The sequence below is a fragment of the Colossoma macropomum genome, unplaced genomic scaffold (genome assembly GCF_904425465.1).
Source record: "Colossoma macropomum unplaced genomic scaffold, Colossoma_macropomum, whole genome shotgun sequence".
In the NCBI taxonomy this organism is placed as follows: domain Eukaryota; kingdom Metazoa; phylum Chordata; class Actinopteri; order Characiformes; family Serrasalmidae; genus Colossoma; species Colossoma macropomum.
Window position 1 is genome coordinate 1,885,168 of NW_023494805.1, and position 72,089 is coordinate 1,957,256.

Consider the following 72,089-nt stretch of genomic DNA (forward strand, 5'->3'; position numbering starts at 1 on the left):
TTCTATAATCTAAGAATAGCTCAGCCAGGTTGCACTGTAGTCCCAGTAGTCACTGAATAATAAGCTTTAGTATGTAATAAGGCTGAGACTATAAGAGGTTAAACACTGGCTATTACAGAACAAACAAGACAGTGTGAAGCTGAGCGCTTGACTGAGAAAACAAGAGCAAAAGGAAGTTCTACAGAGCTACGAAAGCCTATCAGAGATGTTACACTAAACACTAAGCGCCATTTACAATTCACCATGCTTTGAGAATGACCTAATAAAGAAGCATGTGGTCCTGAAGATGCAGATGGTACCAGGGGAGGAGAATATGTTACAAAAAAACAGAGAGAGAAAAAAGGTCAGCTCTGACCGCAGCCCTGCGTGCACAGACTCTCCACCAGCAGTGTCCTCAGGGCTTGAAGACTCTGCCGTGATTTAGCGAAATGTCAGATTTGCCCTAAATGCCTCACACACGCTCTGCCACCCGGAGTCATGGCCGAGTTTGTTTGCTGTGTACCTGTACTCCTGTTAACTGTGTCCACTTTCCTCAGGTAGAACCGACATCCTTCTACTCGGCCCTCACGCCCAGAGTGACTGGACGAGGAGTGCTAACATGCAAACGAGGGAGAGAGCGGCTGCTGTTTGGACCGCTGTCTCTTGCTCTGTGGATGCAGGACGTCCTTTAAATTCCAGCTTCATAAAGGGAGAAGCCCACCGTGAGCAGGGTGAGAGGGAATGAAATCAAAGAAGCTCCCAAAAAAAGCGGCCAAAACAGGGGCTAACACACACTGCCATCTAGTGGTCAGCAGTGGTCAGGAACAGTAAACCAACAGAGCAGCAGCTCAAACTCATTACTCATTGTGTAAGACCATCTGTCTGTTTCAGTACCAGGTTTAATATGTGCTCATGGCCTCCATTACTTTATTATGTAGTTTATTAGAGGAGCACTCAGAGGGGCAAGGGATCAAGTGAACATGTGGCAACTTCGGCAGCTGAACTTACTCAGAAATAATTGCGATCTGACACATTTTCCTTTTCAAACCCGTAACAAATGGTGGGCAAAGCTGTTTATGAGCCATGACAATAAAATACTTTAAAATTGAGAAATATTTCAAAACCACAGTATTGGATTTGCTACATTCACACTGGGTTTTATGTAGCAAACTGCGTCATCTGTTACATACATAACTACTGATACAACCGCATTACTGTTCTAGCTTGCTAGTTGCCGTGCTAAAGGCTACACTGCTATTAACAACAAAAAGAAAGGGCCAGGACTCTAAGGCCCAGTCCCATTTCTTCTTTCTACTCCTATCACTCGTTTATTGAGTGTCACCCTTTCCCCTTGGAACTGAGTTACAGGGTACTGGTTGAAATCTTCCCTCTGAAATGGGACCCTCAAATAAAAAGAGCATTACATCATTAACAGCTACCAGCGCTGCTCTGTAGGTGACCCTGCCAGTCTGCAGTGACAGCAGAGGAGGGTAAAGTTCAGCTCCTCACTGCTGGGCTTTAGTTACATTTAGGGCATCATATGATCTTCAAAGAGGGGGGCAATTATTTATTATCACCCACCCCTAATTCTTCAGTGATATGAAGCTGAAGTCAGATATTCTCCAGCTTCTTGTTCGAATTTTCCCGTTCCATCTATTATTTTCCATCTATTAGCGATTTGTTATGCTTGTTATGAAGAAAACGACCATCATACAAAATTCTCACATTTGTGGGTTTCTTTGGTCTCTTGTTCAGCCATCTTGCTATTTTTTCTATTTCATATAACTCTCTGTTTGGAGTCTCTGAAAAACCTCAGTTTGGAGGGCCATGTAGCCCCAACACTTCACCTTACCCCTTTATCTCATTAAAAATCAGGACACCCTACCCCTAGACGTGAATGCACAAAACAGAGGGCTAAGGGCTCAGTGGTAGGGGCGATGGGGTGAAATGGGATTGGGCCCAAAGCTTACAGCCCGACAATGCAATCATCCACAAAATTCTGTATGTTATGTTCAAACTTCTCAGAAAAAGAAGTCCAGCGGTACAAAATTTGCTTGGCCAGCTGATTAGCTCACCGAGGGTAACACAGCAATGGGGAGTTGATTCCAAAAGAGTCGATTCTTCGACTCCAACGCGTCTGGGAGTCGAGGTCGACTGTTGGCATTTTCACACTTCTCCCGAATACTTGAGTCCACATCCAGGACCGATTCTAGGCCCGTTTGGGGGAGGGCCTCATTATCGCTGTTTTGCTTCCACACACGAAAATTCCATCCAAACTGTGGATCGACTGCGCAGCTCCATACGTCACTTTTCTGCGCGCAGGTTTGCAAATTGGTCGGCACTAACTTCGTTCATTTGCTGCTTTAAATTATGTTCCTAGGATACAAACACTCAAGCGGTGAAGAACGACCCCACCACCACAACACTTAAAAAGGGAAGTGACGTGACAAGTCGAAGTAGCCACGTTACAAAATGAGCCAATCACGTAGCCCCGCAGGTGGCACCGGGAGCAGACAGCTTCCACACCGGAGTTTACTGGAAGCAAAACCCAGAATACTGATTTCAGAAGGACCAGAGATCGGTTCTCTGGGCTGCTCCCAGGCTTGGAAACAGCTTTCACTCTTGACCAAATGTACCGTACTTGCAGAGCCATCGGTCCTGAGTCTGGAAAAAGACTCTAATATGAAAACGCCACAAGAGTCAAAATGCTTGGAGTTGACTCAGTGTTTTCTCACCATAACTGGCTTGAGGGAGGCGTGTATAATACAGGAAGGAGTTTGAGTAGCGTGAGTTCGTTTAATTGCCTGGCTTTATGATATTCCAACGCCGCTAACCAGCCGCAGTGAGCACAAACTCTGGTCAGAAAAACGTTTTCAGTATGTCTGCCTGTACACTGCTCCGCTGGGCCCCATAACTCTGCTTTTACAACATTAAACTGCATTTTCTTCATGAGTAGGGTTGCAGTAAACAATGGGCCTCATTCACCAAGCGTTCTTAAGAAGAAACTTCTTTAAACCCACTTACGCAGTTTTCAGGAAGATTCTGTCATTCACCAGTGTTTTCTTATTTGGGATTTGTTCTTAGGAAAAACTTGAGCATAAAATTGCAGATAATTCTGTGGTTTAAAACACGTCATGAATCAGACGTAAACTTTTTCTTAGGACCTTTCTCAAGAACAGATTTAAGAACAAACTTAGGAGGATACTGGAGAATGAAAGGGTACAAGGAACAAACATGAAAACACAAATAAACAGCACTTTACACAGAACGTTGTGGAAAAGAGGATGAAGCCAAAGTTGGCTTCCTCAAATTTCCCGTTCCACCTTAAATGGTGCTGCAGTTACATTCTGGTGCCTGTGCAACTGCTGCATCATTTAAGGTGGAACGGAACATTTGGAGAACTTCAGCCTCATGAAAAGAGGAGCTATTAGATAACATCCAACTGCTCTGGAATGAAATTTAAATCTGGTTCATAACAGTTCATTTTCAATGCGTTATGAATACAGTAATGATCTTCTCAGTACATCACTGAGTTTCCCCTCAGAGCCTCCTCAAGCTTGAGCTCCCTTCAGCAGCCTCATTATGTGAAATAAGCTGATCTGATGATAATCATCAATCAAGCCACTTGATATATATTGGTATGTGAGGTACCAAGTCATATCACTGTAAGCTCAAACTACTCCAAAAACGGGGTGAAGCATGTTTAGGTTGGCTTAGTCTCTTCTATATCCCTTTATCACTGGCTCTGGTGCTGTTTTGGTTAAAATAAAGTGGAGTCGACTCTAGAAAACCTGAGTTGCTGAAGGCAAGTTTGTTCCATTCGAATAATCGACTGTTCGCTGTCACTTCCTCCACTTACGCCTCAACTGAATACAAGACATGTTTGGCGTCTGAAGTTTGCTTCTTTACTTTTACACTGGAGCTACGAGGCTAATGTAGCTAACAAGTAATGCAAGCTTATACCAGCCAATTAGCATGGTGCTAACTGTGTGTCTACATCATCACACACTTGCCTGTGTCGAGTTGTTAAGTGTTGGTTATGTTCGGGAGGAGGACCATGCTTATACATTTCCACATTCTGCTTCCTGTGAAAAAGTTTTCACCCCCCACCACCTCCCAGTCTCCTCCCTGTTCTCAGTTCTATCTGACAGTCCTATCTCTGTTCATCAAAAAGGGCAGGTTCCATCCTTCTAGCTTCAAGCAGGAGCTCCCAGGACTCTCGTCCATCAGTCTCCTACAGTCTCCTCTCGTACTGCGACCATGTTGACGGTCTAAATGACTAAAATCCCAAACAGACTTGTTTCTGACACCGTATGAACAGAGGTATGGACAAAAGTCTTTCTAGATGACTGGTGCTACTGTTTTTGACATACTTTCAACCATAATATCAGGATAAGACAGGCTTCTTTGGGTGCTGTTCACTGGGACATAAGGGGCCAAAACTGAGCCTGGATCGGCAAACTCCTGACAGAACTGCCAGGCCACTGAGAGGACTGTCAATTACTTCATACTTGTTTGACTTCTCCAGTGATAGGCCGGTAGGGATAAATCAATCGCCTTTCACTTCAGATGGACGAGGAATGATCCAAGCACTGTAGCTCCTGATCACTGGGCTTTTTCTTGACTGCACACACACTCAAAAACTGGCTTTTGACCTTACGACTTACCTGAAGCCCAAAATAAACCCAAACTGAACCGAAACAGCTGATGAAAAGGTAAATGTTGTAGCTCAGGTTGATATGAGAAGTGACACTTAAAGTGTTTTCCCGTCACCTTCCTTTCCGGACAGCTCTCCTTAAACATGCTGCAAACAGGCACCAGCAGAAAAAAAATTGTGTGTTTATTTTCTTTCCATTGCATGCAAATGAGAGAGAAAGTCCTCTCGGCGAATGAATGCGGGCTTTCAGACGCCGGGCCGAGCGATTTGCGCCTCAACACGTTTTCACAACGGCGGCAAAACCTGGCACGGGCCACGCTAACCTGGGCCTGCACAGCGGGCTCCTATTTACCCACGTTCCTGCACGCAGTCAATGGTGTGGAGGAAGCAGTGATCCGGAGCGAGGGAATACCTCGGAGGAGCGACGCGGAGAAAGGCCCCATTCAAAGCTGGAATGACAAATAGGTGAGGCTGTTTACGTACACGCTGTTGACACAAGTATGCTTTTGGCTCGGTGGGTTATTGCTAGGTATTCGGGAATAAATCTGAGCGACCCGGCCAAACAATGCTAATCTGTGTGGCTAAAAGTGATTTATTTCAAAGTGATGGTTCCTCTAATGGCTCACTTATTCACTCACTCATCTCAGCATAGATGGGCTTTTGTAAACCATAAGAAGTTCACTCCTAATCAAGTGTATGTAGCCTATCTGCAGCCCAGGAATATTATGTTACGTATGTCATCAGAAGGCCATCTCGCGCTAAACAAAGTGAGCGAGGCGACACGAGCAACGCTAAGCTGCGTAGCTAAAATGTGACTTATCTCAAAGCGATGACTCACTCATCTCAGCACAGTCAGGCTTTAGAACCTCATCACTCCTAATAAGAAGCCTATCTGTACTCGCAACACGGATTTATTATGCTAAAAGTGTCTCAGTTTACACACAGAGCTAGGCTACACTAGCTATGCTAATCCATGCGGCTAAAAAGTGGTTTATTTCAAAGTGAAATCGCCTCTAATGACTCACTTATTCAGTCATCTCAGCACAGATGTGCTTTAAAACCTGTTCAAACTTCACTGTCTCCTGCTTCTTCCAGCATTCCGAGCATCCAACACACAACATTTCACTGCTGTCGGAACAAAACCTCAAATCTCCAAAAAGGTAACTTTACAGGAGAAGGAAAAATGTTCTTAACTTTTAATGGAAATAAATGGAGAAATATTTAATAATAGTAATTTTGGACCGTTTCTGGTCCGTTCATCACAAAATGTTGACACAACGTAAAGGGCAACTGGTCATTTCAAATTAGGTCAAAAATTACAAATGACAAAAATGGAGATATGAGGTTTTGGTCCTGACAGCAGGTTGCTGTATTGGTGGTGATCGGCTATGCTAGTCTTTGCTGATGTTTCTAGCAGGGGTAAACTGTGGCACTATAACAATATGAACATAATTACCATAAGATACCGTTATAGTTCATGGTACAGTCATGGCAGACTATACAGTAACCACAGTTACTATAAAGCCACCATAGCAAAACCATGGCAGTACCATAGTAGGTGATGGTAGAGAGCTGCACGGGCATGAAATTCTGTCCCCAACATCTCTGTCCCCATCCCCATTTGCTTCAACACTGACCCCTCTCCCATCCCCACATTACCCAACACTGTACCCACCCCATACCTGTGTGCCCCATCACTGTTCATCTTTGCACCCCAACAGTGAGTGCGTTTACATGCACTCAGTAATCCGATCCTCTGGATTTCTGCGGTTATCTGATTATTCAAATGGTCATGTAAACACCATACCGAGCGACGCTGAAACAAAATACATGCTTGATGCTGTTCATGTTGTTTTTCAGTTTAAAGTGTGTGTGTGTGTGTTTATAGTGTTATTTTGTGCCAGGCTTGGGATTAGTTACAGTGGGTTTGTGTTCAGTGACCATTTGGAGTAGGGCTAGGAGTGACCTGTCCTCTATTTGGGCTGCTTATTAAGTGCCTGGTTCCACATAAAAGGGCATTTGCAAGCAGAAACTATGGCCTCTCTTGACTCTACTGCACAATAGATATATATACAATGTTCTATTCACATTACAGGTGTTTCAGTGTAATATGTGGCCATGCAGATCTTACGTCAACAGGTCATTTCCACTAGTTTAAAACTGTTCTGAATCATGAAAACAAAAGGATTATAATCAGAGGAGAGCTTCAGCAGTGTTGATTTATTGCAGTGACTTATTTTAGCAGTGTTGATTTAATGTGGTGACTTATTTAATGTGGTAAAAGGCCGTAGAATGCTCTGTACTGCTTTCCTTTTCTGGGAAATCCAGAAAAGGGTCAATGGCAAAATAGGGTCTCTGACTGGTAACAACAGAATATCCAGTTTGCAGCTGACCGCTTACCACAAACGCATTAAGCATATGTAGCGAATTGACTTTAGCTGATATAAAAAACAAATAACTGGTCCTTTCATTATCATCTCCATGGCTTTAATAGACATTTCTTTCGTGTAAAATTGATCCCCATTCCTGTTGTCACAATTTAATTTCATACCCCGTACCCACGGACTGGGGCAGAGATCCCAGGTGTTACTGCTATCCCCATTCCCATGCACTTCTCTGGTTAATGGCAGAGTCGTGGTTAACCATACAGTAGCCATAGCTACTATAAACCACTGTAATAAATGCATGGTAGTGTCATAGTATAAACATAGATACCATAGTAGTTCACGGTAGAATCACAGTGAACTATACACTCATCATAGTTACTCCACTGATTAAAATGAGTTCAAGCCTTTGTAGGTTAAGGTAATGTCGGGATCAGACTACACAATATTTTTGTCTTTCATGATGTCAGATGAGGCAATCATAGTGCCGTGAATTCGTGCCGTGTCTTGGTTGGAGGACTGGCAGCACTGCAAGTTTGACGCCAATCATTCACTGCTCATGTTCTTGCACAAGTTCATCGGTCGAGGTGGAGCGTCTAGAAACTGTTAATCAGTGTGTGATCCTGGCGGTTTTGTGTTCTGAAAAGAAAAAGAAAAGAAAGAAAAGCTTCCTGGGTGTCAGAAGACGAAAGTATGGGCTGGAACTGAGGCACTGAAAGATACTTAAGATCTCTAGCTGTTTTAAGCGTCTTGATCAAAGTCCTGATAGTGGAAATGGGCATTTTCAACTGTTTAGCTATTTTCTTGCAGCCATTTCCTGATTTGTTCAGCTCAACAACCGCTTGTGCACATCATCCCTGTTTTCTCTGGTATTTCTCAGAGTAATAGATGAGGGAATTTGGCCTGTGGTTCATCTCATATTTATACTCGAGTGTAACAGGAAGTCATGGCTGACCATTGAAGTTTCCAATTGCTCCGGTGAACTTTAAAGCATAAAATATGAATAGGAATAGATTTCCCTCGTAAGAATTTCGAGGGGTGATTTGAGAAACTATTTATTTCATGATAAGGTTTTATCTTTCAATCAATCTTCAAAAAAAGGTTAGATTTTTGTCAATATACTGAATGAAAAATCAAAAGGTAAGCAACAAATATTGTTCTTTACATACTGTTTTGCTGTATATGAAATTATGACCACCTTGAACTGAACTTGCAGTGGGATTTACTAATTTACTCTCTTAGGGAGGTTAGTCTGATTATGGTTTGATGTGGTCTGGTGTGAAAGAGCCTCCAGAGAAGCAAAGTGATAAAAGCTTAATGTGGCACCTGAAGAAACTTGGCCCCAATCCCATTTCACCCCTCGTCCCTACCACCAAGCCCTTAGCCCTCTGTTTTTTGCGGCTTCACGTCTAGGGGTAGGGTGTCCTGATTCTTGTTGAGATAGAAGGGTAGGGTGAAGTGTTAGGGATACATGACCCTCCAAACAGAGGTTTTTCAGAGACTCCAAACAGAGTGTTATGAGAAAAAAAGAAAAAACTGGCCAGATGCTGTATGAGCAACCAAAGAAACCCACAAATGTGAGAATTTTGTCACTGCAGACTGGCAGGGTCGCCTACAGAGCAGCGCTAGTAGCTGTTAATGAAGTGATGCTCTTTTTATTTGAGGGTCCCATTTCAGAGGGAAGATTTCAAGCACTACCCCTTGTGACTCAGTTCCAAGGGGCAAGGAGACACTCAAACAAGAGGTAGGGGTAAAAATAAGAAATGGGACTGGGCCTTCATCTGGTACAAAATGAGTCTGACACTCTATCTGGATGTTTATGGGGATGTTTGTTCTGCTGAGGAAGGTGGGTACAGTACTAACATATGGAGCTTCAACCAGGAGGCTCAGCCGGGGACCCTCATTAACCCTCTCGATAAGAGACATGATAATGTGTCATTTTTCAGGAGGGAAATGAGGCCTTGATGCATCATTTACTGCTGATAAGAGTCCCCAGGCTGGTAAACGTGCTGAGGAGCTTGATGATGAATTTTCCATTTCGTCTTCTTCAGTCTCTCTCTCATATGACCTTCACTACTGCATTATTCTGACTCCTGTTCCTTCAGCTTCAAATGACGGCTCTTCAAGGGTTCTTTAGGCCAGAAAATGGTTATATAGAACCATCAACACTCAAAGAACCCTTCACGTGATTAAAGGATTCTTTGCACTGTGAAATGGTTCATCAGATTGATGGAGAATATGCTGTAGATGGTTCTATATAGCACCAAAAAGGGGTCTTCTATAAATACAAGCTTGACATTGAAACAATAGAAGAACCCTTTTGGGTGCTTTATAGAACCTTTTTCAAAAAGCTTCTATATAGAATCATCTACAGCACATTCTCCATCAATCTGAAGAACCATTTTATGATGCAAAGAATCCTTTAATCATGCAAAGGGTTCTTTGAGTGTTCGTGGTTTTATATACCCTTTTGGGTCCTATGTAGAACCTTTTTTCAAAAAGGATTAAAGGATTCTTTGCACTGTGAAACCTTTTCAAAAAGGTTCTAGATAGAAAATTCATCATAAAGCTCCTCAGCACGTTTACCAGCCTAGGGACTCTTATCAGCAGTAAATGATGCATTGAGGCCTCATTTCCTCTCCGGAAAAATGGCACATTATCGTGTCTCTTTAATCATGCAAAGGGTTCTTTAAGTGTTCATGGTTCGATATAGAACCAATTTCTTTACTAAAGAACCCTTGAAGCACCATCTTTTTCAAGAGTGTAGAGCACAAGAACATAAGCATTCAGCTATACAAGCGTTCTAGAAAAGCAGTAAGCATAAGCATCTACAACAAAGGTACACATAAGCATACTAGAACACAAGCAAGCACACATATTCTAGAACACAAGTGCACAAGTGTTCTAGAATAAGAGCTGTAGAGCACAAGTAAACTTAAGCATTCTAGAACACAAGTAAGGGTGACATTCTAGAAAGCAAGTGCTTGTTAGTGATTCATACAGCGCTATATAGAACCCTTTCTGAAAAAGGTTCTATATAGAACCATCTACAGCACATTCTCTTTCAATCTGAAGAACACTTTCATATGCAAAGAACCCTTTAATCATGCAAAGGATTCTCTGAGTGTTCACAGTTCTGTCCTATTTTCTGTCCTAAACAACCCTTGAAGAACCATCCTTTTTAAGAGTGTAGCACATGCTCTGAGGAACTGCATTCTCCATTGATATGTTTGTTTTTACAAAAATAAAGAAAATCATGGTTCTTCAAGGGTTCTTTAGTCAAGAAAATTGTTCTATATAGAACCATGAACATTCCAAGAACCTTTTGCATGATTTAAGGGTTCTTTGCATCAGGAAAAGGTTCTTCAGAGAAGGTACTCTAGATGGTTGTATATAGAACTTTTCTGAAAAGTGTCACCATGAAGAGTTCCACTATTGTTGCAAGCCAAGAAACTTTTTCTGGTACTACATAGAACCCTTTTTGCTAAGTGTAGAGGCTTCCATGGGACCGAGGCAGTGGAGCACACGCTGTGGAAGGCAGCGCAGCAGGTAACCGTGATTAAAGAACGATTTTAACTAATCAGCTCTCAGTGGGAAACCGGTAATGGAACTTCTGCCACATACAAAGAGCTCTAGAACTGTGCTGTTTAGCCGAGTGAACACAGTGAACTCTGCAGACCAACGGCTCAAACTCAGCGTTCTAGAACATGAAATATGCATAAGCATAAACACAATCGTCTAGAACATAAGTACACATAAGCGTTCTAGAACAAGTATAAATATTCTACACTTACTCAATAAAGATTGTACCTAAAGGCTTCTTTAGCAAAGAAAATTGTTCTATATAGAACCATGAACACTCAAAAACCCATTGCATGATTAAAGGGTTCTTCAGATGCATAAACGCTTTAACATGACTGAGTAAAAGCACTCTAGAACACAGGTATGCATGCTGTAAACAAGTATGCTTAGGCAATCCACAACATAGGAAGACACGTTCTAGAATACAAGTATGCATAAATATTGTAGAAGTCAGGCAGACGTATTTGTTCTAAGACCACAAGTAAGCATAAGCGTTCTAGAACACAAGTAGACAAAACTGTTCTAACAAACCTCTAGACGCATGTTCCAGAACATCAGTACACATAAACACACACAGTGTTCTAAGTCCACAACTAAGCATAAGCATAGAACACAAGGACACCTATGCATTCTAGAAGTCCTCTAGGCAGACACACAAGTAGAACACTGTCCAGCTGTGTTCTGGCATGCTTAAGTGAACTCTTACATGTACCTATGTTCTAGCTGCTTATGCTTGTTTGTGTTCAAAGCCCATGAATATGCATAAGCAGCTAGAACATAGATACATGTAAAAGTTCACATAAGCATTCTAGAACACAGTTGGACAGTGTTGTGTCTGCCTAGAGTTCTTCGAGAATGACAAACTGTGTTCTAGAATGCTTACGTGAACTCTTACATGTACTTATGTTCTAGCTGCTTATGCTTGTTTGTGTTCAAAGATCACAAGTATGCATAAGCATTCTAGAACACAAGCAGACTAAAGTGTTCTAACACACATGCACACGCATGTTCTAGAACATAAGAACGCATAAACATTCTAGCTTTTGGGCAGACACAAGCGTTCTAAGCCCATAACTAAGCATAAGCATAGAACACAAGGGCACCTATGCATTCTAGAAGAACTCTAGGCAGACACACAAGTAGAACACTGTTCAGCTGTGTTCTAGAATGCTTAAGTAAACTCTTACATGTATCTATGTTCTAGCTGCTTACTCTTGCTTGTGTTCAAAGACCACAAGTATGCATAAGCATCCTAGAACACAAGCAGACTAAAGTGTTCTAACACACAAGCAGTTGTATGTTCTAGGACATAAGTACACAAACATTCTAGCATTGGGGCAGACACAAGTGTTCTAAGGTCACAAGGAAGCATAAGCAAGCATTTTAGAGCACAAGAACACCTATGCATTCTAGAAGAACTCTACACAGACATGCAAGTAGAACACTGACCAGCTGTGTTCTAGAATGCCTAAGTAAACTCTTACACGTTCCTATGTTCTATCTGTTTATGCCTGTTTCTTGCTCAAAGACCACAAGTAAGCATAAGCGTTCTAAAACTCAAGGGTGACATTCTAGAAAGCGAGCGCTTGTTAGTGATCCATTCAGCGTGATTATGAGGGTCCTGTAACGGCAGTAAGCACGGCGGAGCTCGGCCAGCGCGCTCTCGGCTCATTGGGCCGTTCCGGTGTCCCCGGTCAGCGCGGACGGACGAGTGGACGCTAATGGGAAGAGACACCTGATTGCTTGCTGTAGGAAGCGAAGCTCCCCGCGAGGGCGCTGGCACGGCGCCAGGCCATAAACACGCCACTCAGCACCCCCCCACCACCACCCCCCGCCCCGCCGCAGCACACACATACTTCCACATACAGGCCGCTTTCTGTGACCCTCGCGCACAGAGGAGCCCCTTTTTCCAGCCGGTCCGAGCCGGGCTGCTGTTTTATTTTTGCGCTGCGGTGCGTTCGCGCTGGCTAAGGCCCCGGGGCTTGCCGCGAGCCCTCCGCGTTCCGGGAACACCGAATACTGCAGCGCTTGACGAGGAGCACACAGCTCCAGCCATGAGCTTAAATTAGGCGTGGTGAGGGGGTGGGGGCGTTGGGGGCTGGCCTGGACGCTCGTGGCTCAGGGGTATCAGCAGGACCAGAGTGACCAGTGGGGGATACAGAGGCCTTTCGCGCATACAATGGCTGTGGGTTGAGTGAATATAGTAATAATGCACACTGGTCCACCTTTAAGACAGGCAGGGGGTCTCCACGGTCCAGGACAATGAGCGCAGAGTCCTCAGAGACGCCTCTCGGACGGAGAGCCAAGGGCATTGGGGTTTTGGTTTTCATTCATGGTTTCACGCTGCACGCGAGCCAAATACTGATGATGTGCAATGTGCGTCAGAAAACACGAGCTGGAAAGTTTGTTTTCGTTTTCGAGTGCCAGAAGAAGATGAAGAAAAAAAAACATCAATTTGCCTGAATAAATTCATACACTTTCTTTTTTCTTTTTCATTCTGTCAACTGTGATCTACTGCAAAAACTCAGTGCAGTATTACACGGTATTTGATGCCTTTAATATGGAGAAGCTTGCTTTAATTCCACATTAGCAGTTTCATGTATTAAATATGAGCTGAGACATAAACAAGAATCCTGCTCTAATAACATAACTGGCAATGATGTATTGATTCAAGGACGACAGCAGCTAACCCGGAGCTAATTACAGCAACAAAAGCTTTCATTTTTCATCCTGGACAACAGATGCTGCACTCACAGCTCTATCTCCTTCGCATCTAGCAGCTTCATAATGCTGGCACATATTGATGTCCCTCGTGCGCCTCCTCTTTAAGTGAAACATCAGACAGCTAATTCACTTTGCAGTGATTAACGGAGGACAGGGCTGAAACGGCCAGCAGGTCTCATCAGCTTCAGAGTACATCAAAACGCCTTCTTTACAGTGTCACTCTGACAGGTGTGAAGGGACCTGGAGACGACAAAACGAGCCTGGAACCGGTTCCCTGAGAAATGGCCAATGTTCTGCAGAGCCTGGGGCCAGATTCACCTAAGCTTTCCAAATGGGTCTTGAGATAAACCCTGCAATTCTCGACAAATAAAACCTCTCACACATTCTCTTAAAGAATTACTCAATTTGGTAACACTTACCTACATAAGGACTTGTATAACCATTGAATAACATATTTATAAAGCAACATTTGAGTATTTCTGAACAGCGTATGTCATTAATCGCAAGATGGCATTAGATCTTTTATGAAATAAATGATAATGTACTGACATAAGGCGCCTTAAAGTGATGGACATTTTATTTCATTTATAACATTGTTATAAAGCATCCTTCTTAAATGATGGAGCTTATACAAGGCTTATGCGGAGACCTAAATAAAAACACACATATATATATATATATAAGCACAAAAGTACAGTTTTTAAGGTGTTACAGAAGGAATCCATGCCTGTCACTTTTATGTCAACCCCTAAAAATGCCAGGCTTACTACATTTACTTCATAAAGCATCCTATATCATCTTGCAATTAATAGCAAAGGGTGTTTATTACTTTTATAAATAGGTTGTCTGTCAGGCGTGAGATTATGGTAAGGAGAATTTTTTTAAGAACATTTTATATGTTCATAGTTTTCATAGTTTCATAGTTAGAAAAGGTGAGAAAGACATCAAGAAAGAGGTGATAGTGTTTAAAGGATAACACAGTTAGGCCTGTGCTAGTAACAGTCCTCTTATTTGGGTAACTATGTGGAGAACAACTGTGGTAAATGTCTTCGGTTGGGGGGGTCTTTTCCTTTTATATTTCCACAAAGGTTATTTCACACACATAATAATAATAATAATAATAATAATAATAATAATAATAATAGTAACACTTTTCCCTCTGGTAATTTTGTGACGGTTCCTAACTCTGTGGCAGACATATGAGCAAAGTGATAAAAGAATGTTGCTGTGCCATGCACCTGTCCCTCGGGCCCCCGCTGACAGCCGCAAGAGCTGGCGGGAAGGCAGGGCCTGAATCCCGAACACCGGCGAGGGACGCGGGTGACGGCGGGAGGAGGACGTCAGTCAGGAGAGAGGGGACGACGGCCATGACGGCCACGAGAGGCACGAAGATGGGAGACGAGTCTCGAACTCCGCTGCCCAGGCCCCGCCTACTGTTCCACAGCGAGGCCACCACACTACACCTCACGCTCGATTGCGGTGACGGGGAGGCGGAGCAACGACCTCCGTCCCATTCGGCTCAGGCAGCCCTTAATGAGAGCCAGCTGATTTTGATCTAACGGCCGTACCGTGGGCACCTTTAAAGAGAGCAGAGAGGCAACAAAGAGAACGAGAGGGGCTGAGAGCTCGTTGCTCTTGCCGTCACTCGCATCCCTTAGCGGTGTTCATGATTCAGGCCCTGCCTTCATGCCGGCTCTCACAGCTGTCACTGGGTGCATGACACAGTCATATACAGTCATCTTTAATTTTGCCACAAACCTGTAATTAACCTAGTCTGAAAGAACAGAGTTACGAATGTCACACAAACTTTACTCAGATAGTTTGTGGCTGCTTAGCTTAACTTGTTGCCTTCATCTTCAAAGCTACGACTGAGGCCATTCATGTGTGCTAAACATGATTTTATGTTTTTTCAGAGACCTGAAGTTGTTTTGTCTGATGTCTGACGATGTTTGATCTCACATCACCCAAGATGTTTGAAAGTTATGATATTTTTATGTGTTGGAATACTAGTGTCATACTACCATTTACATGAAATCATAAACAAACGACTTTTTAAAACCAGCTGTATTTGAGTTTTTACCATCACTGGGGGCTGTTACTATGGTTACTAGATTAACCATCACTGGGCACAGACCTAAACATAATTCATCTAAACTTCTTTCTTAAGCCTTAAGTTAGGATAAAACTTAATTTAAGAACATTTAAGAGGATCTTATTTCTTCAGACACTTTCGTAAATCTGGCCCCTGGAGTCTCAGGACCAAAGCCAAAGTCCCAAAGGCAGAGTAGCAGGAAGCCTGAGGTTGAGTCCTGGGCTAGGTCTCCTGGTTTGAGCCCTGTTTGTGCTGCCTGAGGGCCTGTAAGAAAACCTGTTTGACCTGGCTCATCATGGTGCTGTACAGCTGCAAGTCCTCCTCCTTGGCCTGCAGAGCGTTTTTCAGAGACGTCCTCAAAGCCTCCAGCTCCTCCTGCTGGACAGCCAGCCTGAAGGGACACGAATGGATTAGTTTACAGGCATCCATGGCTGTGCTGAAACCACCCGAACCGATAATTAAGAGCTAACACTGCAGTGAGAGACACTGGATTTGATTCAGTCATGAAAACGTCCAATTTTTCTTTTTTCCAGCTTTTTCCCAGACGGGTAGCCAAAAACTGTGAGCAAGCATGAATTCCCGAATGTGTCTGTGTGACCTGGCTTCTGTAGTTTAACCAGCCATAAACAGTTAGCACACAGTGTGCAGGTGTGAATACTTTTGAGGCAGTCTAAAGGCTGAACAGGTGAAAGGAAAACAGACTCACTGTGTGCTGAGTTCGCTCAGCTGGGCGTCGCGCGTCAGCTCTGTGGCTTTTCTGGGCGACAGGCCCTCCTGTTTCTCAGGCAGACTCAAGCCACTGTATGATGCACCTGTGGGAAACACAACACAACACAGAGCCCTGAAACCATCCTTCTCTTATTTCACCTACTGCTTTACAGCACCATCACTGGCCTTTTTACATATATATATAATATATATTATATATATATATATATATATATATATATATATGAGAGTCAGGATACGCGATCATGTCTTGTAATATATGCAGTATTTCTCATTTGTGCCATAACTGTTTATCAAACAATATGCTTTAGCAGGAGAAACTATACAACTACATTTCTCTTCCCTTATGTATTTAATATATAGTGATATAAATAGTAATAAAAGCAGGCAAAATCCCACTGAGAGCTGGAAAGATGTTGCAAAATGAAACTACACTTGTACTACACTGAGACAACATATGTTCTGCAATGAGCTCTTATGTGTCCTGCAGTGAGACTACATCTGTCCAGCAGCTAAACTACATCTGCAGTGAGACTACATCTGTCCAACAGTGAAACTACATCTACAGTGAGACTACACCTGTCCAGCAGTGAAACTACATCTGCAGTGAGACTACACCTGTCCAGCAGTGAAAATACATCTGCAATGAGACTACATCTGTCCAGCAGTGAAAATACATCTGCAGTGAGACTACACCTGTCCAAAAGTGAAACTACATTTGCAATGTGGCGACATCTGACCAGAAATGAGACAACACCTGTCCTCACAGTGAGACAACACCTGTCCTGCAGCTAGACTATACCTGTCCTACAGTGCGACCACATATGCAGTGAGATGACACCTGTCCTACAGTAAGACGACACTTATCCTACAGTGAGGCGACACTTATCCAACAGTGAGACTACATCGCTTGTTCTGTAGTAAGGCCACATTCTTCTTATAGTTAGTGTACTGTAACTCTGTGCTGCAGTGAGCGAATACTGTCCTTATAGTGAGACTCCACTTGTCCCACAGTGAGCTGATATCTGTCCTATAACAAGATTCCACCCATCCTACAGTAAATTGTTATCTGTCCAGCAGTGAGAGTCCACCTATCTGAGACTGACGTTATCCTGCATTTACTCCACCTATCCTGCAGTGAGACTACACCTGTCCTGCAGTGACTCCACCTGTCTTGTAGTGAAACTACACCTGTCCTGTAGTGACTCCACCTGTCCTGTAGTGAGACTACACCTGTCCTGCAGTAAGCTGTTACGGGTTCTGAAGTTAAAATATACCTGCCCTGCAGAAAGCTGTTATCTGTCCTGCAGTAAGACAACACCTGTCCTACAGTGCGGCTACATCTGTTCTGCAGTGAGACTATACCTGTACTATAATGAGTCGTGCAATGAGGTGATATGACCGTTACCTGTCCTGCTACGGCTAGCCCTCAGACTGGGTCCTTTATCTAAGTCCAGCTTGGCCCTCTCCAGCTGCTGCTCCAGGGTCACACAGCGTCGCCGCTCATCCCGAAGCTTCTGCTCGACCTCCAGGCACCTCTGCTTCACCTCCTCTTCCCTGCAAGAGAGGGTCAAGACTGGGTTTCTGAAGCTTTCTGACTGTCTGGCTTCATCACACTTACGATGTATGAGTGTTTTATGTTAATAAAGTCTGTACAGCTTCACAATCAAGACGAGAATCAAATATTTGATTGATTTTATATTTCTGGTGGAATTGTGGCATTTTACCCGGTGTCTAGAGCCCGTTTTTCAAGGATCAGGTGAGTTCCTGTTACGTACCTCCTCTGCTGCACCTTGGCCAGCTCCAGAAGCCTGTCTCTCTCCACATTAGCAGCCTGGTATAGAGCCTTGTACTCAGAGCACTGAGCCTGCAGAGAAGCCAGCTTAGCAGCACACGCTGGGCAGCAGGGCACATCAGACGACTCTCTGATTGCACAAAAACAGTGACAGTCATAAAGTAAAAGGCATAAAATCTGTGTATGTATCATGTATGCATAAGATACTAAAAAAGATGTAATAAATATGGAAAATAAAAACAAAAAAGTTCGTTGGAGTGATACCATATAAGAACCACTTATGGTTCTCTAAAAAAACTTTCAATGTTGGTTCTTTGGAGAACATTTGTTGTAAAGTTTACAGGACTTCCACATAATGTAACGGTTCCAGGAAGAACCCTTTATTTTGGTGTAGAACCCCTTCACTATGTCAAGGTTATTTCAACCTTTAAAGATTCACAATTTATTTAGGGAATCCAAAGTGGTTCTCATATGACTTTACTCAAAAAAGCCCTGGCGATACTTTTTTAGCATGTAGATTAGTGAAGTCACTAGGGATAAAAAGCCCATTGCGATGGACAACAAAAGTTACAGCAGGTCACTCCAAACACTATTGTGTCTGCAACTGACCTGAAATCAGAGCTGTTTCCAGACGACAGCGGTGGAGCAGACTCAACAAGTTTATATCCCAGTTTTGAGAGCGACCTAAAAAAGCACAAGAACCTCAGTCAGATGAAGAAATTTACTGTTTAGTGAATTCAACCTAAACAATTTACTTTATGTGGTAACAAGTGTCACATCCTCGCCCAGGGATCCACCTCCCCGCCTGCAGAGGTCACTCTCACCTCAGTTTTAGTTAGATAACTACACACCTGACTGTTGTTTAGTAATCTACATGCCTATTTCCAAAAAAGTTGGGACGCTGTGCAAAATGTAAATAAAAACAAAATGCAATGATGTGCAAATCATTTAAAGCATATATTTGATTGGAAATACTACAAAGACAACAAGTCAAATGTTGAAACTGAGAAATTGTTTTTTATTTTTTTTTAATTGTTTTTTGTTTTTTAAAAATATTTACCCATTTTGAATTTGATGCCAACAACACATTCCAAAAAAGCTGGGACGGGGGGCCTGTTTACCACTGTGTTTCATCACCTCTTCTTTTAACAACACTCTGTAAGTCTTTGGGAACTGAGGAGACACTGCTGTAATTTTGATAGTGAAATGTTTTTCGTTCTTGTTTGATGAAGGATTTCAGCCGCTCAACATTTGTCATATTTTTCATTCATAATGTGCCAAATGTTATCAGTGGGTGACAGATCTGGACTGCAGACAGGTCAGTTTAGCCCCCAGACTCTTTTAATACCGAGCAATGCTGTTGTAATGCATGCAGAATGTGGTTTGACATTGTCTTGCTGAAATAATCAAGGCCTTCCCTGAAAAAGACGTCGTCTGGATGGCAGCATATGTTGCCAAAACATGTATATTTCATTCAGCATTAATGGTGCCTTCACAGATGTGCATGTCATCCATGCCATGTGCACTAATGCCCCCCTATACCATCATGAATACTGGCTTTTGAACTGTGCACTGATAACAAGCTGAGTGGTCTTTAGCCTGGAGGACACAGTGTCCATGATTTCCAAAAAAAAACTGAAATATTCATTCATCTGACCACAGGACATTTTTCCATTTCCCCTTAGTCCATTTTAAATGAGCTCGGACCCAGAGAAGGTGGCAGCGTTTCTGGACCCTGTTTATATATGGTTTCTTCTTTGCGTTTTAGAGTTTTAACTTGCATTTGTGGATGCAGTGACGAACTGTTTTCACAGACAGCGGTTTTCAGAAGTGTTTCTGAGCCCATGCAGTGATTTCCACTACAGAATCATGTCTGTTTTTTATGCAGTGAGGTAGAATTAATCTAAAATGAATGAAAAGCAATGGCTCGCTATAGTGAGGATGTAATACCTGGCAGAACTGGACTTCCTTCCTGCGTCTTCCTTCACTGTTGGAGGGATGGAGCTACTCATGCTCTTCGACTCTGTCTCCCCGCTCTCCTGTTTCTATAGTGGCAGATGTATATGATATGTAATACTGGAAGAAGCATGTGTTAGCCTTCATCTGCCCAGCTTGGTTGTGATGGGGAGGGCCTAGCTAGTGAATGGAGGTAACAGTGTAGTGAAGGTCTCACCTCAAACTGTGGTCATGATAACTTTGCCCAGTAATAACACTTTAATGTAGGGTACTGCTCATAAGGCTACATAAGCATATCATGACAAAACTATATAGCTACATAACTACATAAATTGTAATCTGTCCAGCAGTGAGACTCCACCTATCCTGCGGTAAGACTACACCTGTCCTGCACTGACTCCAACTGCCCTGCAGGGAGATTACACCTGTCCTGCAGTGAGACTACACCTGTACTGCAGTGACTCCACCTGTCCTGCAGGGAGATTACACCTGTCCTGCAGTAAAACTACACCTGTCCTACAGTGAAGCAACACCTGTCCTGCAGTGAGACTGCGCCTGTCCTGCAGTGACTCCACCTGTCCTGCAGTGAGACTACACATGTCCTGCAGTGAGACTACACCTGTCCGGCAGTGAGACGACACCAGTCCTGCAGTAAGACTCCACCTGTCCTGCAGTGAGGCGACATCTGTCCTACAGCTAGACTACACCTGTCAGACTATGCTTGTTCTGTAGTAAGGCCACAGTTTGTCTGCAGTTGGCAGTGAGCTGATATTCTTCATATTGTTAGACTACACATGTCCTGCAGAGTCTCTCCACGTATCACGCACGTTGTTAAAAGCTTATTCTGATAGGCATCAGTCACTATAAAGCTTACATTTGCCAATTTTGGTCACAGAAGTTACAGCAGGTCACTACAAGCATAGCTGGCTAAAGTAGCCTTTACGACAGATGACGCCTGCCATCACACTGTAGTGCTCTACAGTAAAGTGTTACCCTTTATATATCTTTATTAAAGATATAATTCTGTTAAAAATGTCTGTTGAGTGCAGCATAACTGGGCGTGACAAACATGAAGATGAATATGCTAAAGTTGGTTAGCATAGTGGATAACACCATCACTCTGCACATGGAAAATCAAAGATTCAGTTCCTCTTCCAGGTGAGAGCAGCACTGCTATGGGCACTGATAATGTCACATACCCTCATTACTAAATGTTGCTCAGGTTAAGAGTGTGAAAAAAAGGTAAAGGTGTTGTTTTTTCCCCAAAAATGATTTGCAAAAATTGGTTATCAGCTACTGCACAGGATGTTAATGCACCTCACAAGTCGTACTTCATCTTTATTCAACATAAAACAGACATCAGAGGCAAGTTCCTTTACCTCCCAGCTAGAACAAAGAACTAAACTGAGGTGAGGTATCTAAATATCTAAATAACTGACTTGTCAACTTTGCCTTTTAGCTTTGCATCTATCAAACTTATTTTGCAGAACTGTAATGCCTGTGTTGCATAAATGATCTATTTCAATACATTCTCAGAAAAAAAGGTGCTAAACTGTCACTGGGGTGGTACCAGCTTGCCACTGGGGTGGTACTCTCAAGCGTACGTCTTCAGAACCTTTAGTTAAGGAACATAACTGCTTCATGTTCCATTGAAATTCTATTTTTTTTTAAGTTGTATTGACTCAACATGTCCTGTCTGCGCTCTAGTCTTTTTATAACTGTTCTGCTTTAAAACATTAGGTTATGAAAATGAATAAATAGGTACCTTTCCCCTGAGGAAAACACTGACATTGTTTGTACCCTGATGAATGAAAAACGTACCTGCGCAGCACCATTTTTCTGACAGTGTTGATAAGAGCATGTCATACGATGTCAGAAACTGCAGAAGCAAGTCTTTATGACAAATTGCTAAAGGGAGAATGATATAAACAAATGATGTAAACAGACTCCTTCAGAGTGGTTTGTTGTGAAACAACGTTCTAGAGAAACTTACCGAGTCAGAACTGTTCACAGTGGTGGTGATAGGAACCAGACGTCCACCTCTAAAAGCTCCCTCACACAAAGCCTGAGCCATTGTTTTATGATAGCTTTGAGAAGGTTTTGGCTTAAAACGTAGCTCTAAAATCTGTTCATCAACCACTGTGAATGAGTTTGTTTACAATGGCTGTGATTACATGCAAAGATTTTCTCCAATCTGATTGAACACATTCCGATTATAGAGTAAGACTGAGGTGTTTATTCTCACTCCACTCAACACTCTGATGGAAAATCTCTGTTTACATGCTCACTACAAGTAATCAGATCTAAAATCATGCACATACGTAGAGAACCACTTAGTGTGAGCGTTACCATGACAGCAAGCATCACGTGAGTCCAGTCAGAGTGAGACGAGCAGCAGTGAGCAGTGCTTGTGTTTTTAATGACTTTAAAATGATGTCAGACTCAGGAAAACGTCCTTCACATGTCCTTATTAAAGAAGGCCGAGAGGAGGACGTCGTGTTCTGAGACACATAAGCTGGACGTTTAAAGATCAGAGATCAGAGCATAAACTTCGTCTCCTCTGCAGACCAGTTTCTGCTCCGCCATGTTGAATGTTATAAACTTTCACTACGACATGACGAACATGATCAGAACGGACTTAAGCTTTCCGATAGGGAATGTAATCAGATACAGGCGTTTACACGGATATTATTTTCCTATTTCATGGATTATTTGCAGGATTACCTCAACTGGATAGAAACTGTAATGAGAACAAACTCACATTTGTTGTCATGTTGTCAGGAAACTGACAAAACATAAACCTGTCAAATGTGAGTCAGTCCTTTGTGATGCACTATGTGTGCCATTTTATTGGCTTTTTTCACAAAGCTTGTTCTAACGCTTGCAGCTGAGTTGATCTGAAGAACACTTTGCATTATGCAACTGAAGTGCAATCCAGTTTCATGTAGGTGTCAAGCAACTAAAGTTGCATGGAAGTTTCACCATGCAAAGCCAGCCTAAGTGTGTCATGGTAAGTGTGAAGTTTCTCTTACCTTGAGGGCGAGCTGCTGGATCTCCTGCTCCAGTTGCTGGACCTTGGCCTCCCTCTCCGACACCATCTGCTTGAGCTGCTGGACGAGGGAGCTGTGGCGCTGGGCCTCCGAGTGCAGCTGCGTGCCCAGGCCCTGCTGGGCCTCCTGGTGCAGCTTCTCCTTCTGGCTGAGCTGGCCCAGCATGGCCTGCAGCTGAGCCTGCTGCTTCTGTGGGACAGCGGTGGAGGGGACACAGGTTAGCTGTGTGAGGTGATCCCGCTCAGCTTTAATGAATGTCCTCTCCTGTTTAATCAGGAACACTGCACCACAGCTTGTTTGGCTCACTGAAGCACATCCTGTCTGCATTGGGACACATCAGTGCCTTTTTAAAGGCATTAGTGTGTCTCACATCCGACTCCATACATTTACATCCTTCTGCTTAGGTCAAATAAACTCATTAATGAACGTAAACATTTAATTAATATGCCATAATCAATTACAGGCCCACACATGCACAGTGAGATATTTGGTAAAAGAACTATTAACTCAATCCATCATGTTGTGGAGCTGCTGCTCTCCACTCTAAACCCACAAATCCGTCGGACACTGTAAAAAAACAGATGGCAGAAAGGGTTCTTTGAGAGACACCGCAGAAGAACACGTTTGGTCCCTGAAGAACTATATTTGGAAAAAAAAATGTGTGGGTTTGAAGATTTTTTCTAAGATTTAAAGGTTCTATACCAGTTTAAGCTATTTTGAGAACCTTAACTTTACGTTGAGGTTCTTTAAACTTTAAGGTTCTTCACACTCTCACACTATATTTCCAAAAATCGAAAGATGACTGAAAGCCATGTTTGAAAAAAAGCAATATGAGTGTGAAGAACCTCTTAAAGATTTCAAGAACCTTTACTAATTTAAAGGTTCTATAGAAATTTAAGATTTCTTCCAGAAACTTTACATTATGTGGAGTTTTTGAAACTTAAAAAGGTTCTACACACTCACATCTCATATACAAAACTGGTTCTTAAAAGCACCATCCATTAGGTTTTTAGGAGACCAAAAGTGGGTCTTCTGTGGCATTGCACCTTTATTTTTAAGAGTGTAGCGTTTCTGTTGGACTAAGATTCTGGCAGATTGACTGACTGTGTTTATTTGTTTACTTATGTATTTATTTATTCATCTGTTTACCTTTGCAACTGAATCACATCTAAAGCTGTAGATATTTCTGTAATATATGTTTGCAGCTGGTCTTCGTATTTACACCATTATTGTCTAATAGTTGTTTATTTTCATTATTTTAGTTAATTCCCATGTATTTATTTGTTTATTTATTATTATTCATCTTCTTATTATGATTTAACTATGATTTTAGTATTATTTGTCATCTTAATTCATTTTAGTTTCCTTTTTTGATCTTATCCTCCTTTTGTTTTATTTATCTTCTTTTGATTTTATTAACTTTTACATTTTAGTTACACTTTAATTATTGTTTAATATTTCCACTGGGTTTTACATATTTTTATTGTTAATGTTTAAATTTTTATACTTATCTGATTTAAATAATTTTATTACTAAATTTATTTTTATTATTTGATACGTTCTTAACACATTATACATCCTTTTTTCCTGTAACTCGGCAACACTGTAAATGAGGGTCATCCTCAACGTTCTCCGAGGTCAAATAAGGGTTGATTGATTGATTGAAATATTTAATGAATTAAGTTCATATGTATATTTTCTTCATATGCATTGTTTGGGACATTGTTTTATGATAATTTTCAGAAGGTTTTGGACTAAAACATGGATTTAAAACTGTGTTATTAACGTATTATTTCAGACTTTCCACTATTTTCCATCATCAACATTCCATATAAACTCAGAAGACTCGTGTAGGTTCACTGGTGGTTTTATTAGTAAATAAAATGTCTATATTTGTGTTGTAGTCATGGCGACCCCTGGTTCCTATCACCACCACTGTGAACACATCTGAGTCGGTAAGTAATCTTGAAAAAATCAGTGGAATTATTTAGTAAACTGTTTGTTTATCTCAGATGTCCAATCGCTGATTTTAAAGTGACAACATAAGCTACAATCTGGGGGGACAAGTGTCTCATCTTCTCCGGCTTTACCGCACTTGGAGATGTAGATTCATTTTTCTGTCACAAGACAGATAAAGATGGTCCTCAGTTGCAGCTCTAGCTCTGACTGGACTCTCACCAGTAATGCGTCCACCAGCTCGTCGTCGTGTTTTCCCTTGTCCAGCAGCGTGGTGATCTGAGTCTTCAGGGCTTTCAGCTCGGCGCTCAGGACGCGGTTTCTGGCCTTGCTGGCCTCCAGCTTCTTCTTCACGTCCGAGTGTTCGCTCAGCAGGAGCTCGTAATCTGCACTCAGCTTCTGCAAGAACCGCAGAGAAACAGGCTAAATCTAACATAGAGATATCTATTTATGCATCTCTGCCACATAATAAATAAATGAATATGGCATGAAAAATCGCCCATAAAAATAGCTCTCAGTGCAAATGTTTGTATTATGTGGTTTCCAATGAAAAATGAGGTACCTTTACAGAGGTGAGCCATTTTTCATACTGCAGGGTTTGGAAATAACATCAGCTCAGGAAGATGAAGATAGTTCATAAAGCAGTCAGGAGCCGCATATCCCTGAATGAATTCATCCTCTCAGTCAGTCAGAATTGAATGCATTCATTGTGGGATGTGTTTTTGTGATCTTAACACATTGCTTATTCTATGTTTTGGGGACATCAGTCTTTTCAGGACGATTTTAATATGAATGAACATGTTTTTTCTTTCTCTGTTTGTGTTATCAACATACATACTAAATAGAAAACTGTTGATTGTGCAAATTTTCTTTGTAAAAACTGCAAACTTGCCAAAAGGCCTTGGGAATAGAGCCAAAGGCCTGTGGGAACTGTGTGAATGTGTGTGTGTTGTGGGTTGTTTTGTTTATTGTTGTCCTTGTGTTTCAGAAAGGTGCTATATAAACATATTATTTATATATTCTATTTATTATTATTCACTTAATAAGTAATACAATTACACATGATTAACATACTGAATTCATTTTATATATGTATCTGAAACTAGTTTTTTTTCTATTCATAAACACTGAGTGTGTTTACATGCTCTTAATAATCTGATAACTGCAGAAAATCAGATTGTGTCAGTAACCGGTTCAGTGTGTTTTCACTTAATAATCCAATAACTGCAGAAAATCCGATTGTGTCAGTAACCGGTTCCATGTGTTTACACTTAATCTGATAACTGCAGAAAATCAGATTGTGTCAGTAACTGGTTCAGAGTGTTTACACTTAATAATCTGATAACAGCAGAAAATCAGATTGTGTCAGTAACCGGTTCAGTGTGTTTTCATGCTCTTAATAATCCGATAACTGCAGAAAATCACATTGTGTGAATAACTGGTTCAGTGCGTTTACACTTAATCTGATAACTGCAGAAAATCAGATTGTGTCAGTAACTGGTTCAGTGTGTTTACATGCACTTGAGTAATCAGATAATAGGGAAACTCCAGGTCTACATGAGTCAGACAGTAATCAGATTTCTGCTTTACATCCAGCCAATAAACTCACAGAATAAGACGTGACATAAACATAACGTATCATTTAAACGTCATGAGCTGCTTTTTTCATTGAGTCACTTTAGTGGAAAATATAAATATACATCTTCTAGAAGATGAAGAATATTTAAATCCTTCATCTCGTCGAGCATGTAGTCGGTTTCAGTGTCGCTCCAAAAGTGCTGTGCGGGTGCTGTGTTACATTCTGCTCGCTGTTTTTGGGACAGCGCTCTGTTTTCACACATGCTCAGACTGAGAGAAACAAAATTAATCAGAGTGAGAGTCTCCATGCACTGAAAAACCCCATTACTGAGCTCAAATCCAGCCTCTTTATCAGATTTCTTGGCCTTAAATCCAATCTAAGAAATCAGAATGTGATGTTTACACGACCACTTGAGTAATCAGACAACTTTAGAAATCAGATTATGATCAGATTATTAAGTGCATGTAAACACACTCATTGATTCTAAACTTATAAATGGTTGTGTAATCGTGAAAATATTACTGGGAAAGTTTGTCCTCAAACTTCTGATGGCCCAAAATATGGTTTGTACCTCTACTGTCTCCTTCCTGTCTCTCTCCATGGAGCGGATGTAGCTGTGGTTCTTGTCCTGGTTCCTCTGGTGGACTCCATTTCCCAGCATGCTGTCCTCCAGGCTGACATCCCCAGACTGCTTCCTGATGGAGGCGGAGCTCAGCTGCTGTTCCAAATCTCGCACCTATAGAAATAAAACATTTCACCATCTTCATCACCATCATCCTCACCCTCTCTAATCAGCTCCGACTCTCCCTCTAAGTAAACTCACAGAATGAACTTTGCTTCTAATAAAGTTATACACGTCTGACTGAGTCATGTTTCTTGGTACTTATGAAATAAAAGGTCTGAGTGATTCATGGACACGCCAGTATGACTGCGCTGATCATATTACCATGAGCAGTAAGACAGATTATCTTGATGTGTATATCAAATAAAACTGTAAATGCCTTTACAATAGGACTTTACTCAGTTTGGTCAGGTTACCTTACAGTGTCAGTGACTGGGTGCTTGCTTAATAGTAAACAGCGTGCGCCTGTATATTCAAAAGTGTTGCTTAACTCCACTATCTGTCCAAAAGTATCCAGACAGCCAGTCTAATGAGTGAATTTAGCTACTTTAAGGCACCAACTGCTGACACAGATGTTCATTTATGCACTAACAGCTGTATGATATCCATAGAACAGCCCAGACAATAGACTCTCTAGAGCAGCTCCACATGAGCCTAAGGTCACCGTGCACCATGTCGAGTGTAGGCTAGAGGGGTATAAAGGCCCCCAGCATTGGGCTGTGGAGCAGTGGAACTGTGTTCTCTGGAGTGACGGCGCTCCATCCAATACCTTTGGAATGAGTTGGAGTGATCCAGAACTGATTATCCAACATCAGTACATCTAGTGTAAAGCCTTCCCAGAAGAGTAGAGGCTGTTACTGCAGCACAAACTCACTATTAACACTTTCATTTCAGAAGAAACGCTGGAAGAGCAGATGAATGCAAACTTGTGGTACAAACTTGTGGAACACAAACTCCAGCAGCACTGCTGTGTCTGATCCACTCAGACCAGCACAACGCACACTAACACACCACCACCACGTCAGTGTTACTGCAGTGCTGAGAATGATCCACCACTCAAATAGTACCTGCTCTGTGAGGGTCCATGGGGGTCCTGACCACTGAAGAACAGGGTAAAAGGGGGCTAACAAAGTATGCAGAGAAACAGATGGACTACAGTCTGTAACTGTAGAACTACAAAGTGCACCTATATAGTAAGTGGAGCTGATAAAATGGACAGTGAGTGTAGATTGTTAAACATAATGTTATGCCTGATCGCTGTATATTTATCTGATATAATTCTGGTCACTTTTGTATCATGACTGTTTATGGTTAGCAAATTAGCTCTGTTCTGATTGGTCGTCCTATATTGAGCAATCCAGGCTGAAACAGTCCTTCAGTGAGTGCGAGGGACTAAAATGCTGTAAGCTGAAAAAGTGGTTATATGTGAATGTGTTTGTTTTAATGAAACGCTGAATCAAAAATGGGCTGCTTTGGCAGCATATGGACTGTATGGACTGGAGAATGAATGTTATGTTTTGAAACTTTAGCAATGTTTATAAATTGTACCAAACTCAGTATCAAATTTCAAAAAAGAAAATTTTAAACGTTTATCTATGAAATGGGCTCTTTAAATGTCTCCTCTCTTTTTTTTGGTCAAAATCTTCAGCCTCTGTTTCGAAAACTGAAGTTTTTCTCAAAACTGTGATAACTTATGCCTTCTTGTGGATTTAGGAGACATAAAACTGACACGAAAATTTGGAGCTGCTATCATGCATTCCACTTATTTTCTTTGCAAAATAATGTCATGATTTTTAAAAAGGATGGATTTCAAATATGAATATTTTAGGATATTTGAAAATTTCAAATTAGATTTTTGTGACCATTTTCAGAGACCGAAATGGTGCATTTCTAATAAAAACAATTAATCACTCATTCTGCGGTCCTGTGTGTGGGTTGGTCAGACTCACTCTGCTGCTGAGGGCCAGAATCTGCTGAGCTCGTCCTCTCCAGCTCCCCGGATTACTCAGCAGCTGCTGGACACTCACATCCTCCCCAACCTCACTGCTCAGAACCTACACACACAGCCAGCACACACTGTACCTGCAAGCCTTTACCGAAGAATTCATAACAGACACTGAATAATTCATATTAGATACTAAATCATCTACAGATACTACAATAATCTACAGCAGTTACTGAATTATTCATAGTAGATACTGAATAATTCATAATAGACAATGAACAATTCAAAATAGATACAGACTAATTTATAATAGTTACTGAATATTCACAGTAGATACAGAATTTTTTGTAGTAGTTACTAAATAATTCATAGTAGTTATTGAATTATTCTTAGTAGACACTGAATTATTCATAGTAGTTACTGAATAATTCATATACAATACTTAATAATTCATAATAGATACTGAATACCTTATAGATACTAAATAATTCATAGGAGATACTAAATTATCCATAGTAGTTTCTTTCGTTCCATTTTCTTTTAGAACTTCTTTAGATATTTTACTGTGTGTTAGTTCCTCTTTGTGTTTTACGTGATTATTTAGCTGTACTGTAATAGGTTTTGTTGTTTTAGTTTCCTGTCATTTCAATGAATGGACTTTTATTCTCCAATTCAATTTTAACATGTTCTATAACACTTTGGTCAACATGAATTGTTTTACATGTGCTCTATAAATAAACTTGACTTTATGCACCGTAGCACACAGTTTAAACCTACCTGAGCACCCATCACATTTAGGAACACATCGCTTAATTTCAATCCAGAGCTCATAGCAAAGAAACAGCTGGCGAACTACTGGTGTGAAAAACGTGTGCATTAGCTGTAAATAGCTGTTAGCATTATTCATTAGAGATGAAAGGGCAGCTGATGAATGAGTGCTGACCTTGTGGGCTATCTTCAGCTCCTGTTTGACAGCTTGTATCTGGTTGCGGTATTCGCTCATTTTGAACTGGGCGGTGGATAACTTCTCCTGGAGGGACTTCACCAGCGGACTGGCCGGCTTACAGATAGAAAAACAACGATTGTCTGTTCAACATAGCTAACAGTGTGAAAAGTTTTGTGTTGTGCTGATTTCATGATGCTAACTGCATGTCTAAACCATCAAACACACTGTTATCTGTAAACATGGACTAAATTACAGACAGAATTCAACATCTGCTTCTTCTGATTTTATCTCTGCGACAGACTTTTGTCCGTTTTTAATTCAGATCTTTAGCTGAATAGTTGGGTCATTCTATAGAAACGTCCACTTTTCTATCTGTCCATAGGTGTCACTGGTGTTACTCATCCTCAGTAGTGTTACACATAATAAAGGAAACACCAGAGACATTTTTAATGAACAATGCATTTCACAAAATGTCTGCTACAGAACATCAAACCACATGATGTCAATCATGGAATATCCACTAAAATATGGAATTTAATCCATTTGTATTCTATTTTTTCACAGTTACCTCAGAATAAAGTCGGTCACACCAGTGACTTCAGCTAAAAGCTTCATATGAAATCATGAGCTAAATGAGAAAATCTCTGATAACTGAAAGACACAGTGGACTCACCATGAGCTTTTCTTCATAGATCCTCAGAAAACTGGTAAAAGGAAGTCAACTGATGTCATCAGTGTGATTTTTTTTTTTCCAAAATAAGAGATTTTTTTGTCACGCGGTTACACCAGTGACACAACTCCTGGGGACAACTTTCATTATATATTTTATATTTATTTGGCATTTGTTTTCTTTGTCATTTAAATCATATATTTCATAGTCATGTATAGATTATTGTAGTTAAATAGCAGAAAAACATTTGTTTACTTCAAAATATGGCCTCAGCCTTCACACATGACTGTGAGGACGAGTTCTTCTGTGGTGCTTAGAATTCTAGATAATTCATTTAAAAACCAATATTGCTAAATTGAGGCTCAAGAAGGTGTGATTGTTAAAAAAAAAACGTACTATTTTATTTTAAATATAAATAAATTGTAACCCTAACATGTTTTTTAAGTGTAATATACCTGTGAACACTAGGGACACAAAAATGGACGTTTCTGTAGAGTGACCCAGTTACTTTAAAACGTTTGAAGGTAGATGACATAAAGATGGAAAGTGACTCTTTGCTGCGCAACAGTGTAGTACCTCCTCCTCAGAGTTCCTCGGTTCCTGTGTCTGACCAGCCTTCAGTCCAGAACTGAGGAAAGAAGTGCCCTGAAGCTAAGGAGACAGAGACAGCATTAATGCCTCACACTCTGAAGGATTTATAGGCACTCCAGGCTTTTTACATTTATGAGGTTGACTTCTATGTTATACCGCTTGGTCTCAAAGTAAATCCAAAAGTAAGAAAGTTTTGTTTACCTCTTTTTCTAGTTCTTTTACTCTGTTGCTCATTTGTTTTGTTTTGGTTTTCTCCCGTTCGATTTCAGCAGCCAGTTCACGATTCTTTTTCGACAGCTCCACGATCTTGGTGGCCGCCGCGTCTCCCGCCAGGCCTGCCGTGCCTTAAACAGAGCAGATTGAGATCAAATCAGTCAAATCATATCATTAAACAGTCATTAAAAAGCCTAGAATTTAGAAACACCACTCAAACATCTTGGGCTCTTAGCATCAACATCTGATCACTATGTTCCGAACAAGATGATCAGATCATCATCCAATCAGGACACAGCACTTTTGGCACTCTTACCCTTTTCAAAATGGGGGAAACCCCATTTCCAAAAAAGTTGGGACGCTTTGGAAAAGGTGAATAAAAACAAAATGCAATGATGTGCAAATCATTTAAACCCTATATTTCATTGAAAATAGTACAAAGACAACAAATCAAATGTTGAAACCGAGAATTTGTTTTATGTTTTTTAGGTGTTTTTTTAGCCTAACTTTACCAGGTTCTTGCCCCAGTCCCAATTTTTTTGGAACGTGTTGTTGCAATCAAATTTAAAATGGGCACATATTTTTCAAAAAACAATAAAATTTCTCAGTTTCAACATTTGATATGTTGTCTTTGTACTATTTTCAATCAAATATAGGGTTTAAATGATTTGCACATTATTGCATTTTGGTTTTATTTACATTTTGCGCAGCGTCTCAACTTTTTTGGAAATGGGGTTGAACATTTTAAGGCTAGTGTGGCACCAGCGCAGAGAAGGCAGAAACTACAGAGGCTGTGTTGTGTTTAATGCCTTGTATGAAGGCATTTCACTTTGAAAAGTCTTTTCCAGAACACTGATCACCAAATGGGAAGGTACAGCTGTAAATAATCTGCATAACAATGAAATGTAAAAGGTATGCTTATGTATAGCTTGTCCTAGGGGTAGCATATGTATAGAAAAAGAGTAGGCCCTAAAATGGACCCTTGTGGAACACCATATGTCATAGCGGCAGATGAAGAGATGATAGATGATGAAAACGATGGCCATCCTGTGCTACTCACCCACTAATGCCAGTCTGTCCTCCTCTCTCTTCTTCTTCAGATGTTTGATCTCAAACTCTTTCTCACTTAGAAGCTTATGAAGCCTGCCGTTCTCGTCCCTGAACTCCCTCAACTGCTCGAGTAGCTGCTCATTCTCATTCTGCAGCAGTCTGGAGGAGACAGCAGACAAACGTATTCATAAAGCTCTAAAATAACAAGACTGTATATAGACACACTGGCGGCTAATGCTTTATGTCGCAAAGCTCAAAGAGTTTGCTTTCAGCACTGAACGGCCGACGGTTTACAAAGGGAATTCCACAGATTTTCCAAAATTTCTGAATAATTAAGTAGTTGAGATGTAAACAGAGCGATTCAGAGTGGTTTGGTGTGAAATTGTTCAGATTTCTGTGTAGTAGTGGTGATAGGAACCAGGGGTCGCCATGACTACAACACAAATAAAGACATTTTATTTACTATTTCATGTTTATTCAACTTTATGTGACTGAGCTTTAAGAGGCATTAAAGGGTCCAGATCATGGAAAAACATATTGTTCTTAATTTTTATGAAATGAAATAGTTTGATGTAGTCTGTAAACATTGCAAAACATACCATTCCAGTCCATACAGCCCATATAGGGAAAGTTATCTCCCAAAAACAGCTCGAATTGAATTTACTGCTTTTTTGTGATGTCACAACAACCATACATCCACCTATATGGCCTACAGCATCTTTAGCCCCACCCTTGAGGGATAATACAAGGCAGCCAATCAGAACAGAGCTCATTTACACATAACAGTTTGGAAGTACTCATAAAAAAAGAAAAAATGTAAAATCGAAATGAAAAATGAAACCACATATGGTTAACATTTTCTAAACCGCTTATCCTCCTGGGCAGATATGTCACACAAGAAATAAAATACAATAAAAAAATGGTACATTCTTTTAAAACATGGTTCTTCAAGGGTTCTTTAGTAAGGAAAATGGTCCTGTATAGAACCACAAACACTCAGAGAACCCTTTACATAATAAAAGGGTTCTTTGCATCATGAAAGGGTTCTTCAGATTGATGGGGAATGTGCTGTAGATCTGTATAGAACCCTTTTGAAAAGGGATCTACATAGCACCAAAAAGGGTTCTTCTATACAGAACAATATAAATCCTCACATAACACATTCTCCATCAATCTAAAGAACCTTTCATAATGTAAAGAATCATTTAATCATGCAAAGGGTTGTCTGAGTATTCACGTTTCTATATAGAACCATTTTCTTTACTAAAGAACCCTTGAAGAACCATCTTTTTTAAGAGTGTAGGATAATGGGCCTTTAAACTCTTCACATGTCTGGTTCCTAGTATTTCACACCAAACCATTCTGAATGACTCTGTTTACATTTTAACTATTTAGATATGCAGAAATCTAGAAATACTGGTGGAATTCCCCTTTAAGCCCTTCAGAAAATACTGTGCGCAGAGGTTCTGTTCTATTTTGTGACGGACATGTTATGAATGCTGCCACAAACAGGTTTGCAAATGATAAAGCCTTTCATCAGCTGTCACCTCGCACTGAACTGCTCCACTAAGTCTCCGTCGTCCACAGAGAGGTTCAGGCCATCCTGGCCATCAAAGGCTGCCTCGTCTCTGTGCGGCTCAAACGCAGCCTGCCTCTTCTTCTCCAGCCTCCTCTGGAGCCGCTGCGTCTGCTGCTCCTGCAGGCTTTGGAGCTGAAGCCTCAGGTGCTCCTTCATCCTGTCATCGTCTCCCTCCATCCCTGCAAGATCAGAGAGCAGCAGGTGACTCTGACAATGACATCAGCCTTTAATCTGAAAATGTAAAGCGTTCCTGGAGCTCGGGAGGATTCGGAAATCAGGTCTACTGCGCAGGAAAACTTTCTCTTCCTTAAACGTACTTTAATGGTGGCTGACAGCGAATCTTCACTGTCAGAATGAAACGTCACAGCAGGAGAAAGAAAAAAACACAGTCTAAATGGATGTTAAGAGCAAGTTATTAATTTTTTAATGGAGATGTTTCTGAGGAGATTATACACCGATCAGGCATAACATTCTGACCACCTCCTTGTTTCTACACTCATTGTCCATTTTATCAGCTCCACTTACTGTATAGGTGCACTTTGTAGTTCTACAGTTACAGACTGTAGTCCATCTGTTTCTCTGCATACTTTGTTAGCCCCCTTTTACCCTGTTCTTCAGTGGTCAGGACCCCCATGGACCCTCACAGAGCAGGTACTATTTGGGTGGTGGATCATTCTCAGCACTGCAGTAACACTGACGTGGTGGTGGTGTGTTAGTGTGTGTTGTGCTGGTCTGAGTGGATCAGACACAGCAGTGCTGCTGGAGTTTTTAAACACCTCAGTGTCACTGCTGGACTGAGAATAGTCCACCAACAAAAAATATCCAGCCAACAGCGTCCTGTGGGCAGCGTCCTGTGACCACTGATGAAGACTAGAGGATGACCAACACAAACTGTGCAGCAGCAGATGAGCTATCGTCTCTGACCTCACATCTACAAGGTGGACTGACAAGGTAGGAGTGTCTAATAGAGTGGACAGTGAGTGGACACAGTGTTTAAAAACTCCAGCAGCACTGCTGTGTCTGATCCACTCGTACCAGCGCAACACACACTAACACACCACCACCACGCCAGTGTTACTGCAGTGCTGAGAATGATCCACCAGCTGTCTTAATGAGCCTTGATGTTTCCTGTAATGAACGATGTACCTCTTGTTCTCTAAAGTCGGGGGTGAGTGCCCTGCTTTGTTTGCTACTGTTTTCTCCTGGTTTGGTTCAGGGAGACTGGATAGTTGTTTGTATCTTTCTTTTCATCCTGGATAAGTTAGTTTGATTGTTTCTGGCTGGTTTTGGGCGTTAGCTCTGCCCTGAAGTTATTCACCTCCTTTATTATATCTTACTATATCTAGACAATGGCAATTCAAGTCTGATTGCCATCTTATCTGGGTTCATGGTGTCTTGATCTGGTGGTTGGGTTGGCGTTTGGCTTTTTGTATGTGCGACCTTTTTTAAAATCCCCTAGACCTATGAGGTCGTTACAATGAAGTGATGCAGACCTTCACGCTACTTTCACTTTTCTGAAATGGAAAGCAGCCCAGTGTCTGTGAGGAGCAATCATATCATATTTACACCTGAGCACATTCTGCCTGCCGGTTTTGTGCTTTGGAGCTGCATCTCCAAAATCAGCTTAGACCGAGTTACAGAGATCCGAGCTGCAAGTGAAAGATCATAAAGATTCAGCTCCTGAATGAGGCAGACACTCTTAAAAACGATGGTTCTTCAAGGGTTCTTGAGTAAAGAAAATGGTTCTATATAGAACTATGAAAACCTTGCATGATTAAAGCGTTCTTTGCATCATAAAATGGTTCTTCAGATCGATGGAGAATGTGTTGTAGTAGGTTCTATGTAGCAACAAAAAAGGGTTCTTCTATTCTTACAATGTCAAGCGTGTAACAATAGAAGAACCCTTTTTGGTGCTATATAGAACCCTTTTCAAAAAGACCATCAGAACCATCTACAGCACATTCTCCATCAGTCTGAAGAACCATTTCATGATGGAAAGAACTCTGAGTGTTTATAGTTCTATATAGAACCATTTTCTTTACCAAAACATTGAAGAACCATCTTTTTTAAGTATGTAGAAGCTCTCTGTTCTCCCTTCAGTCTATTAGTGACTTGCACAATTCCACACTTGCACATTCCACAGTTTGCTGTGTATTTTTTTCTTTGCAGTGTAAACAATTTGGTGAAATTAAAAACAATGCTCCCAGTCTGTATAATTCTGATGCAAAAAAAAATCTGAATATTTCCCATTTTTTCTGTTTTCACTTTGTGTTCAGTGTGTAACAGCCTTAATAGTGAAGCCATCATGACTGTTAAATAACACTGAAATTCTACAATGATTATAAAAGTACTAAACAAATCCAAACTCTCTTCAATTTTAGATTGTTTTTGAAATCAGCCCCATCTGCCTCGAGGCAGCCTCACACTATCTTGGCGTTTTCTCAAGCATCTTCTTAAGGAGCCACCTGAGATACTTTCCCAACAGGACTGAAGAAGCCAGGTAGAGTACACTCTTAAAAAGATGGGTTTTCAATGGTTCTTTACTAAAGATAATGGTTCATTTATAGAACCATGAACACTCAAAGAACCATTTGTATGCTTAAATGGTTCTCTGCATGGTTAAATTGTTTCTCAGGTTGATGGAGACTGTGTTGTATATAGAAACATATGGAACATTTTTGAATAGGTTTTCATATAGCACCAAAAAAGGTTCTTCTATTGCTACTAGCTTGACATTGTAACAATAGCAGAACCCTTTTTGGTGCTGTATAGAACCGTAAACAAGACACTCTCTACGAATCTGTAGAACAATTTCACCATGCAGAGAAACAAAGCATGCAATAGGTTCTGTGAGTGTTTATGGTTCTGTAAAGGACTAACTAAAGAGATTTTAAGAGAGTCTATATAATGTAAGGAAATTTAACCCTCATGTAATTTTAGACTATTTATTTTGGTCCATTTCATAAATATAAATGACAACTTCTGATTTGAAATGATATAAAATAGGTAGGGGTTTTAAGGTGGCAGCTGCCGTTACGGGTTTTGTTTCATTTGTTGTTAATGACATATTATACTCTTTAAAATGCCTCCTGTTTGTTCTTTCACTGAAAAAGACAAAGCTGTTCTGAAAACGTTGAGGTTTAACACTGCATTAGCCTGAGCTGAGTAAAGACAAACAGAGATAAACGTTAGTTAATTCAGTAAACTAATGAGTTAAAATCAGTCTGCACATCACAACATTACATATGAGAACTACAAAATGATGGTTCTTCAAGGGTTCTTCAGTAAAGAAAATGGTTCTGTATAGAACCACGTACACTCAAAGAACACTCTGCATGATTAAAAGGTTCTTTGCATAAAAGGGTCCTTCAGGTTGATGGAGAATGTCTTGTATATGGTTCTGTATAGCACCAAAAAAGGTTCTTCTGTTATTACGATGTCAAGCCTGTAATAACATAGAACCCTTTTTGGTGCTATATATATTTATATTTTTATTTTTTTTCTCCATCAATCTGAAGAACTCTTTCACGATACAAAGAACCCTTTAATCATGCGAAAGGTTCTTTGAGTGTTCTTGGTTATATACAGAACCATTTCCTTTGCTAAAGAACCCTTGAAGAACCATTTCTTTTAAGAGTGTAGCGGAGTAAGTTAGCTAGTTAACTCGTCAAATTTACGAGGCTTATTTTCGAATTCTCCGTTCCACCTTAAATGGTGCGGCAGTACCGTTGCTCTGTCGCCGCGCTGCACCGTGCAGCTGCACCATTTAAGGTGGAACGGAGAATTCGAAAAGAAGCTGCCGAGTGAAAAGCCAACTTCAGCACATTTACAGGCAGCGCTGCTGTCTTACCGACCAGTGTTCCGTTTGTGGAGCGCAGTGTCTGTAAACGGAACCGTTCAGTGACGTTTACAGGAGATGAAGGAGAAAACACGGAAAATACCGAATACGGGCCGTTAAGAAGCTACGCTAGCTGGCTAATGCTAACGCCCCGGCTGAAGACGCGACCGTTTCCCCGGCAACCGGTCTCCAGGAAGCCGTAGCGCGATGCCATGGCAACGCCACGCTGGCTTCCGGCTGAGCGCGGACGTTTAACCCTTACAGACCAAAGCCCTGAATTAGCGTGTTTATTTTTATTATTTTTAGGTTTTTAAACTGTTTTTAAAGCAAAAGTATGATGTTTTTGACATCTTCTACTTTGGGTGGATTCTGGAAAAATGTTTCAAAAGTGCAAACAATGTTAAAATTTCTCATAATAATAATAATAATAATAATAATAATGTCATGTAATAATGAGTTTTCTTTATCTGAGAATTGTAAAGCCTCGTTTATCTGGGCAGTAAATGATTTACTTTACGTTAAACAACATGAGATTTCCAAACCTCTCCTGGAGGAAGTCCAGTATTTCCAGTTACACACACAAAAAATATTCTTTAAGAGTTCTTTTATAAAGGAAATGGTTCCATATAGAACAACAAACACTCCAGGAGCCCTTTGCATGATTAAACGGTTCTTTGCATGGTGAAACTGTTCTTCAGACTGATGGAGAATATGCTGCAGATGGTTCTATACAGAATTTTTTGAAAAGGGTTCTGCTACTATTTCGATGTCAAGCTTGTAACAGTAGAAGAGCCCTTTTTGGTGATTTGTAGAACCATATACAACACGTTCTCCATCAATCTGAAGAACCATTCAATGATGCAAAGAACTTAATTATACAAAGCGTTCTTTGAGTGTTCATGATTCTATGTAGAACCATTTTCTTTACTGAGATCCCTTGGAGAACCATTTTTGAGAGTACACCATCCAGCACCTGGTTTATCTAATCAATACGTTATTAGATTAAATCAGATATAGTTGAACAAATGCATGTGAAGGCTGGAGTGCAGTGAGAAGTCAGGAACTAAACATGTTGGTGTGAAATGCTCTGTTGTAGAGAAACTTACCCTAAATTCCTAAATTAAGATTGGATTTGTTCTTAAAATTGTCTCAAAGAAATGAAGTAGATCTCAATGCTGTATAAATGAAGGATCACTGAGTTCTGGATTCTTTCTCCTGAAGCCCCTCTGGAGGAAGCGGAGATTAACATCAGCGTTTCACTGAATTCTGGCGATGAGTGAGAAAAGCGTGGGTTCTCCTTCTGCACTGCTGAAAGAGGTCTGTGATATAGAATAGAGACATTATAAGAAAACAATCTTACACTTTTCTAATGGAAACCCAGATAGTAAGGGGGCATTGGGCCGCTGTTGACCCGCTGACGGCAAAGCTGGCGGCCCACTGGCTATTTGCTCAGCGTTTTTGGGCCCACTGGTGGTCAAGCAGAGTATTAGACAGAATACCACTTTTGATCGCTCACAGCCCAATTTACCTACTTTTACTTGTTTTCTTTTTTCGTTGTACTGTGTAAATTACTTTAGTAAACATTAAGAGCAATATCATAAATAAAGCTGGTTATACACCTAACACAATGTCGGCAACAACATAACTAACACAACTAAATCATTTTATATCAGGCCTAGTCATTCACTTTTTCCTCTGTAATATTTGTCTTAGTTAATTTTCCAAAATAAAAGTCTGTAGATTTAAAATCTGTTTGAGAAGATTAAAAACAACTTTTACCTTGTACATAGGACAGTAATCTGGGTGAGTGGCAGTCAGCAGGTGCCGACCTTATCAAGCGCGCTATATATATATATATATATATATATATAATGCTTATACATAGATATTATAGGCTGCTATCTGGGATTATTATTCAGCTAAGGCTTGGGTGAGATGAGTCAGACACCAAAGAGTTAATTTAAATACACTATTATGACCATATACACCATATGTCATTATTTTGAGTGAAAGTGAGAAAATCTGAGGGTTATTTGTCTGGAGAAAATGGCTGAAGTCAGTGTTCCTCAGCCCTGGTGGGGGTGTGTACTGCGCCTGATACACCTGATCCAACCAATCAGCTCATCAACAGCCCAGTATTGAGTTAAAGTGGGCATGTTAAAGCAGGAAAACACTAAACTCTGCATGAAAGTGGGCCTCAGGGACCAGGACTGAGGAACACTGGCTTTACATAGTTTTCTCTATAATACAGTGCTAACTGTAGTCACTGGTTTTCACTGGTAACAGTGACTGGTTTTCACAGATCTGTGTCTCACTGTTACTCTGACAGGCCTCTAACAGTATTCGCTGCTTTTCACTGATTAATCTAAATACTTCTGTTGAATCATAGGATGGTTTTTTGCCCTTTTCTGTTTTAATGTTTCACATTAATGTTAAAATCTTATTCTCGTTTGCTCTCCGGTGTTGACCAGAGGAGGATGGGTTCTACTTTTGAGTCTTGGTTGCTCTCAAGGTTTCCTCCTTTTGCTTTTAGGGAGTTTTTCCTGCTGCTGTCCAGACCTGGATTTTTTTCTGTAAAGCTGCTTTGTGACTACCTGTTGTAAAAAAGTGTCATATAAATAACTTGGTCTCTATTAGTCTGCTATTAAACAGGACTTAACCACGTCTAGAAAAAGTACATGAGATTAAGAGCAGGTACATTTTTCATTCATCAAGGTACAAACAGTGTAAATGTTCCCTCAAAGGTACAACAGTGGTTTTAAGGTCTGATTGTGAACTTTAAATAAGTTTTTCCAGGTGAAAAGTACAGCTTAGAACATATCATTTCAGTGGATTATGGTTCAGTTATGTTCCCTGACTAAAGGTACTGAGATGGACCCTTGAGGGTTCCACCCCAGTGACAAGAGGGGAACTGCCCCAGAGACAGTTTAGTACCTTTTTTTTTTTTAGATCTGAGTGTAAGGTGTGTTATGTGATTGCTTGTTGTCTCTTGCGTATGTGGGTGATTGTGTAATGGAGCTGCAGTGATGCAAGACAAATTACAGACAAATGTGACAATAAAGAGTATATCATATTGTAAAATCCAATAAAACCACACCCGCATTGCCAAATAAAGGATTACAGAATCGCACTCTTGCAGCGGAGCGTCGGTAAATGACGTTTATTCTATATTTTACCTTTATTTGTAATAATTTCTCAAAATCCTAGAAAACATGTTGATGCGTCTTTACAGCAGCGTCTGCCTCTACGTCTCTGTTCTGTTCAAAAAGTCTCCACACGAGGTTTTTACACTGAGTCCTGTTTTATTGGCAAACGTGTGAGTTATACTAAGTGTTTTACCCTGTGATCCTCAAAATACAGTCTTAAGAGTTTTAATAAAACAAGTTCTAATCAACCCACAGGTTGCAAACAAAGGTGCGAACACACTTTGCAAGTGTGTTAAAATAATAACTTCAGTGAAACACTCCAAAACTCACCAACACACTCGCACAGAGAGACCAAACACACCCAGATACACAGAGACGAGCTGAGCTGCTACCTAGGCTGATAACCGCGTCTTGCTGGTACAGTTTCCTGGCTATTGAAGCACAAACGAGGCATGCGCCTGTCACAGTGCTCTACAAATGAAACTGCAGGATTTGTGGTGGAGGGTCTGTTAAGGCAGGTTTATATTTGGGTCACACAGTACGCATCATCTTGATGATATGACACTACATCAGGTGATAATATATTACCATTATACAGTCCAATACCACACTAAGACTACACTTACACCAAAATACATTCCTTCAGCTCTTCTCCTGAACAGCCTGTTTGGAGATATAAGCTGTAACAGTGTCAGTAAATGACTAATTAACTTTTTTTGGTAAAGAGCAAGTAATAATTTCTCAAACCCCTAGACCAGGGGTCAGCAACATGCGGCTCTTTTACTGCCCAGTTGTGGCTCCACAGCTGAATCAGATTTGTAGGTAAAAATAAAATAATCCTCCTTTACAGTAAAATACAGCTCTGCTGATCGTTCAACACAGTTTAACAGTAAATGGTCTTAAACTCTGGAGTTAATGTAGAACTGCTGATTCACCCTTTAACCTAGATCAGCACAGACTGCTGGTCACCATAGCAACACAGACAACAGTCTCGCCTAGCTAACAGCTAACGAAACAACAAAGAGAGAGATTTAAGACGAACATCGATAATTTGGAGACAAATGGACTTATTTGTGTTTATAATCACTCCAGCTGGTTTCCTGATACGTTTAATCTGCAACGAGAAACTGTCAAACACTAAAAAGTCATGAAGCTGAAGTTTCTCATTCACCAGCTTCTTGTTTGAATTTTCCCGTTCCACCTTAAATGTTGCAGTAGTTACATTCTGGAGCTTCAGGCACCATTTAAGGTAGAATGGGAAAATTCTAACAAGAAGCTGGCGAATGAGAAGCGACTTCAGCCTCGTAAAAGTCGAACGTTGAGAGACATTTTACAAGAAACTATTCTAAACTAAAAGTTTCCTGCCAAAGATGTGAGAAAAGCAGCTATAGCTGAGCTAAAGGTTAAAGCAGAGCAAAGTAAGTCTGTCTTTTCGTTTATATTGTTTAGCTTATACAAGCACATTAGCACATACTGAGACATGTTTACTGCCAAAATGGCTCTTCTTAACATTTATTAAAAATAAGAATTTAATTACAAAAAGGTTTGCCCACTCCTGGTCAAATGACATGCCTTCTTGATTTTCCTGCATTAGATCAGCCAGTGAGATGCGTTCAACCGCTGCTCTGCTGTGCTGCACATTAGCTGCTCATGAAACACCTCCAAGAGAAAGTTTGAGGTGTTTATTGATTATGGAGCATGTATTGATGTATTGAGGAAAATAACTTTGCACATCCTCTATGGAGAACACACTTACATATGACATTTTAGTGCATAACATATTGGAAAAAAATGTGACAAAGTATAAAAGGTGCCAAAACTTCTGCACAGGCCACATTTTATGCTTTAACTTTTCCCAAATATGTTAAATTCAGTAAATAAACAGTAACTGTGCACTAAAATGTGCAGAAGTATGCTCTCTGTGGAGGACGTGTTCACTTATTTCTACACTTAGAAAATCAACAAATACATGGAATTTGACCAGGGGCGTACAAACTTTTGCACACAACTGTAAACTGTAAATAAGATTTTATTCCAAGTCATTTTGGACCATTTCTATTGGTCATGAAATGTTCACATGAGGATGCGATATGACAGAGACAATAATAATTTTATATACACATATAAACTGTGGCTGAGAGTTGCAGAATCCTGTTTGTACACGAATGGCGTTATGAGTTCAAAAAGACACGTTAAATCACAGAATAGCATGAAAACTGTTTTGTACCCAACACTGCATGAGTGAGAAAGATTTCATCAGAACATCTCTGCATCTGAATGGTTCTGCAGACAGTAAAGAACCCAAAAAAGAACCCATAAAGAGCTGCTATATAAGAGTTTATGAGGAACGGCTGACGTTCACTTTACATTAGCACTGTGTAAACTGCAGCACGTCAGCCACGTCACATACCAGCCTGGAAAAGGTCAGCTGCCACGTTATATGCTGGCCTGGTTTCCTAATAGAACGACAAGAAAGACTAAACTCTTCTAAAACCCTCTCACACGTATTATAAAACATGTCAGTACATTATGTTAAGAATAAATATCAAGGAACATCTGAGGTACTAAGAAAATACAAGGGTCCAAAAATATGACTACACTAAGTTCTGCCGCTCTTCACTTCTCCTCCAAAGCTTTCTGCTCCAGGGCTTTCTGCGCCTCCGCCGGCTTCAGAACAAAGTCTTTGTACATGGAGTAGACCACACCTGCGAAAGAGACAGGAAACACACTGCACTTCAGAAACTGAGTAAATACAAACAAACCTGTAATGAAAACTGGGGAACAAAATACCAAACTTTAATGACGTAAGTGGGTCGCTGCACTAAAATGATGGTAAATGTTGTTTAACAGCCATGAAAACGAGCTCAAAATAAGAATAAACATTGGAAAGCTGATGGCTGTGTATTCTTTGTTCTTTTCCTAAATTGAACAGCAAAAAATTACGATCATTTTTTAATTAATTTACTGATTTTAAGTCATGTGTCACATCAGTGACTTCACAGATACTGAAGTACTGGTTTTATGTGAAACAACAAGTGTGATGCTTGTTTTTCCAGTTTATATTGTAAAATGCATTGACACTGTCTGTACGGAGCCCCGCTGGTGACATCCTGTATAAATGAAACATAACGTGTGGCCACAACTTAGTAAAGCATGGGAACAAGATGGAGTGTGGATGTTATAGAGGTTTCTTGCAGGTGACTATATTCAGTGAATATTCTGGATTTACCATCTTTAGCTCTGATTTCAGCTTTAATCAGACTATGTTAAAGACAATGAAGGTCACACCTAAGGTCATCGCTCCAACCACGAATCCCTGGGCTGCTACACGCATGTGGATCAGATGGACAGACATTTTCATGTTCCCTCTCTGCTTCAGCTTTAAGAGTCTGTACGCCACAATCGCAAAGAATCCAGCCATTCCTGCAGAGAAAAGCATGCCTCTTCAGTTTCGCACTGCAGCCATGAGGCTAATACAGCTAACAAATATCAGAAGCTTTCTTAACAAGCTAATTAGCATTGTGCTAACACTGTGTTAACTGCATGCCCAAATAATAAAGTCAAGTTGTTCAGTGTCTCTAACAGACTTGATGATGTGGTTTCTGACACTGTGTGACTCACTGTTATCTATAAACATGGACTAAAGTACGTTAGTTTGTCGTTTAGTCATTTAGGGTAACTTTTTTATTAGAACTCACCAGCAGGAACGAATGGGTTCTCCTTGGCCTTCCTGAGGAGCTTGGACTCCTCATAATTGTCCACTGCAGAGTACGACATCTTGGCTGAACTGAAAGGAGAAACAAAAGAGATGACATTTGAATCACTGTTGATTCTGCACTGATTGGCAGGTTTAATGATTTGTATTTATCATATAAAATTTATTTTCACATATCCAAGTATCTCATATAGTACAGTCCTTAAATATAAATGTGCCAAAGGGGCTTCTTTGGAGCCACTTTTGGTTCCCTAAAGAACCTTTCTAGGGTGCGGTTTTGCAAATGAGATGTGATTGTGAAGCCGTTTGAACCTCCACACAATGTAAAGGTTCTACACCAGTTTAGAGATTTTCCGAGAATCGATAACATCCAAACCAAGAACGAGGGCTAGAGGGGTATAAAGCCCCCCTGCATTGGGCTGTGGAGCAGTGGAACTGTGTGGGATGAACTGGAGTGATCCAGAACTGACCCTCCAACATCAGTACCTGACCTCACTAATGCTCAATCAAATTCTCACAGCAATGTTCAACATCTAGTGTAAAGTCTTCCCAGGAGAGTAGAGGCTGTTACCGGTGTAAAGGGGGACAAACTCACTATTAACACCTTCATTTCAAAAGAAACGCTGGACGTATAGATATTCTAAATACAGATTTTGTAAGATTTTCTAACTGTAATCACTGCGATAGCTGATGTGATGGTGTGGTAACTGTGGTGCCCCGCATCATCAGGAGATTCCTGTTGATGAAGGCAAGAGTGGACACAGTGTTTAAAAACTCCAGCAGCACTGCTGTGTCTGATCCACTCACACCAGCGCAACACACACTAACACACCACCACCACGTCAGTCTTACTGCAGTGCTGAGAATGATCCACCACCCAAATAGTACCTGCTCTGTGAGGGTCCATGGGGGTCCTGACCACTGAAGAACAGGGTAAAAGGGGGCTGACAAAGTATCAGAGAAACAGATGGACTACAGTCTGTAACTGTAGAACTACAAAGTGCACCTATATAGTAAGTGGAGCTGATAAAATGGACAATGAGCGCAGAAACAAGGAGGTGGTCAGAATGTTATGTCTGATCTGTGTATATACGATAAAGTGTTTTTAAAGCCAAGATTCACTGGCTTGGTACGTCTGTCCACCGATGCCTTCAGGAGTTTCTAAACACTCTTGTTGAGTCTGTTTCTCAGCCAACTTCCTACTCCGTAAATGCGTCTGCTGACTGACATCTCGGGTTTCTCCCCCCATGAGAAAAGTCACAAAAGCCGCAGCCCGGCGTCCTCAGCAGCTGCTGTAGGTGGAGCTCTGAGAAACCACAACATTACTTCCTGCAGTTTTCTTGATACGATCTGTTTGACTCCAAGTTACAGCACTGGGAGTCAAACCTGCACAGTGCTGATTCAGGAACCACATCAAATGATTCGTTTTCATGTAGAAGTGTGATCCTCTGAATCCTATTCAACACCAAGTCAAGCTGAAGATCGAGACAATAAGCTGAACGAGCTGTTTTCCGCACCAGACCGTCCAGCTTTACGGTTTTCCCCGCTGGCTTATAATTATTTGTTGCGTAACTCCATCATTAAAATTCCTTCCTCGACGTTGTCTACGTGGAGAACAGAGCGCATGGCATGGCTGGGCTGAAGACCCCACCGTCTGCATCATACCAGCTTGTTTAACATGGAGAGCAGCTGGTTTTGTTTTTTTCAGTTTCTTTCTGAGTGTCACGCAGAGGCGGACAGCAAGAACAGATCAGCTTCTGTTCTCACAGCACTTCTTCTTTTGTTACAGCTTTTTCAAAGTGGACTCATTAAGACAGAAACTGATAGAGACTTGAATTACATTTAACAATATGGCACTTCAGCATTTTACTAATAACACGTTCTAAATTAATAAAACAATTTCCAAAAATTAATTAGAAATGAAGCATTCTGTAAAACCTAAATGACAATTAGACACTAGGTTCATCAGGGGAGCTCCTTACTAAGGATGCGCTGATATGAGAATTGTGGGCTAAAGAAAATAAGAGCTGGGCAATATGGCAAATTATAATATTACGATGCTTTAAGAAATTTTCACAATACACAATATGTCACAATATTTATTTTTTCAGGCTTCTGATCAGTTGGAACAAAGAAAAAAGAGACAGTAGAACTATACTAAAAAAATACCATCAAAACTGTAAATACAATGATTTTTAAACAATATTTGGCACTAAATCCAGTTAAACGGGACTAAATTAGCCCTATTTATAATGAAACATGCAGTCGGTCAGTGTCTACAAGCTCTGACGATATACATGATACGTTCAGAGGAGCATATTGTACTGTATAGTGATATAATTTATCACATTAACAATATATATTGTCATATTTCCCAGCTCTAATGCCAATATCCAGTATTTGAACTGGATCCTGCATTAGTGTTACTGAGAAATACAGTATTTGTTTCTGTACAGTTACGAATGCAGTGAAGTGAAGAGGATGCAGATGTTTTAGCGCAGAAACGCAGCGTCATCTAAACATTCTGCTCGCCTGGAGTTCATCGCGTACAGTTGTGTGAAAAAGTTTGTGCGCCCCTGGTCACCCATGCACGCTTTTGTTGATGTTCTGAGTGTGAGTGAGTGAACAGGTCCTCTACAGAGAACGTACTTCTGCACACTTTAGCACACAATTACTGTTTATTTGCTGAATTTAACATCATAAAACATGAAACAAGGCCTGTGTAAAAGTTACGGCTCATGTAATATGTTGCTGTTTTATTTAACATGCTAAGTTCAGCAGATAAATAGAAATTGTTCAGAAAAAATGCCTCATTTAAGCGTGTTCTCAGTAGAGGGTGTGTTAACTTATTATCACTTGCCTGTATCTTGACAAGGGGTGTTCAAACTTGTGCACACGACTGTAAATCTTTAAAATATCAAGCAAATCTGAACATCCGTCAGTGAAAAGTCTGAGGCCACTACTGGAAATGCTTCTGCTGTACATTCTTCTCTAATCTAGTAAAAAGATTTTCATTACAAATCAATATCAGCCTAACAACCTGAGTGAAAAGCAGGATCTTTAGTGTTCTAACAGGAATTTCAGAATTCCTTATTATTTGGTGGTGTGTCCCCTTTTTTGCTTTCATGACAGCGAGCGCTTGAGCTGCATGAACTCAGCAAGTTTGCACAAAAGCCCCTGATGAGCGGATCGGATCCACCTGAGAGGCTGAACACGAGCTTCGCTGGAACAGACCAGACTGAAAACACTCTGAGCTTTTTGTTCAAATAAGGTCACAAATTTCATTAAATTTGAATAGAGACCAAGAAATAGGGCTGAATCTTCATGTTTCTCCTTCATTTTCCTTTTCTTTGTTTACAATTTTTAAACTCTAAACCTCTCTGTTGTTTATTTCCAAGTTTAAAAGGGAAAAAAGTCATTATATGCTGTAAAAGCAGAGCTGTGCTGTCTCAGAACGCAGTTTAGCTCTACAGTAAATGCTCTTAAGGGGGCGTTTCTCATGTTTTTCTTTATTCACGTCCTTTTTGGGGGTCTGATTTCACTCTGTTGTGTTGGTTCGGCTCCTGTCCTGCTTTACTGTTTATCACTCCTCTCACTTTTAAGCCGTAGTGCTTTATTTTAGACCAAAACGGCTCAATTCTTCTCAAAAAGTGCTACAAACTTCAGTTCCTGTGATGGTAGGTCTTAAGAAGTCCCACTAAAAAGTAACTTCTAGTTATTTAAAGCTCCTCTGCTGAAGTAGTACTTTAATAATTACATGTTTATATAGTTATCAGGTCTATCGAGACACTTTAAGACACTGTTTGATGGCGTCTGAATGAGGACAAGAACATTTTGCTGATCAAAAAGTATAAAAACAATGCTTTTCTGATTATTGCATCCCATTCAGGCTGTTCAATATGACAGTATTTACCATTATCGTGATAAATTACATCACAATATGCACAATATGCCCTTAGAAACACTTCCCAACTGCATGTTTGATTACAGAGAGAGTCTAATTAGCCCTGTTTGTTGTCTTTAGTGCAGCGTAGGATGTAAAATGTTGAATATAAATCACTGTATTCATATTTTTTGGTCATTTTTTAAAAAAAATATGTCTTTTCCAAATTATCAGAGATCAGAAAAATATATATCTGGCCATATCGTGTTGTGATATTACAGTTTTTGCCATATCACCCACCTCTACGTCCCACTTTATCCATTATATATGAACTTTATATGACAAACACTACTGAAAACTGCAACAGAGAACATCACCACCGCCATCATCACCTTCACCTTTGCTATGCTAGTGACTTGTGCCCTTGACAGATGCACTGTAAGGGCAGTGAGTCCTTCAGCGGCCTAAAGATGGTCCCACTGCTCCGATTAGACGGAGACACCGAGCTGTTTTTACCACAGAGGTGCTTCAGTCAGCTGCCCTGTTCAGAAGTTAGGAGTTTAGCTCAGCATCACCTGCTCTGATGCCTCTGACAGGACTTTCCTGTAGTTAGTGAATAATAACATGATCCATCACAGTCATCACAGTCACATCACTCTTCTGTAAGTATCACAGGACTCTTATGGCTCAGACATTTTGGTGAAGGTCAGAGGTCTGAGGCCTCAGGTTGAAGCTCATGTAACCATGTAAAGAACATTCCTGGACAAATTCAGCAGCTAATGATCCATATTTTACTGGAGAACCAGTGAAAGAGTGGACAGCACAACCGTGTGAGTGAGGACTGGTCATTATCAGGTCATTAAGTGTGTCCTGAGGTCCTTCGTGCTGGTCTCTCTGCCCTGAGGCCTGCAGACAGGCTGTATCTGAACGCCGCAGTGAATGAAGTCATTCTTACCTTTAAGCTGGTCTCTGTGTGCCGCTGGTCCGCGCGCGCTCTTTCAGCACCAGCTTCTTCACTGTTGGGTAACGGGGACGGAGCACGAGGACGCTCTCTGTGACGCAACGATGACGCGCTCCTCGTGAATGGGGGTGACGCAACCGGCCTGGAGGTGCGTTCAGGATCAGCCCCGAAAGTGCGTGAAAAACGGTTTCTAACGACCGGGTTCGGCTTTCTGACCGGAAACGGCGATTAATCTCAACTTTAGACCGGGAAACTACAAAAACACCCATCGATACGGCATTAATCTGGGGGGTCTGCAGATAAAGCAGCTCTGGTGCAAATTAAAAGCCCCTCCCTGCCAAAGAAAAAGACCTATTATTATTATTATTATTATTATTATTATTATTATTATTATTATTATTGAATCAACAAAAAAAGTGCAAAAAGAGCAAAGTACTCACTAAAACATACACGAAACAAAAATGACAATAAAAATGACATTGATAGGGCGCAAGATGAAGTGATAATAAAATAATATTGAGTAAATATTGATTAAGATGAGGCAAAAACAGATAGATAATAAATAAATAAATAAATAAATAAATAAATAAATAAATAAATAAAAAAGCAAAAGGAGAAACTGCAGTATAAAGAGAATAAAAGGTGGATGTGTGAGTTTTTATTTATTTATTTATTTATTTATTTATTTTCTGGGTTCTGCTTGGTTCCTTAAAGTCACATATGACAGAAGACTATTAAAACATGGTGGTTTTGCTTTTTAATGGCTTGAACTGGCTTAATGGTGTGCTGTGAGATCCCTTTAGATCCCGTTAGAAAGTGACTGGACGCATGTAGAGTCACCTGATGAACTATTATGGTCCTTCACACTGAAACGTGGAGCCAAAAGAAAAGCCAGAACACACTACAGAGATTCAGTGGTCTCTATGTTTTTAAAATGTATTTATTTATGTATGTATTTATTTTCAGTGGGGCTGTCTGATAGAGACCGAGCGTGGTCAGACTTTAGTCTCTGGTTCGAAATGCAGACACTCTGATTTAGAAACAGTGAAGTACGAGCCTGTGTGGAGCTCTTGAAGGCAGCACGGCAGAGGAGGGGCGGGGAATGGAAATGTTTGTCCTCCAGCTTTGAACACAGCCTGCACGTACCGTTCTTCATCGCACGCGAGGGTTCTCTAATGACCGTGTCCAGCCTAAAATCCCTCTGTTGGATTTAGTCCGTGTTTCTTCATTAAATCCTGTGTCATGACGCGTTCATAACACCTGTCTATCGATCTGCATGTCTGTATATGCAAATGACTTTCAGCGTCAGTCACATCAGATTTTATATGTTGTTGTTTTTTTTACATTAAATAAAAAAATAAAAGTCCTTCAGAGCATCCGAGCTGTCTTTTTTGCTCTTTTGAGCAGTAAACAGGACAGCATGTTCAGTTCTGCTCTGTGCAGCACAGCGACACAGTGGGGTCACTGAGTTCATCAGAAAACAGCTGTGTCACTGTGAGGCTGCAGGTTGTGAACACAGTGAGACGAACACAGGTGGTTCCTGATTCCTCACTGAGCTCCAGCCATCACAATGACCTGTTCAGTCCCATCAGCTGATTTAATGAAGTATTGATTAGACAAAAGCAGGTTTTTATGGTAACTGTAAATACTGGAATTCCTCCTGGACAAATTTGGAAATTATTAAAAGATACAGATTAACATATCTAACATCACCGTTTATTATATACTGAGTGGATCCGACACAGCAGTGCTGCTGGAGTTTTGAACACCTCAGTGTCGCTGCTGGACTGAGAACCAGCCAACAGCGTCCTGTGGGCAGCGTCCTGTGACCACTGATGAAGGACTAGAGGATAATAAATTTAGTTTATAAATACAAACAGCAGGAATAAAACACTGTCACAGTAACAGAACCAGAGCCTTAAACTGTCTTACTGTAAAGCTTCACTGGGTCATACCTGCTGTTGACCACTAGATGGACCTAATTATTTCACATTTTCCACTATTTTCCATCATCAACATTCCATATAGACTCAGAAGACTCGTGTAGGTTCACTGGTGGTTCTGGATAGTAAATAAAATGGCTAGTACGCTAGACGTAGGGCGTTGTGAGGCAGTATTTATTTTTTTATTTATTTATAGCAGGGCGGTCAAGTAGAGACCAAGAGGTGCACAGACTTTGTCTTGAGATTTGAAATCAAGTTTCAAGTTCAAGTTTCAAGTTTATTTGTCATTTGCACAACAGGTCAGAACATTTATGCATTGAAATGCTTGTGGTAAGGTTCAGATAATCACTGTACAGAAAGTAAAATAAGTAAAAGTAAAATACAAGAAAAACAAACTGAAATATATTAAATATACACAAAATATCCACAAAATGTACACAAGATATAGAGACAATATACATTTTAAAGTGACTTAAGTGACTCACCAGAGGGCCCAAAGTATTATTACCCACTTATACTAAGTATGTAATAAGCCTGGGATTTAAAGGGTTAAAAGTAGGCCACACCTTTGGCAGGCCTGATCTGGACTAAATACCTTTTGGTTTTAGAGGTTTTCGTGTAATTTACAGTCGAGTCATGCTGTGTAGCCCTGAATACAGAATCAACAGTGCTTGTTTACGTTGTTCATTTGAGCCACGTTAAAGCAGGACACCTGCTAGACCGCATTAGAGAGACACAAAGGAGAAGGAGTCTGAACGAGTAACATCACATGGCTGCAGGTTAGAAATGCAGACAGTATGATTTAGAAACAGTGAAGTACGAGACTATGTGGAGCACTTGAAGGCAGCACAGCAGAGGAGGGGCGGGGAATGGCAATGTTTGCCCTACAGCCTTTAACAGGGCCTGCACGTACTGTTCTTCATCGCACGCGAGGGTTCTCCAATGACCGTGTCCAGCCTAAAATCCTTACGTTAGATTTGGGCTGTTTTTTTTCTTTATGGAATCTCATATCATGATACATTTATAACGTTTAGTTATCTCTCTACATATATAAACATTATTATACATTATTATATGTTAATTATTAGGCCTGCAGACAGACAACAAATGGCCTTCAGTGTCAATCACATCACATTTATGACTATTTTTTGAGTTCTTCAGAAAATCCGAGCTGTCTTTTTTGCTCTTTTGAGCAGTAAACAGGACAGCATGTCCAGCTCTGCTCTGTGCAGCACAGCGGCACAGTGGGGTCACTGAGTTCACCAGAAAACAGCTGTGTCACTGTGAGGCTGCAGATTGTTTAATCCTCTAACTGTCTCTGTGCTGAGTGGGGCTGTAATCACTGCTGTGTTTTTACACTGTTTCCTCGTGTCAATAGGCTACATGCAGCTTTTTAACACGGCTTTCAACATCGTCCGTTTGAGCCATTTTCACATTAAGCACTAAGCAGATGTCAGTGGACAGAGACAATGAGGAGGTATAAAAAAGAACATATATATATACACATATAGCAGCGTCCTGTGACCACTGATGAAGGACTAGAGGATGACCAACACACACTGTGCAGCAGCAGATGAGCTATCGTCTCTGACTTGACATCTACAAGGTCGACCGACAAGGTAGGAGTGTCTAATAGAGTGGACAGTGAGTGGACACAGTGTTTAAAAACTCCAGCAGCACTGCTGTGTCTGATCCACTCGTACCAGCACAACACACACTAACACACCACCACCACGTCAGTGTTACTGCAGTGCTGAGAATGATCCACCACCCAAATAGCACCTGCTCTGTGAGGGTCCATGGTGGTTCTGACCACTGAAGAACAGGGTAGCAGTATGCAGAGAAACAGATATACATGTATTTAATTGTACTGTTGGTCTGCACTGAATTAAAAAACAGGAAGGTTTCAGTGTTTTGGTTCATAAATCCAAACAGCAGGAATAAAACACTGCCACAGTAACAGAACCAGACTTAGACAGAACAGTCTTACTGTAAAGCTTCACTGGGTCATACCTGCTCTTCACCACTAGATGGACCTCACCACACATACAGACATGTACAAACTTTTATTTTACAATAGTTTTGAGAAAGTTTGGTGTGAATTTTTATTTTTTATTTTTATCCATGCATGGTGGAGGGATACATGTAGGACATTGTGAGGTAAAATAGTCCCCAAAGAAAACTTATTATTTCAGATTTTCCACTATTTTCCATCATCAACATTCCATATAAACTCAGAAGACTCATGTAGGTTCAATGGTGGTTTTGGATAGTAAATAAAATGTCTATATTTGTGTTGTAGTCATGGCGACCCCTGGTTCCTATCACCACCACTGTAAAGACATCTGAACCATTTCACACCAAACCACTCTGAATCACTCTGATTACATCTCACACACTGAATTATGGAGGAATTTATTTTGAAAAATAATTGGAATTCCCCTTAAAGCCAAAGGTACATCAGATTTCCCTCAGAATGTCTGAGAATTCTTTGTTTCCTTCTCTTATGAATAATAAACAGAACAGGATGTACAGCTCTGTACAGCACAGCGACACAGTGAGTTCACTATAAAACAGCCACGTCACTGTGAAGCTGCAGCAGATCCACAACATAAACCTGTCATTCCTCTTTATTACAGGAAACAATGGGAACCGTTTGGTTCCTTTATTTTGTACATAGTTGCAGCACCTGTGCCACTCAGAACGGTTCACCTGTTTACTGCATGACTAATAACAAGATTGCGCAATAAAATATCAGGTAACTCTGAAACTGCACTCTTAAAAATTTGGTACTGGTTCTTTAGTAAAGACAATGGTTCTATACAGAACCACGGATACTCAACGAACCATTGCATGTTTACATGGTGAAATGGTTCTTCAGTTTGATGGAGAACGTGTTGTATATGGTTCTATACAGAGCCTTTATGAAAATGGTTCGATACAGCATTAAAAATGCTTCTTCTACTGTACACAAGCTTGACAGTGTAACAATAGCAGAACCCTTTTTGGTGCTATACAGAACCATTTTCAAAAAGGTTCTATATAGAACCATGTACAACACATTCACTATCAATCTGAAGAACATTTCACCATCCAAAGAACCATGTAAGCATGAAATGGTATTCATGGTTTTATATGGAACCATTGTCTTCACTAAAGAACCCTTGAAGAATCATCTTTTTAGTAGTGTAGAAATAAAGATAAAACAGGTTGTAAATCCAAACATTAGGAATAAAATACTGTGAGATTAAACAGAAACCAAAATGATGTCATAAACGTGTTAAACAGTGAAGCTTCACTGGGTCATACCTGCTGTTCACCACTAGATGGACCTCAGCACACATACGGACCTGTAACCCCCCCCCCTCCACACACACACACACACACACACACACGTTTTGTTGATTTTCCAAGTGAAACTGAGTTAACCAATCAAGGATGTCTGAACAAAACCTCGTATCTCCAAAATAATAATGTAATAATGTCAACAATTGTCATCTGGAGTTCTAAAAAAAAAAAATACTAAAAATTATTACAGCACAATTTCTCAATCCATATAAAAATCATAACACATAAAAAGTGCTATAACTTTTGCACAGGCCACATTTATTTATTTATTTATTTATTTTTACTACAAGAAACTACAGTATTTCTACAGCACTGTATAATAATAATAACAACAACTATTTCTATAGTACACTTCATACAAATGTGCTAACTGTTTAAATAAAACAGTATATAACAAATAATATAAAGTAATGTAAGCAGTATAAAATAATGTAAGTAAAACAGCCTTAAAATTAAAAACAGAAGAATTTTGATAAAAAAAAACATTAAAATATAAAAAAGTGAGTAAAAAATTAAAACAGCAAATGTAGAACAAAAAAATACTTCTCTAACGATCTGAAATGATCAGCTGATCTGTTGGTGTGGTCTTACAGTAGTAAACTGTGCAGTATCCTGCAGTAAACTACAGCAACTGTCTATAAAATGTTCTCCTTTGTGTAATATTTCTGTAGTCCTCTCTTACAGGAATCTAAAACACTTTACTATCTTCTATGATCATTTTCATAAGGTTGTATTTGATAATGGGTTCATCTTTTCTTTTTTTTTTGCCGCCTCCTGCTGGTCAGTTGTGCAGCTGCTGTTTTGCACTTCCTGCATGTCCTACTTGCCTGGAGGTCAACGCAATGTGCATTGTGAGATGTAAGCCACTAAAATAAGCATAAGCAGATTAATTTCGCATTCATAAAATAAACAATACTCAGATGATCAAAGCATAAAAGTATATGTATAAATGTAAAGTATTTCAAACTTATACTATACCATCATGCTGTGCTAAAAGACTTCAGGATGCTGAATGCAGTTTCTAACCTTTAGTTTGGTACATTTCACCCAATCACTGGCATATATATTTTTTTTCAGTTACTGCCATCACTCATGGATAAATGAATGAATGAATGAATGAATGAATAAATAAATAAATAAATAAATAAATGCTACTAGACAGGATAAGAAAACGATACATATACCAGTGGTGGACGAAGTGCACAAACCATGTACTTGAGTTGAATTAGAGATACCCAAGGTAAAATATTACTCCAGTAAAAGTAGAAGTTCCTCCCTTTAGACCTCCACTTGAGTAAAAGTACAACAATATTTGCCTTCAAATGTACTTAAGTATTGAAAGTAAAAGTACTGAAAGATTAAATAACTTAACGCAACTTAGTTACAAGTTTAAATTTAATAAAAACTTGCTGCATCTGTAGGTCTCTGTTCATAAACATAAACCAGCAAAACCAAATTTACTATAAAATGAAATAGTGTTTGTATAAATTCAGTAAAAAGACACGTCAGTCACAACTGCATATGTGTACATATTTCTATATTGTGGTCTATTTACACAAAGTCAGGTTAGTTCATCGTTTATGTTGAATAGACTCTCACAAAATTTTACGCTGCTGCACTGATGTTGAACCGTGTGCTGCACTGGGTCGGTATGACCAACAGGTCAAAACAAGCTCAAAACTAAGTGCGCTGTGCCCTGATTGGTGTTGTGGCTTCACACTTCTTTCTTTTTTGCGCATGTTACATTTTTATGCACACATAAACCAAAAGGAGCGACAGATTTCTCATAATGTAGTGGAGTAAAAAGTGAGATATCTGACTTTGAAATGTAGTGGAGTGAAAGTAAAAAGTTGTCCAAAATGGAAATTCTTCAGTAAAGAACAGATACACAAAAAAAGTACCTAAGTACAGTAACAAATTACATTTACTTAGTCATTGTCCACCACTGCGGGCATCTCATATATGTATATACACACATATGTATATACGCATGGATTGGCATCAAGCAGCATGTGAGTAATAAAGGAACTAGTGCAAACACTGTCACTGTAAAATGTACAGAGAGACTGAGGTCCTATAGCAGAGTCAAACAGTTAAAGAATTTAGAGTGCAGGTGTGCAGTGATGGTTAAAGAGTGTGTGATCAGTCTGTGGAGGATGTTGAATGGGGTCTAGATTAGTCCAGGTGGATGTTGGCGGTGTGTTCAGTAATCTGACTGCCTCAGAAGAAGCTGTTACAGAGTCTGGTGGTGGTTGAATGGATACTCTGGTACCTATTGCCAGATGGCAGGAGGGTGAAGAGGCCATGAGAGGGGTGGGACGGGTTGTGCACAATGCTGGTGGTCTTACAGATGAAGCATTTGTGGTAGGAAGTGTCGATGGTGGGTAAAGACACCCCAATGATATTCATAATTTGCTGCAGGGCTCTGTGGGCCAAGACAGTGCAGTTCCCAAACCAAACAGTGAGACAGCTGGTCAGGATACTTTCTACTGTCCCCTGTAAAATGTAGTGAGGATGAAAGGGGGAAACCCTGCTGGGCTTTCTTGGCTAGGCAGATGCCGTTGAGGGTCCCAGTGAGGTTGTCGGAGATGTGAACACCAAGGAACTTGGAGCTTTTAACTCTCTTCACAGTTGAACCATTGATGTGCAGTGGAGAGTGATCACTGCAAGTCCTCCTGATGTCAACAAGCATCTCTTTCATGTATTTAATGTCTCTGCACCAGTCTGCATTCTACTCCACCTCTTCCCTGTATGCTGACTTATCTTATCATTGTTGCTGATAAGACCCACCGCTGTTGTATCATCAGCAAACTTGAGGATGTGATTTGAGCTGTGCTTTGCAGCACAGTCACGACTTGGCAGTGTGAACAGCAGAGGACTCGGCATGCAGCCCTGGGAAGTGCTGGTGTTCAGTGTGGTGGTGCTGAAGGTGGCCTTGCCAATCCTGACAGACTGAGGTCTCTCAGTCAGGAAGTCCAGGATACAGCTGCAGAGGGAGGTTTTCAGGCCCAGGAAGCTCAGCTTTCCAATGAGTTGCTGTAATATGATTGTGTTGACTGCCAAACTAAAGTCTATAAACATAAATGTGTTTTCTGTCCAAGTGGGTCAGTGAGAGGTCAGTGGCAGAGGATATGGTGTCCTCTGTAGACCGGTTAGGGTGATACGCAGACTGAAATGGATCCAGTGTGGATGGAAGACTGCTCTTCATGTGTTTCATTGCCAATTGCTTGAAGCACTTCACGATGACTGGACTGAACACTATGGGTCAGTCGTCTTTGAGGCAAGACACAGTAGATTTTTTCGGCATAGGTATGATGGTAGTTGCAGGTCAGCACTTCCCGATAACTTGGCCAGGTATGTTGTCAGGGCCAGCAGCCTTCCAAAGGTTAACTCTGGACAGAGTAGTCCTAACTTCTACTGTGGATAGACTTGGTCGGTGGGAGAAGGGGTGGTCTTCTTCGCTGGCTTGTTGTTTTGTGCTTCAATTCGTGCATAGAAATTACTCAGTGCATCTGGGAGTGAGGCATCACCATCACAGACATGTGATGTCACTTTGTAGTCAGTGATGGCCTGAATGCCCTGCCACAGCCAGCGACAGATTTCTCATAATGTGATGGAGTAAAAAGTGAGATATCTGACTTTGAAATGTAGTGGAGTGAAAGTAAAAAGTTGTCCAAAATGGAAATTCTTCAGTAAAGAACAGATACACGAAAAAAGTACCTAAGTACAGCAAATAAATAAAGCATTACAGTAGTCCAAGCGAGGTGACAAAGATGCATGAAAAATCCTCTCTTTGTCCTAAACTGACACAACATGTCTAATTTTTTGCAATGTTTGTAGGAAAAACACAATGGAACAAGCTTCTTATAATATACACTGAAAAATTTAACTAAAAAATCAAAAATAATTTCTAGGAAAGAGATTCATTTTTAATGTTAATGAACCAAGAGCTGCAAACTGTCAGGGCTAACAACCATAGCTTCTGTATTGTCTTCATTTAACTTAAGGAAGTTACAAGACATCCACTCCTTAATGGCTAAAGTGCTCTCAGTAAGACTGGCAAATCTACTGAAGTCATGTCCATTTAACAGTGAAATACAGCTGAGTATCATCTGCATAAAAGAAATATTAAAATCTCAAATTTAAATTAAATTTAAAAACCAAAGGGGAAGCATGTAAAGTGAAAATAAAATAGGGCTAAGACTGGACCCCTGGAGCACCCCATAGGTACGGTCAGCAAGAGATGACACTTCTAAAATATTTTTTTCTATTTGATAAATAATAAAAAAAAGAAAATATATGAGGAGATAATGTAAGCTGAAAGGACAAAATAACTGATTGTTTACTTTATAATCAAATATGATCACTTTAACCATGTCAATTATTAACGTTAGATTGAATTTGTTAACAAAAGTAGTGTTTTTTTTATCAGCTACTCTGCTAATTAACTAACTCTTCTAGCATTCTGAAAATGCCATGGTTTTTGATTGGTTTCTTTGGTTACTGTTGCTAAATCAGACTAACAAAGTCTTCTAAGAGAGTATGATTGGTTAGTGGGCAGTTACATTTGAGATTTTATTTCACATTATAGGTTGACAGAATGTAATACAATGATTATTGCTGGTAACTTGCTGAATTCAACATTTTAAACGAGGATCACATTCATAAAGTAAAACAACATATTTTTTTTACAGTGGTAAATTATACAGTTTACTGGTAATTATAAAGAGATTGAAAAAGTTGACTTTTTGTTCTTTTGTTTTCTTACAATGTTCAAACAGGCATCTTTCGGCCACCACCCATGCAGGTGAAACGTTTGACCAAGTATACGACCACCAGAGCCATGAGATAAGAGGTAGTAGACTGAGGTAAATCCAAAGGAAAAAGCCAAAAGGAGATCCACTTACAGCAGCTGTATCCAGGACAGCCAAAGCAGCATCATCCAGGACCACTTTTGAAAATAGTTCTTGCACAGTTTATTTTGATATGATTATTTTTTCCCAAGGCTGACAAAACTTCTCTGCAACTAATCCTTGTAAGACAAAGCATTGATCTGGAACCTGATCTGTAAATCTATTAATATTGCTTGCCTGCCACCCAGTGGTCAAAGTTCTTAACTGCTTAATGAAAATCTGCAAAACAGTGGGAGTGGCTTTATGTCACTCAGGTGCTCATGTGAAAGGAAAGGAAAGCTTCATGACCAGAAGCAAGATACTTTCGGCACAACACATTCTCCAGTTTGAAGCCTCCCTGGTCTTTCTAAGAGGAGCTAAAGAAGAAGGTTTACAAAAAGTGGTAAAATCTTACATTTTCATTTTTTTTACATTGTTACAACCAAAAAAGTCATTGTTTATCTCGTTTTTACCTCTAACTGTCTGTGGTTTCTGTAATTTACTTTTATCTAAGTATCTTAGGACTATTATCTGTAACATTCATTTGACATATTACAAACCTTGTGTCTTCAAAATGATAACTTTACAGGAGAAGGACAAAACATACATTTTATTTACAGCACAAAGGGCAAAAGACACTTCCAAATTATGTCAAAAACTGGAAAACAAAAATAGAGAGGTTTTGTTCAGACATCAGTAATTTAACAAGTGCAAACTGTCCATAAGTGTAGGTTCTTAGGTTAAGTTATTCACTGGAATGAAGAAGTTGAAGAAAAGGTGAAGCAGGAAGTTTGTGAACTTGATCAACCTGTCAAATTCCATTGGATATGACATGTCCCTGGTTTATAAACTTCCTTTTTCCAGTGGCATTTTATGTGTTTATTAAAGATAAGATATGTAACAAGTTCATAAGGCAATTGTTGTGGTACAGAATTCTCTCTCATGATGTCTCTCTGTCTCCTCAGTCAGCCATGGCTTCCTCCAGCAGTGTCCTGTCTGAAGATCAGCTCCAGTGCTCCATCTGTCTGGATGTGTTCACTGATCCAGTCTCGACTCCATGTGGACACAACTTCTGCATGGTCTGTCTCAAAAAGTGCTGGGACAGCAGTCCACACTGCCGGTGTCCAGTTTGTAAGGAGGAGTTCTCCAAAAGGCCTGAGCTACGTGTGAACATGTTCATCTCTGGACTGGCTGCTGAGTTCAGGAAGTCAGTCCAGGTGAAGTCCAGCAGAGCTCCAGAAAAACCTCCCTCCAAGCCTAAAAAAGTGCTGTGTGACTCCTGCACTGAGGAAAAGCTGGAGGCTGTAAAGTCCTGTCTGAGCTGTATGACCTCTTACTGCAAGATTCACCTGGACCCTCATCAGAGAGTTTCTTCATTAAAGAAACACAAACTGATGGACCCTGTGGAGAACCTGGAGGACTACATCTGCCAGAAACACCAGAGACCCCTGGAGCTGTTCTGTAGAGACGACCAGACGTGTGTGTGTCAGTTCTGCACTGAGACAGACCACAAGACTCACAGCACTGTTCCTGTAGAGGAGGAGAGTGGACAGAAGAAGGTGAGGGACAATTAGATGAGGAATTATTAACAGTTTTTCTATGATGATAAATAATTAATGAAATGTATGTATCTAATTTCTACAGACTCAGCTGAGGAAGAAACAGGCCAAAGTTCAGCAGATGATCCAGAACCGACTAAAGAAGATTGAAGAGATAAAAATCTCTGTCAAACTCATCAAAGTGAGTCTGAGATTCAACAGTGACTTATTCTGCAGTTATTACTGTCTGTTCATAATTATACTTCAGTAACTTTCCAGCCTTCAGTCAATCAGCTTCCATTCCGAGCCTTCAGCTTACAATCTATGAAATGAAAAAAGCTGAAAAAATTCACGAGGAAAGTTTCACGAAACTAGAAAATAAAGGGTGATCGATTTGACACACAGTTTGTGATGGATTTGAATACATTTTATATATATATTATTGCGTAAAGAATGTTATAGCAGGCACTTTTTATAAGTGCTTTCTCAATAGATAGTCTATAGATAATAGATAGTAGATATTGTGTGACAAATGTACATTCATGTTCAAGAAGACACATCAGCAAGTAGGTCTAATTGCCTAAATGTTCTCAATTAATTGATTAAAGTATACTGTTCAGGTAGTGAACTAAATTGATTTAGTCAACAATGGTCAGTTTGGTTGGCCCCATAAGACGTAACACCAAGGAATGAAAAGGCGTCGTGACTGGATATTTCTGAGAGAAGCCTAACTGCGGTTGCCCAGTGTGTTTGCCACTCTGTTAACTAAGCCACCTTAGCTACCTTGTTCTACATATTTTTGAGGTGTTCAACTTTTTTGTTGGCACATAGTAGGTAGGTGAAGTGAATTCTTGACTCTTCTTGTTTTTGGTGGATTTGCAAGGCCACAAACCAGCAGTGCTCTAGACTGTATGGTTCCATTTTTATGTTTATTTTCTAAATTTTTGCTAATTGGGACAGTTTACATGGATCATGTTCATTTGACTTGATGGACTGGCTACTGGCATTATTTACTTTATTTACTTAATTTTTATAGCTTTTAGATCCGTTATTGGAACAATAAACCTCTCAAACTACACAGTGAATCTCCACCTTCTGGAAGCTTGTACAGAAATACAGTGAACAGACACAGAATTTGATTTGTCCCCTTTCAGAGAAACACAGAGAAGGAGAAAGCAGACAGTGAGGAGGTCTTCAGAGCTCTGCTGCGCTGCATTGAGAGAAGCCAGGCGGAGCTGCTTGAGCTGATGGAGGAGAAGCAGAAAGCAGCAGAGAGACAGGCTGAAGAGTTCATTAAAGAGCTGGAGCAGGAAATCACTGAGCTAAAGAGGAGAGACACTGAGCTGAAGCAGCTCTCCCACACTGAGGACCACCTCTACCTCCTACAGGTCAGAGTCCCTCTGTTTCTCAATAGTAATGCAGTCCAGCACAGGACAGCACTGACCATGCTGAGGGATTTCTCCTCTCTCCTGCTGGACTATAGGTTTATCCGTCCCTCTGCAGCCATCCACACACTAAGAAGTGGACTGACGTCAGTATTAAGACTCATCTGAGTGTGGAGACTCTGAGGAGAGCTCTGACTCAGCTTCAGCGATCACTCAGTGAGGAAATGAAGAAGGTTGTTGATGTCGGTGAGTATTTACTGATAAATCAGATGCTGTAAGGTTAGGCACAGTTTTACATAGGAAGAAAATGTGGTTTCAGGAAAATAGGGAGATTCTGATTCCAGTCAAAAAGTGGAACTTGTTGGAAGTCAGGGGTCCCACCACCTGTCTATAACACATCATACCCACAGTGAAACATGGTGGTGGTAGTGTGATGGTATTGCGGATGCTTTGCTGCTTCAGGGCCTTGACGACTTGCCATAATTGATGCAAACATAAACTCTGCTCTCTGCAAGAAAATCCTAGAGCAGAATGTCCACTCATCAGTCTGTGAAACTGAAGCTCAAGCGCAATTAGGTTATGTAGCAAGACAAGAACAAGTCCATCTCATGGCTCAAAAAAAAGAAAATTAAAATTTTTGATTGGCCTAGTGGCAGATTATGATCGAAACCCTCCCACTGTATTTAAATTAAAGCAATTCTGCAAAGAAAAGTGGGCCACAATCCCTCCACAATAACATGACTGATCTCCAGTTATAGGAAGGGCCTGGTCATGGTTGTTGCTGCTAATGGTGCCACAGCGAGTTATTAAGTTTATAGCAAGTACTTTTTCACATGGGTGATATAGATGATGCAGAACCTTTTTCATTCTGTAAATGAAATGATTATTTAAAAACTGTTATATCCCCAAGTTCCCCTTGTCTTATATTACATTTTGTATGAGGATCTTAAACATATATAGTGTGACATATACAAAAATGGAGAAAACCAAAATAAAAAATCAAATGCTTTTTCACTGCACCGTAGGTTATTAGGCTGTCAGACATGGATAGAGCTGGGTATCATCCTTCACTTTTTTTAGAAATCATAAAGTTTGTTCAGATTCTTTTTGAATTCTGTTCCACAAATGTTCCACATTCTGATTCCTCATTCCTCATTAACATTTTTGGCATGTTTGGTTTCAAATTTCAAATCATGCAGGTGGCACAGTGCTCCCTGCAAGGCAAAACATTTCTGCTATCTTGTGTTTTGTTGAAGTGTTGTCTTTTTAAATCTATCTAAGCTTTCTTATATGTCAAGCCCTGGTCTCCTGTTTTAATCTCCCTTAGCCTATTCACTGTTAAATCCCCTCCATGTGTAGTACTAAAGCACTAATCACTATGCTGGGTACTATTTAGCATTAATGTTATAATTTTATTCCATAATTCATATGAAACAGGTGTTTAATTAACCAATTTATTGATTTTAATTGTCAATGATAGAGTTCATTTTTTCTTTTCAAACAGAACAAACTGAAGTTCAACAATATGCAGGTATTTTGACTAACATGACTAAATACATAGCATATTTCTGTCCTGTGTCTTCTCTATAAACTACTGTATGTTGTTTAAATGGGTTTAAATTGTGTGTTTCTCTCAGTGGATGTAACTCTGGATCCTGAAACAGCTCATCCTAGACTCATCCTCTCTGATGATGGGAAACAAGTAACACATGGAGGCACTCGACAGAACCTCCCTGATAATCCAGAGAGGTTTGATGTATCTCCCTGTGTTCTGGGAAAGGAGGGGTTCTCCTCAGGGAGATTTTACTATGAGGTGCAGGTCAGAGGCAAGACAGACTGGGATATAGGAGTGGCCAGAAAGTCCTTCAACAGGAAGGGGCTGATAAAAGCCAGCCCTGAGAAAGGATACTGGTCTGTGTGGCTGAGGAATGAGACTGAATATAAAGCTCTGGACTCTCCCCGGGTTACACTCTCTCTGAAACAGGCTCCCCAGAAGGTGGGGGTGTTTGTGGATTATGAGGAGGGTCTGGTCTCCTTCTATGATGTTGAGGCCAGATCTGATATCTACTCTTTCACTGGTCAGTCTTTCAAAGAGAAACTCTATCCGTTGTTTAGCCCCTGCACCAATGATAGAGGTAAAAACTCAGCACCACTGATCATCACACCTGTTCAACACTATAAATGAGGATCTTTTCTCATGGAAAACTATTTTATGTCAGAAAAAAACCTGATGAACTGAAAAATACTTTTGTTTGAAAATACAAAATACACAATGAATGAATGAATAAATCAATAAATGAATGAATCATTTGACCAGTTAATTTGTGTTTAGGATGTCTCAAAATATTCTATCACTTTAAAAGAAGACTTGTTAAATTCATTTTAACCTTCTCAAGTTATTTAATCTGCTTACATTTAATCTGTACACAGTTAAACTGTATGTATAGCCCTGATATACCATAAGCACAAATAATATATCTACTTCATTGTATACTTTCTCACACTACAAAGCTAATCTCATGGGGTATTTGCACAAGATGGGCTAGTTTAACATCTGGTATAAGCAGTGTGTGTGCAGAGGACTGAAAAATAAAAGGTTTATTAGTTTCAGTAAAATAGGGGCCCTCAAATGGTAGTGAGATGCCTGCTACTCACCCACAATCCACTCAAAAAATCCAGCCACCAAAGGTTGCTGCAAAGGAAAAGTGTTGTGATTGTATTCAACAGGCAAGAGAAAAATCAGGGTTGGGAAACTGGGTGAGGACTGGGGTGGGACTGGGGTGGGATGATCTGGAAAGGAACAGCCAGTGACCTACAGCAACAAATCATCCCACCCCAGTCCTAGCCGAAGTGAAATAAAACCCCCAGCAGGTGGCATTACTCAAGCTAGGGATCTGAAATCACTTACAATTGTATTTGTAAACAGACAGATAAGGGTCTGAGAGATGGATTCACAGAGTCAGAAATTAGTAGGTCTGTGCTGAGAATGACAAAACCAGGTACGTTCAAAGAGTTTCTAACAGATAGGGTTGACCTTACAGTTGATAGATGAAAGCGCCTACTGAGATCTCATATTCGAGACAAAAGTAATACCGAGCTCTTTCAGGAGTTGAGCAATGCTAAACAGCATGAGAGCGAGACACCTCAACAGTTTGTATACCGAATAATGGGTCTCAAGCAACGTGTGCTGCTTGCGTCACAGCAGTGTAGAGTTCAATAATGACAGAGGAGGCAGAAAGACTAAAATGCTTGACTTGCACAGGGACACAGAGATCCTGTAAGTGAACTCAGTTTTTTCCAATAAAACACAAATCTAAAAAACAGGCAAAAGTTTAGAAAACTTCTAGTGGATAAAGTACACTCACCACCAAAGGAAGGAGCACAGTCATTCCCTTTATAGTGTCCTTCTGAGCACATGACACATAATAGTGCCCATGGTCCCCCCAAGACGCCCCATCCTGAGCCATCCTTGGGCAGAATAGCCTCTTACTCAATAAAGTGGTGATTCTGTTGAGGTTCAAGTAGCCAGCCTATTGGTGGTATTTCATCTGGTGAGTGTGGCTGCCTCCTGGGCACTAAAACAAGTGACTTCAAGAAGTCACTTGGTTCCTTGCCCAATTGTTGATACAAGACCTTGTTTACCATTTTCATCTAGCCCATTCCCAAAGCTATCTTTGAAGTTTTCATGTACAACCCTCACCATCATGTCCCCTCTGTTTGCTGGACAACCTAGACTGAGCATCAGCATTTTGGTCAGTTTTTCCTGACCTGCACTTGATTGTGTAACTATAATTGGGTGATTGAGACCCCCCCGAATTGTACTACTGCCTCCAACTGAGCAGTTTCCTGGGTGCACCAGAAGATTATTTTCTGTGTAAACCTCAATGACCATGTCTCACATGTAGTGTTTGAACTTTTCCGTAATGGCCACTTCATGGCCAACAGTTCTAGCTTGAGTAATTTGTAATTTTGACATTTTTCTGTAGGATGAAGACTCCTGCTTGCATAAAGAATCACTTATTACTGTTGAAAGGATTTTTCACATTCTACTGTCCAGTTGATTGGGGCATTTTTTGCTGCATTAGCTGTACCTTTGAGTACACAAAGAAATCTCATGATTGAATAGATGATATTATCCTTCAAAACCCAGGACAGATGTAACCTGTTGCACAGTTTGGCAGACTTCTCACTTTTCTACAACTGTCTTTTCCAATCTGAAGCTACCCCACACTGACTCACTACATGACCATGATAGGTCAGTTGTTGCTGGAACAACATGCACTATTTCAGCGGCAGCTTCAACTCACACATGTCTCTCCGGGATGACCAGAAGTAAGTGATGAGTGAGCCTAAGTGATAAGCCTGTCTCTACACCTTTCAGGAATGTAAGTCTTTCCACAGGGCCACTGCTCAAGTATTGTGAGATTCTCTAGTGCCTTTTCTATCCCTTTGTCTTTGGCCCAATGAATAGCAGAAATATTAATGTGTGGAGGTAGGATATTTTTGAAATCTTGTTTTTGTCTTCCTCATCTTGATTCTGGTGGATTCTAGACAGAGTATCTGCTTTGGTTCGGAGAACCGCTGCAAATGGAGAAATACTGAATCTGAACCTAGAGAGCTTGTCAGGGGTTCAGACGTTTTGTAGCACTAAGATATTCAAGGTTCTTGTGATCTGTGAGAACAAGAAATGGGTTGTTAGCACTCTCTAACCGATTTCTCCATTCTTCCAGGGCTAGTTTAACTGCTAAGAGGTCATGGTCACCTATTCCATAATTTCGCTCAGTGGGAGTGAGTTTGTGGGAGTAGAATGCTATGGGGTGTAGTTTAGGGGGATTGCCTGTTCTCTAAAATAAAAAAATGCTTGCACATCAGTTTCTGAAGCATTTACTTCAACCATGAACGGCTCTGAAAGGTCGGGATGTTTTAGCACAGGAGCTGATGTGAACAACTCTTTGAGGGTCAGAAAGCACTCTCTGCTTGTGGAGACCAGGAGAGTTTTCAAGGGGCACCCTTCAAGAGGGCAGTCAAAGGTACCACTATGGTACTCTCAAATAAACTGTCGATAAAAGTTTGCTAATCCTAGAAAATGTTGTAGTTCCTTGACTGACATGGGTTTGGGCCAATTCATCACAGCATCAACCTTTTGGTCTTCCATCACGACACCATTAGAACTAATCACATATCCTATAAAGGCTACCGTCTCTAAGTGGAATTCACACTATATACATAATATAGACAGTCTATTATAGATAATAGAGAATTCTGAAGAATTAAGAACAAAGAAGGAAATAAGTTCATGGTTGGGCACTGGTACAAAATTCAACAGGTTCAGTCTTTTGCCTTATGGAGCCTGCTCCTACAGGATCCCCGTCCAGCACAACTCACAATGGCGTCTTTTCAGGGGCTCCACAGGAATCTGCAACTCTTCCAGAAGTTTAGTGTGAATAAAATTTCCTTCTGTTTCAGAGTCAGTTCGGCCTGGAATGACAGAAAAAATGACAACCTCCACGTGCTTTCCAGGGGTCTGTAATGAGGCAGAATAACTCAGACGCTCGCGGATGAAAAGAGAAGGAGAGGCTTTAATGCTGGAATCGCGATCCAAAAATGTGGTCAGTGAACAGGCGATGGTCAAATCCAGAAGTGACAAAAAACGCAAAAACACAAACATAACACCAGGCAACCAGAGGCCAAAGGGTAAAGACAAAAAGGACAAAAATCAGAATATCAAAAACAGTCAGAACTGGAAAAATCACCCAACAGAATATAGAACGATCAGTACCTCTCAGGACAAGAAGCAATACCTCGCAACTAGCTAACCTACATGCCCGGGCTTTATACTAACACTAATCATACTATAACAGGTGTGACAAGTTAATACTCTGGAGACAGAGAGAAGTGATTGGAGCGAGATGGAGGGCTGAGGGTCATGTGAACCCTCCCGAGATTCTGGGAAATGGAGTCCCTAGAGATGTAGTCCCATGCATGACAGGGTCAGTGCTTGAGGTCTGTGTGAACAGGCCTGACAGTCATGCAGAATGTGACCAGCACTGCCACAATACAAGCACAGACCCCCATGTAAACGACAACGAATCACACTGCATGGGCTCTTCCTGGTCATTGGTAGGACAGGTCTCGTGTCTTCCTCGGGGATCATAGTCGGTGGCTTAGCCTTTACTCTACAGGTCTTGTGGTCACGAGTGAGTTAAACCGATCGAGAGTCAATTCTTCATCTCTACAGGCTTGTTCTGTAATAATATCAGAGTTGAGTCCTTGTCAAAACAGGACTAGTAAAGCTGGCTCATTCCAGCCACCACTACCTGCCAAAGTGCAAAATTCTAGTTGTGAACGATTACCTTGACATAGTTTAGAAAGAAATTCACCACTGATTTTTCCTTCATATGGATGATCAAATACTGTGTGAAAATCCTTCAAAGATTGTTCATATGACAGGTTATAAACTTGGGGCCAGATTGCAGTAGCCCACTCCAAAGCCCTATCTGACAGCCGAGAGACCACAAAAGAAATTTTGGCCTGATCAAAACGCAGTGGAGAGATGTAAAAGAGAACATTGGAGTAAAAATATGCAGCATTTATCTGGGTTGCCATCAAACTTATCTGGCTTACTAAGGGAAAAAGCAGAACTAGGAACCTCAGCGGAGGTATGGAGAATAACAGTGCTTTCTTTATCGGCAGCCATGCCTAAAGTTCGTAAGTGGGATGTCAATTCTTTAACAGCGGCTACAAACGGAACTAGTTGAGTTTGTTGTTCAGTTTGTTTTTGTGTCAAAGCCTCAAGAGAATGAGTAACCCCTATTAATACCTGCTGATGTTGTTCCAACAGATGGCCTTGGTTAACAATGGCCTTCTGGAAAGCCTCAGGATCTGCCATCTGCATTGTTGCTAAGGTATTCTGTAATGTGACAGAACCAGCCACACACTTGCACGTAAAAATAGAAAATTACACTTTACTAGTTAGAACATACTCAATACTTGTGGTCATTAAGCATGCGTGGGTCAAATCCAAAGTCAGACAGATACAAAAAAGAACAAACATAAAAGACAGGAACAGGCAAACATGGTCCAAAAATGGGGGAAGACTAAAGGCAGAAAGTCCAAATATCTCGCAATGACTAAACCAAAGCCCAGGCTTTAAATACTATCTATCATAGGTCATACGACAAACAAGACGGGTGCACCTGATTCGTATTCAGGTGAAGGGGATTGGTGACTGGCTGTGGATGGTAGTGTGACAGTCATGTGATCACCAAGGGAGTTCTGGGAATTGGAGTTCTCCAAGGAGTCAGTTTCAGGGGGATGCATGACAAATACACACCTCCTGTTTTTTGGCTACTATTCAACTGTACAGTGGCCACCAGAAAGATTTATTACTGACAGAAAAACATAAAAATGGATAATCAAATGTATAAATCAATCACTGTATGTGTGTTTGGCTGGAAAACTGAGGACAGACAGGCAGGTACAGCAGACTACAGCTGAGAGATTCACATTTTGATGATTTGAATGTGCGTGAACACAAATGTAATGTCACGAAAAGAGATTTCAGTAACTCGTTCATTGAAACGACTTTGAAAACTAGAATATGGTGAGAGGCAGAGAGAGAGGAGTGCAGGTAAATGTTAGCCAGGTAGTAAATGCAAGCAGCACCAAAGGAAAACTAAAAAGTCAGTTGTAAAAGAGCTTAATGATGTCTATCAGCAATACTTGTTATAATATAACCTAAACATATACTCAAGACAAGTAGTATTACTATGAGCATAAAAGTCACAGTAGATTTCTTGTCTCATAGGTTTAATAGTAAAATAATATATACAGTCTTGGGCAAAAATCTTAGGCATCCAAGAACATTGTTTAAAGCACTCGGCAGGAAGTTATTAATATGCTGGTTAGAAGAACACAGTGTTGATTCCTCATTTCTCAGTGCATGTCAGTCATTGTATGCATTTGTTACATTCCAGCTCACGTGATTTAATTTAATGACTGTTATTTTATGACTGTGCCTCTTTTACCAGCAGTGAACACTACAGTACTTTATCAAAGTATCTTTCTTCCGACAACAGCGATAAGTAAAAGCTATTGTGATGATATTAATTTGATTATTTTGGTAGGGGGTTGGATTACACATTTGAATATGTATGTACCTTCCGAAGGTGGTTACTAAGGCCCGACCCTGTCTCCACTCATGTCATGATCCAACAGTGGCTTCACCAGCATCTTATATCCTGAGCTTGGGGTCCCTTACTGATGCATCCCCACACCAGCTTCTCAGCTTCTTGGGGGAACATTATGGTAGTGTCCTTTGGGAGTTTAACATAGCCTTGAAACAGTGGAGTGGATTCCTCCAGCCAGCAAATGTCTTGGCCCCATTCTTGCCCAGCAGTGGGAGTTCAGTTGGGCCTGAAATGACAACACCTTCCTAGGGCTCGTACAAACACTCAGCAATGCTCCTTATCCCCAGAATGGATTACTCAGGCCCTAAACAGTCATCAATGACAATGACCACACCTTTTGTGAGAAGAACGACTTGTACCTTAAAATCGATTGGGGCATAACCAAGATAAAGTATGTATAATCCAATAGCAGTCTCAGAGAGCTAGTATCTTCGGTCCACTCCATTTCCATGGCCCAGCTGTCACTGGAAAAGGTTCTGGCTAAACAGCATCACCTGTGAACCTGTAAACAGTGAACAACCAGTATTTTAAACTGGACTCTCTCTTGTATTGAAGAACCAGCGTATTTACACAGCCAGCCTGTTAGCTAAGCTAAATAACATTAGCTTTAGCTACAAATACAGCCTGTCAGGTTAAACAAACAAACTGCCTAAATTTAACCACAGGAATGATTTCTAGTGATCAACAAACCCAAATATGGTAAATATGGTAAAATGTGGCAGTCTATCAAAACAGTAAAGACAGAAGACAAGAAATAACTTGGCAGAAAAAAGGGTAGCAGAAATGGCCGCTCCGTCCACCATATTTATCAAACTAAGGTGATGAGACTTTGCACAGTATTATGGGATTGCCTTCATTGAGAAGTATACTTGCGACACTGTCTTCAAATTTAGTCAAAGTCAGGCACCTTTGAAATACAGCTGACTTTTGCTGCTTTTAAATAGGACAGTCTTTGTCTCTGGAGTGCACAAATACTGCCTTAAATACTGCCTACTCAGACGCTCGGCCTCCTGAATGGACCAAAGCATAAATTTAGGTATTTTGACAAAAACAATTTGAGAACCACAGTTGCTTATTCAGCTGAAAGAGATTTTTTAAAAGCATTATGTGAAGCTGGTCTAATCTGGTAACAGCAGCTAAGAAGGTCCTCAT

At 40.5% G+C, this 72,089-nt stretch overlaps 3 protein-coding genes across 3 annotated transcripts in view; 1 reads left to right on the plus strand and 2 right to left on the minus strand.

Moving 5' to 3' along the window:
- Positions 1-15,565: 15,565 nt before the first annotated feature.
- On the minus strand, positions 15,566-38,099 carry ccdc13 (coiled-coil domain containing 13). Its single transcript, XM_036597248.1, has 16 exons — positions 37,950-38,099; positions 34,068-34,278; positions 32,531-32,679; positions 31,459-31,601; positions 31,243-31,317; positions 29,994-30,110; positions 29,055-29,159; positions 27,055-27,219; positions 25,127-25,303; positions 22,931-23,137; positions 19,893-19,987; positions 18,552-18,626; positions 17,875-18,072; positions 17,556-17,704; positions 16,125-16,230; positions 15,566-15,809 (listed from the first exon to the last, which is right to left on the minus strand). The coding sequence occupies exons 2-16, from the start codon at positions 34,274-34,276 to the stop codon at positions 15,641-15,643; spliced, it is 2,139 nt and encodes a 712-aa protein (XP_036453141.1). The 5' UTR covers positions 34,277-34,278; positions 37,950-38,099; the 3' UTR covers positions 15,566-15,640.
- Positions 38,100-43,094: 4,995 nt separating this feature from the next.
- Positions 43,095-49,767, minus strand: higd1a (HIG1 hypoxia inducible domain family, member 1A). The gene is made up of 4 exons (XM_036597339.1): positions 49,637-49,767; positions 44,782-44,870; positions 44,372-44,506; positions 43,095-43,788 (listed from the first exon to the last, which is right to left on the minus strand). The coding sequence occupies exons 2-4, from the start codon at positions 44,858-44,860 to the stop codon at positions 43,700-43,702; spliced, it is 303 nt and encodes a 100-aa protein (XP_036453232.1). The 5' UTR covers positions 44,861-44,870; positions 49,637-49,767; the 3' UTR covers positions 43,095-43,699.
- Positions 49,768-60,109: 10,342 nt separating this feature from the next.
- Positions 60,110-72,089, plus strand: part of LOC118826035 — an 18,383-nt gene continuing 6,403 nt past the window's right edge. Inside the window, 7 exon segments of the mRNA XM_036596926.1 lie at positions 60,110-60,228; positions 60,791-61,384; positions 61,470-61,565; positions 62,518-62,751; positions 62,847-62,994; positions 64,253-64,279; positions 64,386-64,919. Of these exon segments, the coding sequence (XP_036452819.1) occupies positions 60,130-60,228; positions 60,791-61,384; positions 61,470-61,565; positions 62,518-62,751; positions 62,847-62,994; positions 64,253-64,279; positions 64,386-64,919 (1,732 nt within the window). The 5' untranslated portion in view covers positions 60,110-60,129.

What these genes read in the sequence shown, in the direction of transcription:
- ccdc13 (XM_036597248.1), bottom strand. Translation starts at nt 34,276, where the DNA reads ATGGAGGGAGACGATGACAGGATGAAGGAGCACCTGAGGCTTCAGCTC. An exon ending in TCCAGCAGCTCGCCCTCAAG is followed by an intron (nt 19,988 to 22,930) that starts GTAAGAGAAACT and finishes CTGCCACTATAG; the next exon opens with AAACAGGAGAGCGGGGAGAC. An exon ending in GGAAACAGCTCTGATTTCAG is followed by an intron (nt 18,073 to 18,551) that starts GTCAGTTGCAGA and finishes TTGTGCAATCAG; the next exon opens with AGAGTCGTCTGATGTGCCCT.
- higd1a (XM_036597339.1), bottom strand. Translation starts at nt 44,860, where the DNA reads ATGTCGTACTCTGCAGTGGACAATTATGAGGAGTCCAAGCTCCTCAGG. An exon ending in GAACCCATTCGTTCCTGCTG is followed by an intron (nt 44,507 to 44,781) that starts GTGAGTTCTAAT and finishes TTTTCTCTGCAG; the next exon opens with GAATGGCTGGATTCTTTGCG. An exon ending in GGTTGGAGCGATGACCTTAG is followed by an intron (nt 43,789 to 44,371) that starts GTGTGACCTTCA and finishes TCTCTTTCGCAG; the next exon opens with GTGTGGTCTACTCCATGTAC.